Source organism: Trichosurus vulpecula, chromosome 3 (assembly GCF_011100635.1).
Source record: "Trichosurus vulpecula isolate mTriVul1 chromosome 3, mTriVul1.pri, whole genome shotgun sequence".
In the NCBI taxonomy this organism is placed as follows: Eukaryota; Metazoa; Chordata; class Mammalia; order Diprotodontia; family Phalangeridae; genus Trichosurus; species Trichosurus vulpecula.
Genome location: NC_050575.1, coordinates 322,639,878 through 322,711,966, shown reverse-complemented (window position 1 = coordinate 322,711,966; position 72,089 = coordinate 322,639,878). Strand labels below are relative to the sequence as shown.

General features: G+C 42.6%; 1 protein-coding gene across 1 annotated transcript; it reads left to right on the top strand.

Moving 5' to 3' along the window:
* Positions 1-24,580: 24,580 nt before the first annotated feature.
* Positions 24,581-65,387, top strand: SLC1A4 (solute carrier family 1 member 4). Its single transcript, XM_036750520.1, has 8 exons — positions 24,581-25,420; positions 42,169-42,211; positions 44,355-44,417; positions 48,914-49,089; positions 51,976-52,209; positions 54,649-54,843; positions 57,716-57,850; positions 62,095-65,387. Exons 1-8 carry the CDS (start codon positions 24,897-24,899, stop codon positions 62,327-62,329), a joined length of 1,605 nt encoding a protein of 534 aa, XP_036606415.1. The 5' UTR covers positions 24,581-24,896; the 3' UTR covers positions 62,330-65,387.
* Positions 65,388-72,089: the final 6,702 nt, after the last annotated feature.

Below are 72,089 nucleotides of genomic sequence, written 5' to 3'. Positions count from 1 at the left end.
CTCCAGGAGTAAATACAAAATGCTGTGTTTGGCATTCAAAGCCTTTCATAGCCCAGCGACCTTCTATCTTTCCAGTCTTTTTATACCTTACTGCCCAACACATATTCTTCAATCTAGTGACACTGGCCTCCTGGCTGTCTCACAAACAAGACACTCCATGTCTCAGCTCCACGAATTTTCTCTGTCCCTCCCCCATATCTGGAATCCTTTCCTTCCTACACTCTGACTACTGACCTCCCTGGCTTTCTTTAAGTCCCTACTAAAATCCTACCTTCTATAGTAAGCCTTCCCCAATCTCTCTTAAATCTAGTTCAGTTATTTTCAGTCATTTTTCAGTAGTGCCCATGACTCTTCGTATCTTCATTTGGGGTTGTCTTGGCAAAGATACTGGAGTGGTTTGCCATTTCCTTCTCCAGCTCATTTTACAGATGAGGAAACTGAGTCAAACAGAGATTAAGTGACTTGCCCAGGTTCACACAGTTAGGAAGTATCTGAGGCTGGATTTGAACTCATGAAAAGTTTTCCTGACTCCAGGTCTGGCACTCTATCCAATGCACCACCTAGCTGCCCTTAATTCTAGTACTGCAGAGAAAATGTTTTTATTATACTGCTTGGAAAAAAATTGTTATACTGCTTAAATCCAACCTTATATGATTAAAGGTTGTTCACACCCAAAATGTTGCCTGACCTCAACAACTCTCTAGGAATGCTAGAAATGGCTACAAGGCACTTTGGGTTCCCTTGCTACTTGTATCTATTTCAATCTACCTTGCTTTCAAATTGCCTTCTCAGCAATTTTGCTTAACCTTGTGGGGACACGCTTGTCTATGCAATGCAAACCTCCCAGTACCGGGACTGGAGGGAGCCACATCTCTTTTCGAGTTCATTCTCCTCTATCATTACCTAGCAAATTTCTTTCTAAAACTATTTCAGACTTTGGGGTTTGTTTTTGCAAACCTTCTCTCTTAATTATTTCCTATTTGGCTTTTATAAAGCTTACTTTGCATACATTTGTTTGCATGTTGTCTCCTTCATTAGATTGTAAGATCCTTGAGGGCAAGAACTGTCTTTTGCCTCTCTTTGTATTCCTAGCATTTAGTACAGTGCCTAGTACATAGTAGGGTCTCATTGATTGATTTATGTATATATCTATATCTATATACATATCTTGTATGTTCAGTTTTTTATACATAGTCATCCCCCCATTATAACATAAGATGTATGTGTTTGCCTTTCTTTGTATTCCTAACACTATGCCTGGTGCATAACAAGCCTTTAATAAATGCTTGTTGTTAACTGACTATTATGCAAGAACCAACTTAGCCTAAAAAGCTTTTCTCCAGAAGACAAGCTGTCAAGCAATGGATTTTTTGGCCTCAGTGACTTATAAAACCATCCACGATGACACAGAGGTATTATATATCTGCATTTATGGAGGGAGTTCCCATACCAGTGAAATCCCATAATTTTTTTACATACATAAAAGGAAATGGTATGAAGGCAAGCCAAGATGGGTGAGTAGCAAGAAATAGTACAGTCAAGTTCTTCCCACCACACTTCCTCTGCAAAGATTAGAAAATACACGAGACTGAACTTACATGGGAAAATCCAAAAAAAATGTCACAGCGAGTCCTTTCCCCAGTCTAAATTAGCAGCGAGAGATAGGCAGAGAGGTCTGAAGACAGTAGAGGCCAAATCTAGCCAGAAGCATGCCCCAGGGACTGAATGAGGGTCTGCTGGCAGCTATGCACTAAGGAAAGAAGAGGTTCCAGTTCTGGCAAAGGGGATCCTAACCTCGTGTGATCAGTAGGAACAAGGGCTCTCAGTTCTGTGGCTCACTATCCACCACTAGGTAGTCAGGACCATAGAGAGGACCTGTGCCCAGGGGTGGTCGTACAGAGCAAGAAGTGGTTATGAACCCTAGGCTATGTACTGAGTGACAAGCAGCAAATGTGTGGCCCTGCCCCTTAGAAGGGAGTTAGCTCTCACATCGAGCCCAAACACTAATCTAAAACCCAAACTAAGGGGGAGCCTGTAGTTTTGTCTCTCTGAATGCATAGAACTTTCCAGATGGCTGACAGTGACTGAATTCAGAAGCAGTCTACTGGCGCTCCAACCAAGGGCAAGCCAGCAGTTTTGTTGCTCAGGTTCAAACTCAGGCCAGAAGCTTGAAGGACTCAGACCAAACTCAGCCAGTGTCCTATGCTGGCCTCTTCCTGTTTGCAATAGGACAGAGAGCACATTGGCTGAACTTTTCCCGACCGCAGGGAATCAGAGAGAGGCCATTCTATCCTACTCCATATTCTGACCTGCCCTACTTTCAGACAAAGGAGAGAAATGCTGTTCCATCAGCTCTTCCCACTGCCCCTCATCTGAATTGCCTAACACCCTGAGAGGACTCCATCCTAAGGCCAAATCCCTAGGGCTGTTAATAACCCATATGAACTCATTCATCAACATGTAGCAAACATCCACTTGATCATAACTCTTCCTATCTCAGTGATTCTGAATCACCTCCCGATATTATTCAAATCCTGTCCTCTATCCCTCTCTTTCTGCTCCCTCATTACCATCCCATTCAACTCAACCTCCCTCAATGTCCCATGAAATGGGTTAGGAAGATCTTCCCTGCCCCTTAATAGGCCTCAGGTGGAGTCCATTAAGGAAAAGCTTGATTGGGGGAGGCTTGTTTGTAGGAAGATTCATATCTTTTGCTAATTTCTAATTAGGCACTCAGTCATGAGGGTTGTGATGCCCTCTGGCTCTGAGAAGTGCATATATGCTCTGAGGTTAGCATTTTGCTTTGGGGACTCACTCATTGGAAGAGTGTTCATGTGATTTGGCCAGATAAGACTCTGGGTTAAGGACCCCACCCCACCCCCCCACATACCTCCTACCTCACACCGAGCCCCTCCCCCCCACCCCACCCGAGGGCTTTGAAAACCCAGGTGTTGGTGCTTCTCTCTCCCATAATGATGTATATACAGTTGGATCTGTCTATTGATCTGTGCTATTTTCTCTTGTAATCTCTGTATTTTCTCTGAAGTTCAGGGTGCTGACTTTTCCCCTGAACTAAGTGAATGATATATATGTTTAATTAAACTAAGATTGTTGACCCCTTTAAAGTTACTTTCCTTTAGAAAAGCAGATCAAAGAACCTGTGCTAGCAGCCATCCTGAGTATGCCAGTATGGTTGCTATTACACCCATTATAAAAGCTACCCACCCCTTCCACTGTGTTTTCTGGAATGCTTTATCTCTTGATTTCATCTTAATGTTTTCCCTTTTCCATTCGTTTTATCTTCTGTCTCTCATTGAGACCTAGCTCTCTCCTGCTCACCCTTTCCAACACTAGTTGCACTTTTACTCATTCCCATCTCTCTGATTAAGGGGCCACCCAATCAAAATTCTGGTAGCTGTTGTCTATTATCTCCTACCTTCATTCTAGGAGACTTCAAGATAGATAGATAGATAGATAGATAGATAGATAGATAGATAGATAGATAGACAGATAGATAGATGCTCCCTCAAACATCCTAAACTCACAGTTCCTCAACTTACTTATTTTCACGTATAGTATATTTAAGAAGGACTAGCACCTCTGGTATGAGGAGCTGTTGAGCCCTTTTCAGGGCTGCTCATCCACCTTTGGTGTCTACCTTTCACTAACTTTCACCTGTGACCCCAAGAAACTGTAGCATGTGCAATGGCCACACCCTGGTAAGGTGACTCAGCAGAAAGGCCAAACCAGGTTGAGGATGACAGATAGGTTTCAAACTCATCAGTGATTTAGGAGGGTGTTTACCCTAAGCATATCTAAAAAATAAAATTAAGGAGTGAAAGAGGAATAGATTGGGAGAAGGAGAAAGGGAAAGATAGAATGGGGTAAATTATCTCACATAAAAGAGGCAACAAAAAGCTTTTACAATGGAGGGGAAAAGGAGGGAGGTGAAAGGGAATGAGGGAACCTTATTCTCATCAGATTTGGCTTAAGGAGGGAATAACATACAGACTCAATTGGGTATCTTACCCTACCGGAAAGTAGGGGGGAAGGGCATAGGGGGGAATGATAGAATGGAGGGCAGATTGGGGGAGGGGGTAGTCAGAAGCAAATACTTTTGAAAAAGGACAAGGTCAAAGGAGAAAATAGAATAAATGGGGGAGCGGGATAGGATGGAGGGAAATATAGTTAGTCTTTCACAACATAACTATTATGGAAGTGTTTTACATAACTACACATGTATAACCTATATTGAATTGCTTGCCTTCTCAATGAAGGTGGGTGGGAAGGGAAGAAGGGAGGGAATTTGGAACTCAAAAGTTTTAACAAGAAGTGTTAAAAACTGTTTTTATATGCAACTTGGAAATAAGATATACAGGCAATGGAGTATAGAAATCTATCTTGCCCTACAAGAAAGTAAAGGGGAAGGGGATAGGGTGGAGTGGGGTGATAGAAGGGAGGGCAGACTGGGGGAAGGGGTAATCAGAATACATGTCATCTTGGGATGAGGAGGAGGGGAGAGATGGGGAGAAAAATTGGCACTCAAAATTTTGTGGAAGTGAATGTTGAAAACTAAAAATCAATCAATCAATTAATTAATTAATTAAAAGAAATGGAAGATGCCAAAGCCATCCACTGCATCCCAGCCATTGCCAGTCATCCTGATTTTAGTCCTGTCACTGGACCTCAATGACTCTGGAAGAGAATGAGGTTGATGACTTTGTAGCAATTCTGCCTCACTTAAATCCAGTTCACAAGCGTGATATCGTTGGTCCTCTTTGAAACAAAGGACAAACAATTCTTCCTCCTCCATCCCACCTCAGCTGCACATGGAGATGGTCATACTCTTGATTTTGCTATCACCTGCAAATGGACTACTTTCACGTTTAAGAACTCTGAAATTCTTCCCTTATCTGATCAAAATATGCTATCATTCCATCTTTCCTTCCGCCTTGTAACCCTAGACCCTATTCTTTGTCCTTATTGTGACCTCAAATCCATTCACCTCTGTGGTTTTTCCCCCTCAATTGTTTTAATATGCACTTTTCTTGTTTTACTATTAATAATTGGAAGCATTTTCCATATGGTCATTGATGGTCTGAAACTTCACAATGGTGAATGAAAACAACAATTTTACCTCTGTGATACATCATATAGCTCAAATCCTGGTTCTGACACTATTCACTTAACCACAGTCTGCCTCAGTTTCCTCATCTATAATATGGGGATAATGATAGCACCTACATTCCAGAGGTGTTATGAGAAATAAATGAGATAATATTTGTAATGTGTTTACAAATCTTAAAGCATATTATTATTATTATCGTATGTAGAGGGAAAAGAAAGACAATAAAAAAGTCTATATATGGTGAGAAGTGGTCAATGGTCACCAACAATCATATAGCAACTTGTAGATGTAGATACCCTCAAAATAATCCTTCTAATCCAGGAATCCTCAACCCACAAAGGGTCCAGGATCTATGAACTTGGATCGTAATAAAATTACATCTTTATTTCAATACAATTAGTTTCCTTTGGAGTCATATGTATTTGATTTTATTCAGATAACATCATTCTGAGAAAGAGCCCATAGGTTTCTGCCTATGACTGCCAAATTGGTTCCATGACACAAAAAAGGTTAAGAAATTCTGCTCTAAACTAAAGCCTGAGGTTAAAGAGACTGAAGTGGACCCCAAGAGTCTAGCCCCTTATAAGGGTACCAGAAGGCTCTTGGAATAACTAACAAGGGCGATTTTCAGAGTGTTCATGACTCCATCAGATGTGGTTGCCACGAAGAATGCCCACTGTATTTGTAGACAATTAAGTTCAGTTCAATAAACATTTATGGAATTATAGGATTTGGAGTTGAAATGGACCATAGAACTCATCAAATCATCTAGAGAGTGTTTGTGGACTCTGGACTAGATTCTAGTCCCACCCTTTCATTTTATAGCCACGGAAATTAAAGCCCTGTGGGCATAAGTGATTGACCCACGGTTACACAAAGTGGCAAAATAACAGAACCAGGATTTAGACCTAGTCTTCTCACTCCAAATCCAGTGCCCTTCTAATTATACTATACTGCATTACCTACCAGGCACAGTACTACGGGGTGAGGGATGCAGAGATGGATAAGACACAGATGCCTGCTTCCAAAGAGTTCACCCCAAAAGCCTATACACTCATCGGTTGTTTATGTTAGGATCTTACCTTTTCCCTCTATAAAAACAAACAGATTCGGTACTGGTGATTAAGGACAATTAAGAGTCTGTGGAACAAGACATACCTGGTAGAGAAAGGTCATGATCAAAAGCCCTGATCTGAAAGGGGAAATCTGGATGTCTTGTCAGGGTCATGTCAAAGAGTTAAGAGATAAATGCATCCAGAGAACCAGGCACGAGTATTAATGCAGAGGTCAGAGCTTCAGTCCAAAGCTGGGGAATGTCAGAATGGATTAGGGCACATAGGTAACCCTATGGAGAAATCAATGAGTGACAGCTAATCACGAGCCGGCTCTGGACAATTTAGTGTCCTTTTATGACAAGAGGAGGGACCTTCCTTTCTTTGCTTCTGAGGGCTCAGATAATTCACCTTATGGGGATGCACTATGGCAGGGAGTGACCTCCTCATCCTCTCTTCACACATGTAAGTGCAGCTTAAGATCCCTTGTGTTCCAAGGGGCCTCTTTCTCTTTCTCTTGCACTTTTTCCCAGTGATAAGAGGGCCTTTAGTGAAATTATTGTGTGCCTTGAATTATCCACCTGTGCACTTGCTTTAACCCCAACACTGAAGTGATATCTAAAGGTCAAAAACATTCTTAACCATTCTATGTATTTTTAATGTTTTTTCCCCATAGACATATGTACGTGTGTGTACGTGTGTGCATACAGAGATAAAGAGAATATACAAAACTGATACAGTGGATTTTACAGCCAAAATTATTCACAGATGTTCACCCTCAGTCTCATTTATGTCCTATATTCTAAGAGGGATTTTTACATTAGTACTCTTTAGTTTGGGCAGCTAGGTGGTGCAGTGGGTAGATTCAGGCCCTGAAGTATGGAAGAGTTCAAATATGGCCTCAGATACTTACTAGCTGTGTGACCCTGGGCAAGTCATTTAACCTTGTTTGCTTCAGTTTCCTCATCTACGAAATGAACTGGAGAGGGAAATAGCAAACCACTCCAATATCTTTGCCAAAAAAAACCCAAATGGGGTTATAAAGATTCAGACAGGACTGAAACGACTGAACAAAGCAACAACAGCAAAACCCTATAGTGTCAATGGTACCTAAAATTTTGTTCCTTGTATTATAATAAGCCTGCTTTAGACCTCAGCTGTTTACCCAGTCATATCAACACCTCTGCCACTACTGTCAGCTTTGCATATAGAAAGAGGTACGATAGGCACATGGGAGGGCTCCCTGGACCAAAAAAAAAAAAAAGGTGTCCTCAAAGATGTCAGAAATTTCACCACCGGATATTCATTACTGTGGTTTAACCTTCCTGCAGGTCCTCTATTACAAGGTAAATAAATATCTCTGAGAGAGATAGTGAATTAGTTTATAGCACTATTGTGTGTATGAGTTTATGAGATAGCTTTCCTAGACAAGGAGTACCAGGACATAAAGAAAACACAGGGCAGCCATGTGGGGGAAGGAGGCCCTGAAAGAAGAGGAAGGGGAGTATGTGTGGGTAGGGTGAGAATACTAAAAACAAACCACTTCTCAACTTTTGTCTCAGATAGGGCCTGGCTACACCTAAAGTCATTAGCCCATATGTATGAAATTCAGGGAATTTTCTCCCATGGTCAAAGTAACTTTTACAATGGAAAGACCTGCCTAAAGACTAAAATTTCGCTTGAGCACAGATGCAAAACAATGGCAAAAATCTTAGTTCCAAAGAGTGACTCTATGAATAAAGCATTTATTATAAGCTCTTATTATATGTAAAACACCATGCAAAGATCTATAGATGCAAAAACAAAACAAACAAAAGAACAAGGCAGCTTACTGTCCAGAGTTGTCATTCTAATAGCAGGAAATGACCTATTTAGGTGGTTTCAGAGGCATGACAGCTGGAAAGACGCCTATGGTCTTTATGGTACAGCAGCAAAGCAGATGGTAATGCCTCTTCTTTAATGTGTCAGTTATTCCCACTAACAGAATCTTATGTGTTTCTGATATTGAACCATTTGACAGTGCCAAGAACTTGGGTGGTGACAACTTTCTTCCCTAAGTCTTTAGCTGCTGAGGAGGCAGGGGCAGAAACGGTTGCCAGGTTTCACCTCCTAACTCCTAATTAGAGTTGCGATGTCCTATGGATGACGTCGTCTGTAGGACATCGAAACTCTATGACAGCTAAGTCTCTCAGTAATTGTACCAAAATTAACCTGTCCTCATTGGTTTTTTAATTTTTAAATGTTTGTAAAAGAGACCATTTTTTCTGGGAAGGGACAAGGGGTGGGCGATTCTTTTTGTAAGTATGAAATAAATGAACACAGCATTAGATACAAAACTCAAAAAAAAAAAAAAGGTCATTAGGGCAGGGAACCTGTTGTTAATTTATTTGAATCCCACCACTGATCACAGCCCAGGAGTGAAGAGACCTGGGTTCAAATCCTAACTGGACACAAACTGATATGAGACTCACCGGAAATTGTTTAATCTACTTGCCCCAGGCCACTCTAAAATTACCTACAACTCCCTAGGATTTATTTCTCAGCCATAGACTGGTGAAAGGAGTTTCCTCCGCTAAGAAAATCCCAAATTCTGAGCTTTGACTATCTGTGTATCTCCTAAAACAGTTTTTGAAGCCTCTAGGCCCTGGGGTAAAATCTCAATATAAACCCAACGAATAAATACTAATGGCACACAGCCTCACACTAGGTGGAAATTTAATACTAGAATAATAAATTACACTGATAGAGGTGATAAGAGCAAACAATTAAGTGCAGGCTCCAGGGACTTAGGAACCCTGTGGGAGTAAATATGTACTCTGACCTATATTTTCTTTTAAATATTTTTTCCTCTGATGAAATTCTAGATAGAACAATGTTGCTTTTCTTCATTTGAGTGAAGCTATGGGTTTGTCTTCAGATGTGTCTCTTGATAAACATATTTAGTATGAACTGACCTCAAATAACCATTATCCTTCCCAAATACAAGCAACTTTAGAATGAGACATTCACTTTTAAGTTTAGTCAATATGGAAATGTGTTTTGCTTGACTATTCACACTTCAAAATCTTTTTTGATTTTAAACTTAGATAAAAAATAAAAGAAAAAAGAAACAAACAAATACTAAAACTTAAATACAAAATAAGAAAAGAAAAGAAAACATTGCCGTGTGCACAGCTGAACATGAGAGGATTCAAAATACAAAGCAATAAATTTCCATTCCGAGAAAGCCTATATAATAAATAGTTACATTGTATTCAGAGCAGTCCATCTTTTCTTTACTTCCTTGTAGGTTTTCTTTTTTTTCTCTGCTGTGCTTTTTTTACTTTGTTCTTTTTTTCCCTTTCCCCGCGCCCCCAAGGATACAATTAAGCACAGATACACACACATACACTCATATAATATATATACATATATATTCATATATATATACACAAACATATGTAGACATACATGCATACATCTACATAAATATCTATAATCATACACATATATAGACATATATTCATACATATCTATGTAAGACCATACTATACTTATTTGTCCTCTGTTTCTCTGAGGATGGATAGTATCTTTCTTCATGAGTCCGAATCTTTCCATATTTTTCTAAATCCACCAACTCATCATGTCCTAAATCACAGCAATATTCCAACCTTACACTGTCTAGTTATTTTAAATAGTCTAAAACAATACTGATTAATATGGCTGACATATAGTTTCCCTATTTTCTCTTCTGATTAAATCTATTTTAGCTTTAACTTTGTCTGAGATTACAATTACTACCTCTGCTTTTTTTCCATAATAAATTCTACTCCTGATCTTTATTTTATGTTTGTGTGTATCTCTTATTACCTATCCCTCCCAACTCCTCTAGTTTACTTCTACTGGCTAGCCCACCCTCCTCCTATTCCCTCACCTTCTTATTTCTTTATATATTTAGCAGACTTTTATTCTCTTCTAAATGTATACATTGTTCTTTCTTTAACCCAGATCTGAGTAGAGTTCCCTTAAAAATCCCTCCCTCCCTCCCTATCCCTTTAGCCTTTTATTTCTTTCTGAATTTAGAAAACTTTTATACCCTTCTAGATATATATGTATTGTTCCCTCTTTACCCATTCCTAATGAGAGTAGGGTTCCCGAACTTCCAGCCCTCCTCCCCCATCTAATTCCTCTATATCAGTTCTTCCTCTCCTACCTCATTTGTATAAAATAATTACTTTTTTTACCTTTTCCTAGACAGTATTACTTTTTTGAATCACATCAATCTACCCCAATCTTTCTAACTACCTAATTACTAATTACAATCTTCGATATACCATTTATATGTCCTTGTATAAAAAGTAAATAGTCTGCCCTTATTGAGTCCTTTGTAATTAATCTTTGATGTTTACCTTATATTTCTCTTGGATTTGTATGTCAAATTTTCTATTGATTTCAGGTGTTTTTCCAATAAAATCCTTAAAGTCTGGCAATTCAATGAATGCCCATTTTTTTTTTGTTTAGGATTATGCTTAACTTGGTTGGGTATGACATTTTTGGCCACAATCCCAGTTCTTTTGCTCTTCAGTATATGGTGTTCTAAGACCTGTGGTCTTTTAGTGTAGCCACTGCTAGGTCTTGTATGACTCTAATTGTTGCTCCACCATATTGGAATTGTTTTTCTTTTTCCTTGTTTCTTGTAATATTTTCTCCTTGAGCTAGGAGTTTCGGAATCTAGCTATGATATTCCTGTAGGTTTTCCTTGTAGGTTCTCTTTCAGATGGGGATCAATGGATTTTTTTCTATTTCTACTTTCCCCCCTTGTTCTAACACTTCAGGACAATTTTCTTTAATTATTTCTTGTATTATCATATCAAGATTCTCTTTTCTATTGTAACTTTCAGGTAGTATGATTATTCTCATGTTTTCTCTTCCTGATCTGTTCTCCAGACCAGTTGTTTTTCTTATGTTTCACATTCTCTTCTATTTTTTCATTCGTTATATTTTGTTTTATTATTTCTTGGTCTGTTATAACTTTGCTGACTTCCCCTTGCCCAATTCTAATTTTCAAGGAGTCATTTTCTCCCTTAAGATTCTGGATCTCCTTTTTCAGTTGGTTAACCTTCTTTTCATAATCTTCTTGTTTTTCTTGGATTATTCTTATTTTTTTTAAGTTTTTTTAATCAATCTCATTTGATTTTTAAAGTCTTTTCAAAGTTCTTCTATGAATTCTTTTTGGGCAGGTGACAACTGATATTACTCTTTGCGGTAGGAGAGGCTTTTTTTTTTTGCTTCAATATCCTCCTCTGAAGACAAGCCCAAGTCTTCTCTATTTTCATAGTAACTGTCTATGGTTGGGTTCTTTCTCCTTTGCCTGCTCATTTAAAAAAAACTTTATAGCAACTTGTTGTAATCACCTCTAATCCTAGGGTATGGGGGATGGTACCTCTGGCCTCAAGTCCTCCTTCAGTTCTCCCCCTCTAGCCTGGAACTGAAACTAAGAACTTCACACTGCTGTAAGAATCCACAGCCAGTGGGGTCCCTGATCCACTGCTTCTTCACTCACTAGATATGTGCTGGTTCCTTCTCACCCAGGGTCATGCCTCAGCAGCACAGCTGAGCCTAGCATCCCATATCCACAGAGTTTCCCTCAATCTTCCCCTGCTCAGATGCCCAACTCCCCACACTGTCCAGGAAGTTAAAATTCCTATACCAGGGGCCAAGGCTACTTTCCAAACCAGCTCACCCCAGGGCTCAGTGCTTGTTGTTTCAGGGGAACTAGCCTGGAAGTATTTATACTTCACAGGGACCAAAACTCTGTCCTAGGACTTTTCTTCCATTCTTCTCCTGATGTCCCAGGAGGACCACAGTTCTGCCCCAACTTTTGTTTATTTTTACCACTTTGTGTTTGCCCTGAGGTGCTATTTTGTCTTGCCTGTGGGGGAAATCTGGAGAGCTTGGAATTTTCTGACCTACTCTACCACCTTCCCAGAATCCTCTCTTCTAGTCGTACTCTTTAACAGGGCTTTGTTTTTCTTTCTTTTTTGTTTCTTCAAGTTTTGGGAGGAGGTAGGAGAAAGAGGGAGGTAACCTCCACCACCACAACCACCACCACCACCACCACCCAAAAAGAAGGAAGAAACAAAGAAATAGAGGGACATTGAAGCATTTTTTAAATGCACAGTAAAGAATGGAAGGAAGGTGTATCAGGAGGGCAGAGTTTATAATCTCAAAGAGGATCATAAACATGTCTGAAAGGTTCGGAATCGCCGGATATAAGAAACTCTCAAAGTAGAAGGCAGAAGAATCAAAACATTTATTTAGGCTCAACAGTAACCAACCCATGAACCAGCAGCCCCACCTTGATACATTAATGAAAAGTTTCCAGGCCCAATAAGTACGCCTTGAAAGAGTAACCAGGAGGCTACAGAGAAACATGATTGCGTAAAGCAAAATCATGTTTCCCCCTTTTATGGTAATAAGATTACCCACTGGACTGAAGTCTTTGTTCAGCTTCCTCCCGTAGATCAGCTCTGCCACTGGCAGCTCCTGCCTCAGCTGTGTCTGTGTCTGTAACTGAAAACTGCAACTGTAACTGACGATGTAACTGTCGCTGTAACTGATGATGTAACTGTCGCTGGCTCCAACCGGAAAAGGAAAAGAAGATCTTCAAGCTGTCCTCTCCCCTCTTATAGGGTTTTTGACATCATCAAGCTCCGCCCGAATGACCAGGGCTGATTGGTTCTTGAGTTGGCCCCTCCCCCTAGCATAGACATTAACACCTCCCCTCAGCCAGCCCCATGACTCATCACACAGGAAGTTCTGGTCCTGCCCCGGAAGAGCAAGCCCCAGCGTCCAGGGAAGCCCAATGAGGCAAGCTGAGTCATTCAAAGAAAACAAAGGCCATTCTGGCTACAGAAGGCCAACAGGAAACAGACAAATAGGATAGCTTTGAAAGTTACATGTCAAATTTATTATATACTTAAGAGGAAAAGCAAATTGTCTGCAATAGATATTCACATTTTTGTGTATGACCTTTTTCTGCTATACTTTGAATAGAGAAATGCTTATTTTAATTTGGTATTTAGAATTTCAGAACTTAAAAAATAAAAACAATAATACAAGGAGCTTTTAAGACATGGAATCAAATTAAAAGTTAACTATTGCTAGAGGAACTTCCTAAATATGTCTTTCAGCAAGGAAAAAAAAAGCAACAGCCATATTCTCCTGAAGAAATGAAAATTTGCATTTCTCCTAGGTAACTGCTTCCAGTTAAAGTTGTCACTATTTGACAAAAAACTACTATCAATAAATCTTGAAAAAGCCAACTGTTTAAAAAAAGAAAAAGCCAAACCTTGAGATGGGAAATAAGTCACAAACAATTGTGACATAACTACAGCCTAGAATTCCTGGGTCCTGGGAAAAACATACTGGTATAGTAGAAAAGGTCCAGGGTTTGGAGTTAGAAGATCTGGGTTCAAATCCTGACTCTGCCACAGACTACCTTTATGACTTTGGGAAAGTCTTTCAGCTTCTCTGTGGACAGTTTCCTCAGCTCCAGAATGAGGAGGTTGGATTATATGACCTCTAAGTTATCTTTCAACTATAACTCTGTGAATTACTGTTTCAACAATCTGGCTAGCAGCTGCTGGGGGGGTGAAAAACCAACAACAACCAGCTCACAGAATGCTGCAAGCCCAAGTTCTTTTAATCTGTTTTACTAAGGAAAGCAACATTAAGGGGTTAACAAGCTTACTTTAATCCAGCATACGAATATTATTCACTTAGTTCAGGGGAAAAAGCCAGCACCCCAAAATTCAGAGCAAATACAAAAAAATTACAAACATCAACAGACAGACCAAATACAGTTCATAGTTACCAACATCTGAGTTCAGCGGGAAGCTCGACAAGGGCTGGCCCATAGTCACGCAATACTCCTGCTGTGGGTCAGAGCTCCAAAAAAGAGAAAGCCAACCACTGGTTTTATATCTTTTTCAGGGTCAAGGATGAGTCACACATGCAACTCACCCACCATGACCTAAAAGTGCCACAAAAATGCAACTTAAACACACGTGGTCTAAAAGCCTCTGAAGTAAACTAGGCTTTCCCTTGAGGCAAGGAAGTCATCAAGGACTCCCAATTTAATCAAGGAAATAAAGGCCAAAATCATCTAGGGCACTTGGTTGAATTAAGTGCTAAGAGCCCATTCTGATTGCCAATACAATTACTACTCAAATGGTTCTATAAACTCATTCATCTAGGAATATAAGGCTTTAAACTACCATGACTAAAAACTGTCGGGAAAACTAGAAAGTATTCTGGCAGCTAGCTAGATGGTGCAGTGGATAGAGTCAGGAACCCTTCCTGAGTTCAAACCTGGCAGGAGACACTTTCTTACTAGCTGTGTGACCCTGAGCAAGTCATTTAACCCTGTTTACCTCCCATTTCCTCATCTGTAAAATGAGCTGGAGAAGGAAATGGCAAACTACTAAAGTATCTTTGACAAGAAAACTCCAAATGGGGTCACAAAGAGTTGAACAAGACTGAAAACCAACTAACAATAACAAGAAAAAGTCTGGCAGAAACTAGACGAAGGCCAATGTCTTGTACCTTACACCAACATAAGTTCCAAATGAGTATGTGTTTTAGCTATAAAGGGTGACGTTGTAAGCAAATTAGAGGAGCACAGAAGAAATTACCTATCAGAACTACAAATAGGGGAATAGTTCATGACCAAACAAGAGATAGAGAGATTCACAAGAGGTGAAATAGATAATTTTGAGTATAAAAAATTAAAAAGATTTTGTACAAACAAAACCAATGCAACTAAAGTTAAAAGAAAAGCAAGAAAATGAGAAAAAAATATTTGCAGCAAGTTTCTCTGATGAGGTGTCATTTCTAAGATACATACGGAAATGAGTCAAATTTATGACTCCTTCTCCAATAAATAAATGGTTAAAGAGTATGACTCAAGCAGTTTTTGGAAGAAGAAATCAAAGCTGTCAATACGAAAAATGCTTTAAATCATTAATAGAGAAATGCAAATTAAAACAACTCTGAGATAGCACCTCAACAGAACAACACAACAACAGAAAATTATAAATTCTGGAGGGGCTATGGGAAAACAGGTACTTTAATTCACTGTTGGTTGAGCTGTGAACTGGTCCAACCATTCTGAAAAGCAATTTGGAACTATGGCCAAAGAGCTATTAAACTGTGCATATGCTTTGACCAACAAAACTACTACTAGGTTGTTGTGGGTTCAATTCTGTCCACCCACGGACACCAAAAAATGTTGCAGTTTTATGATGTGCTGTGGTAGAACCATCTCAAAGAATACAGAGTCAGACCACCTCTAATCCAAGTATAGGCATTTATTGAGATTAACGCCTCTCATGAAGTGGGCTAAGTTCCAAGTGGAACCAGCAACTTCAGAGAAAGCAAGAAGGATTTTATAGGGTAAAGACACAACTACATAACAGAAATTATGAATACTGAAAAGGCAGGAGGAGTTTATTAAGGAATTAGGTAATAGGGGAGGGGTCCCAGCCACAGTGGAACTGTGCATGTGATTATCCACAATGCATACAGAAAAACCCATGGGGGGCAGTATGTATGCATGATAATGATATTATAATAAGCCTCTCTACATCATGAGTTCACTCTAGGTCAGTTCTTTACTATTACTGCACAGGTGCCTACTTAGGGAAAGTCCCTTCTATTGTTTTGGGGTCCACATCCTGCTTGGGCATCCTGGTGGTGCTGCTTTCTGATTGGCTGAGTGTTGTGGCCTGAGACGAGATGGATGTGGTTGTGATTGAGTGCATGGACACACCAGCTGTTTCTGTGGGAAATATGGGGAATGGGTCTGGGAGCAGTATCTAGCTAGAGGCGGTGGCTGGGATTCTATCACATGGACACACCTGCTGTTTCTGTGGGAAATATGGGGAATGGGTCTGGGAGCAGTATCTAGCTAGAGGCGGTGGCTGGGATCCTATCACATGGACACACCTGCTGTTTCTGTGAGAAATATGACTTCATGAACACACCTGTTGTTCTAGTGAGCAATGAGGCATCTGTGAAGAAGTTAGAATATTAAGTGGGGGTGGGGGTGAGTTGCTAGGTAGGGGCAGTGGGCCTGCCGGTCAGTGGGCCTATAAGGAAGTTAGAACATTGGGGCTGGAGGCAGCTTTATTAGGATTCCATCAAGGTCTATACCCTAGAGATCAAAGAAAGAGGAAAAGGACCTATATGTACAAAAATATTTATGCCAGCTCTTTTTGTGGTGGCAACAAATTGGAAAGCGGGGGGGTACCCATCAACTGGGAAATAGCTGAGCAAGCTATGATATATAAATGTGATAGAACACTATTGTGCTGTAAGAAATGGTGTAGGGGATGGTTTCAGAAAAACCTGGGGAAAACTTGTATGAATTGATGTAAAGTGAAGTAAGCAGAATCAAGAGTAATACATACAATAACCACAATATTGCAAAGAGAAATAACTTTGAAAGACAACTCTGATCAACACAATAACCAGCCATGATTCCAAAGGTGATTACTACTTACCTTCAGATGGAGAACTGATGGATTCAGAGTGCACATTGAAGTATATTTTCTTTTCTTCTTTTTTTTGTTTTGTTTGGATGTGGCTACTGTGAGAATTTGTTTTATTTGATTGTACATATTTGTAACCAGTTTTGTTTTTCTCACCTTCTCAATGGGATGCAGAGGGAGAAAAAGAGATAGAAATGAGAAAAATCAGAACTGAAAATTAAATAAAATTGGGGCAGCTAGGTGGCATAGAAAGTAGAGCACCGGCCCTGGAGTCTGGAGGACCTGAGTTCAAATCCAGCCTCAGACACTTGACACTCTTACTAGCTGTGTGACTTTGGGCAAGTCACTTAACCCCAATTGCCCTGCCTTCCCCCCTGCAAAAAAAAAATTAAATAAAATTGAATTTTTAAAAATAGACTATAATAAATAAACTTAGGCTTTAATTTACATTTAAGGTAGCCCCTAGTCCCAAATTAATCACTAAAGGCCCATATATCTTGATTAAACCAATCAATTAATCAAAAGTCAAGTTAAAAAACATTTATTAAGTGCCAGTGTGCTGGGCACTGTGATAAATGGTGAGGATACAAAGAAAGACAGAAAATAGTCCTTGCTTTCAAGAAACACAGTCTCATGATGCAGGCAATATGTAAACAACCATGCACAAAAAAGATATATACAAAAATCAAAACTGCTCCTCTTCTTAAGGCACTACTCCAAGTTTATTCCATAAGAACAGGGGCAGCTTGCTTTTTGTATTTTACATTAGTATTTTCACACAGTGTTTAATAAATGCTTTAGATCCACTCTTTCATTCATTCATTTACTCATTCATTCCTTCAAAGCACAAAGTTCAGCTGAGAATGACTTAAGATCAACCAACATAATAATCCACCATTATTCCAGAGAACCAACAAAGAAAAATGCTACCCACCTCCTGAAAGAGAAGTGATAGATTTTATATGCACAAGGAGACATGCATTTCTGGACATGGCCAAAGTGAGAATTTGTTTTGCTTGACTGGTATATTTATTTACAGGAGTTTTGTTCCTTCCCCCGCCCCCCCAGAAAATGGAGGGAGGTGGGACAGAGAGAAAATAAATGCTTGCTAATTGAAAAAATAAATAAATAAAAATAAAAACCCAATGTTCCTTATGAGTTAGGCACTCAGCAAACATTTGTAGATTGATTGAGCAATGTGATAATCTTTTGTGTGCCTGAGGAAATATGAGAACTACTTTCAAGACTGGTGTTTCGCTAATAACACACAGATGGCACTGGAGGTTTCTGGAGTCCAGCTTCTAATAGGTTCACTCTTGATCTGGTCAGACAAGAAACAACTTTGGAGGGGTTAATAATAAGTTTTATTCTAGTCTGGTTTCTCTAACACAGAATTGCTGATAAGGGAAGCACCACAAACTCCTACAGTCTTCCCTAATCACCCTTCTTGCAGGGGCCAGCAAGAAGGTGGGGGGGGAATGGGAGGCGGGGGGAGAACTACACCTATGTCAAGATGGGGGTCAATTGAGACAGGCACACTTGTACACTCCCCTAAATCCCCTCAAGCCTCTGTGGGGGCTGGTTGAAGCACACACAGATGCCCTGTGCTTTCCCCAACTCACTGACCAATGCCCACCTGTTTTATAGGGCACCAGACAAAGAAGGCATCTTGCCAACATTAAGTTCACAAGTTAACTTTAGCAATATTGTGATTCTGCGCAGGCATAGTAAATATCAATTATGTCACCCCTATATCTCACGGTGCAGCCTCAATAGGGCTATCTCTCACTATGATTCTAAGATTTACTATTTAGGATCCTTGAGACTATTCTGGGAGTTGTTACCTAACACCTAGAAACTAGACATTCTCATGGCCACGGATCCTGAGAAACTAAACTCTAAAAGGATAACAAAATCCTCCTTATTAACACTCCACCCCTCAAGGATCCTGGCCTCTACAATCCAAACAGGTAACATCTTGGCCCTTACAATAGACACAGGTAACACTTGGCCCTTACACTCTACACAAGTGATACTTGACCCTTACAATCTACACAGGTAATACCTTTGGGGGTCCTCAAGCCAAGAAACTAAAGCATAACATTCACAATCCATAACAACATTGATAACAATATAAACTGCAACAATATATATAAACATTGTGTTGGGCATCAGGTATACAAACACAGCCTATTATCACAGTGGCCACATGGCCTCAAACAAACATAGCACTCAGTATGTAACCTAACACACAGTGTGTTAACATAGCACACAGTATTTGATACAGCACGTGGTATATAGCATATATATATATATATATATATATGTGTGTGTGTGTGTGTGTGTGTGTGTGTGTGCGTATATATGTATATGTAGCATACCCTGCCCTGTACATTCTTTGGGAGCCAAAATCTTTGGGGAGTGAGCAGGCCGCTCTTCCTCACTTCAGGTAGTGTCCAAAGAACCACTCATATACATCAGGGGGTTCTATGCCACATAACATCCTCAGGGGCAGCAGAGAACACAACACACACCACCCCTGGGCCACAATATGTTACAACCCCCTCAATCCAAGCAGAGGGTCCAAGTTATGAAAGTCTTCTTGGGGGTGTGTTCTTTCCAAGGTGCTGTTGTAGGCTCCCACCTGGCGCTCTCAGGTGCATACAGGTGCTCAAGTGGGCCAAAAAAGTCCAAGTCCTAGCACAGCTCCAGCCCCCGCCACAAGATCTGGGGGGCAGCTGCAAGACAGAGTCAACAGGATGGGCTCCAAGGAGTTATGGCACTTCCCCCATCCCACCATAGACAACTCTACCCCTGAGTTCCGACTCATCCCGGGGGATGTAGCAGGAATGCACACTCAGTGCTCCTGCCTTGCTGCAAAGTTTTCATCTTGACCCGAGGCTGAATCCTGAACACAGCATCTCCTCCTCCTCTTCCTACAGGTCTTGCCTTACAAGAGGAGGGGCTGCTCCATTTCGAGTTCTCCCTGCTCCTGCCTGAGTCCAGGCACAGCAGGCTCCAGAGGCCTCTGCTCCAGGCTTCTGTCCCTGGCCCACACTGCCCTAACTCTGGGGCAGCTCGTCCTCCCCCAGCCTCATGAGGAAAGGGGCCTCTCCAGCCTGGGCTCTGGGCACAACATAGTTCCAAGGCCTCCATCCCTCTAGCAGAGTTAGGGGCAGGGCTACTTCTGACCTGGGCTCTCTCTAGCAGAGCCTCCCTCACACTGCCTTGGCTCTGGCCATGGCCTTGGCTCTAAGAAGTTCAAAAGAAACTTCTTCTCTGGCTCCATTATCTCTATAGGAGCGTTAACTCCTTCCTGTACTCCAGGCTTCTGCTTTAGTGCAGGGAAATTCAAAGAGAACTTTTCCCATGCACCTTCTCCCTTCACTACAACACAAAGTCTTCCTCCAGCTCATCAGATAACTCTGCCTCTTAATCAGAGGGAATGATAAACATCTGAGCTCTGAGAATTTGGGTCTCAGTCTTTAACACTTCAGCATTCTCACGTGCCCCCTTTCCCTTCTGTTCCAGGGATAAATCAGTCTGAACCTTCCATAACTGGGTTTCCACTGACAACAGCTTGTCAGTATTTTTTCTCACAATGGTTAACTTTAACCAGACTACAGCACAAAAAACTGAATTGCTTGCGCTACTCCCCCACTCCCCAAGGCCACCCTTTTCTCCTGCAGCTGCCAGAGAGGGAAGGAGGGGTTATCTTTCAGGGGCCCTGCTCTGGGCACCAGAGAAACTGCTCCCGCTGCTCCCGCTGCTCCCGCTGCTTCTGCCGCTTCTGCCACTTCCGCTGCTCCTTGCTTGGCTGCTACTCCTGCTCCACAGTCACTGCCTCCACTGTTGCTCTCTGGACTGGTCCAGAACTTGGCTGCCTCAGGCAATGAACATTGATTCTCCTACTCCTCCAAGGTTAAGTCAGTCTAGGTCTCCCACAGAATTCCCCAGTTTTCAGCAAAACTTTCTCAAAGCCTTTAAAGGTATGGGGCACATCCTCCCACTCCTGGGAAGGGGTCCATACTCCATCCTCCCATCCCTGGGGAGGGCTCCATAGAACCATAGCTACAAAAAATAACACAATAACTGGGAAACATCAGACAACTATCCCATTCCCACAAAACCCCATACTTTCCTTTAGTCTGAGAAGATCCTGCTTGACTATGCCAATTGCTTCACTGATGACACACAGGAGGCACTGGAGATTTCTGGAATCCAGCCTCTAACAGGTTCACTCTTGATCTGGTCAGACAGGAAACAGCTTCAGAGGGGTTAATAATAAGCTTTATTCTAGTCTAGTTTCTCTAACATAGTATTGCTGATAAGGGAAGCACCACAAACTCCTACAGCCTTCCCTAATCACCCTTCTTGCAGGGGCCAGTAAGAAGGAGGGGCAACTACCCCTACATCAATCAAGGGGTCAATCAAGACAGGCACACTTGTGCACCCCCCTAAATCTCCTCAAGTCTCAATGGGGGCTAAGAAGATAACAAAATCCTCCATACTGACAACTGGACTAAGTAAAAATCAGAAATCCTGTGGTTTCGCGTCCTATGAGAAAATACAGTGTGTTTCACACAGCCAGTGTTCTTACCCTTCAACACCATACACTGGAGTGTGCAAACCAGTTAAATTCTGTTAAAACTATACCATTATCTACAACTCTAAATAGCAAAGAGATTCCTAAGTCCCACTCAACTGCTTACTTCACACAGTAGTTCATAAAATAAAATTCCAAGACTATAACATTTAGATATGTCATTAAAGTTCTTTATGAGGGCATTTTTATGTGATTACTTGGAATGATATGATTTCATCAAAATCACTACTTCCATTGCACTCTGTGGAGCGCATCGTAATCAATTCTAAGCTTTATCTTCTGTTGAACTCTTACCAAAAGTCCTCCATGATCTCATCAATGCACTGGAGGCCTCCTCTTGGTTCTTTTTATATCTCTCGGGTACCAATAGAGTATTCATGCTGCCCATCTTATGTCTCTCTTCTGCAGTTATATGTATTCTGCATTAACTTTATTCCATCTTTATATGTATATTATCATTAGTAATGTGCCTAGTTACAGCCCCTCATTTGTGTTTATTTGTAGTTTTGACTCTGAGATCCTGGGATTCCAGCATTCTCAGCTCTGTGACTTCATGATGGTAAGGGATGAGGGTGTGGCCAAAATTATGACAGCTTTTGTTCAGTCATTTCCAACTCTTAGTGAATTCATTTGGGACCCCGTTTCTTGGCAAAGATGCTGGAGTAGTTTGCCATTTTCTTCTCCAGCTCATTTTTACAGATGAGGAAACTGAGGCAAACAGAGTTAAATGACTTACCTAGGGTCACACATCTACTGTGTCTGAGGCCAGATTTGCATTCAGGAAGGGGAGTTTTCTTAACTCCAGATCCAGCACTCTATCAACATTGGGCCCAATTTATTATCCATCTATCACATTTGTCCAAATCACATATATTGATGGACATTCGACAGGCTGTCCATCTAGCTTCATATCACAATCTGGGCAATATGGATTTTTTTCTCTATTTTATTTTCCTAGTATGGATGGATAGACTCAGCTTTCTTTGGTATTACTACAGTTAAACTAAGGATACTTTGTAGTCTTCCCTGTCTCGACATAATCAATGCTATCTTTCGTATGTATATGGCTATCATGAAGTGAAGGAATGTTAGAGCCAGAAGTAATATAGCTCTACCCCTTATTTTACAGCGGAAGAAACTGAAGCCCAGAAAGGTTAAGTAATTTGTCCAAGGTCAAAGAGTTCATCAGTGAGACAGTCAGGCACTGTATTTTATTTATCTCAGATTTCAGAGTTGAGAGGAACTGAGTGTATTGGCTGGAGCTGACTGGTGGCAAGAAGAATTTCTTCAAAGGAGACCACTGGCAGGGGATGAGTCCGAGCCCTGCCCTGGATTGGCAGGATTAGCAGGACATCCTCTTTCAGAGTTAGAGGACAGAACCAAGGTGAAATGTAACAATGCCTACTTAGCCATCCTGCCCAGTAGAATTTATGACTCTATCTCCTAACAGATTGTAACAATGAGGCTTAAACAATTGTTTAAGGCTTGTCAATGTGTGGTGTAAGACTTTTAGCATTTCTTTTGTGTGTAGGAAATACCCATCCAATACCTGAAATAAAAATTTCAGATCCCGAAGGGCCTTCGGTGGCCATCTGGTTCAGCCCACAACTGAAAATGTTTGTATTAGCTACCTGACAAAAGGAAAACCAGCCACTGCTTGAAGACCATCAGTGACGGGAAACCTACAACTCCCAGGGCAGCTCCATTTTACTTCTGGATAGTTTTAATTGTGAGGGGAAGCTTTTCATTACATCAAGTCTAAATATGCCATTTTGCAACTTCCCCTCCGACTTCTGCCCTTTAGGCCAAACAGAACTTCACATGCCAACCTCTCCGGGTTTGAAGGATATCATGTCCAGACTAAACAGTCCTTGTTCCTTCAGCCAATCCTCATCTGGCATGGACTGTGGCAAACTAGCTTCTCCATCAATCCAGGCTATCTCCACGTAACCAAAATTTCTTATTAAGTGCCTATTTGCTTTAGGAAAGTGATTTAAAATTCCTCTTTGAAACCACAAATAGAAAACTTGACCAGTTTTATAAATGTGACGGTGAAGTGCCATGTTACAATATTTTGCTGAGGTCCAACCAAAAGAAATCATTGCTCGGGCAGCCTTTGCGGTCCCTGCTGCGTGCACCAGGTTGTTGGGATTTTGACGGGTGTTTAAAATCATCCAGAGCCATTTGTCAGGAAATCATTTGCACTGTGAGCATTCAAGCATATTCAGAGGTCACACAATTTTAAATATGGAAATAAATCTAACTAGAGAAAAAAGGAAAGACCAGAAAATAGGAACTGCTTGAAGTTCTGCAGCGGTAATAATTGTATAAAGGGGGTTGGTCTCTTCCGCTTCCATTCAACCAGACAAAGCCTGTTAGTCTGGGGGATGTTTAATGACCCATCTGCTCAGTGGAGCTTCAGTCTTAATTCCCTGCTTAAACCTCGCCCGCCTGCTCTCACCACTGCGAACCGATTTCGTACAGCACTTTGTAGTTTTTGTTGGTTTTTTCCCTTCTTAGTTTTTACTTTGTCATTATCCTCAGTTCACGCGTGTTGGAATTCACCCCCCAAGGCTAAAGCTAAAACGCAGAAGTCAATGCCAGCCCGTCTTTTCCTAGGACACAGTTACTCGTTTATCTCCCTCTTAGCAGACACGGGACCCGCTGTCCTCACCAGAGCCCCAATCGGGAGAGGCCCAGGCTTGCCCTGCAGAGATTGGGGCACCGGCGGAGCTGGCTTAAGGAGGCTCCACTCAGAGACACCTCTACGGGAAAATCCCCTCCTCACCCCAACCTCCTAATGTCACTTTCAGGAGGAAACTCGGGGATCTCGGCGTCACTCCTCGTATATTCATTAGCCCCACTTTTTGCCAGCTGAGCAGCCCCCGCTGTACTCCCGAGAGCGGGGTGCGGAGGCGGTCTGTTGCGAATATTATCTGTCCCAAGACCCTGACCTCAAATGGTGTGGCTCGAACAGGTGCAGAATCTCCCCCCGCCCCCTCCAGAAAGCAACGGTGCTCCACTCCACCCTAGCGCCCAGCGAGGTGAAAAGAGGCTGCTACCGGGCGATTGGCCAGAGGGTCCGCCCCCACGCGGGCTCAGACAGCGCCCACCGCCAGACCCCGCCCCAGCTCCGAGTAGAGCAGGGCGGGAGGACGTCGGGCTCAGGAGCCAGGAAAGGAGGGAGGGAGGAGGGATAGAGGGGATGCTGATTGGTCGAGGCCGCGCCGGTGGGGCGGGGCGTCCAGGCGAGAGGGGTGTGAAGGGGGCTGGCTCCTCTCCTCGTTGCATCATCCTCAGCCCTCGGCGCCGCTTCTGGAAGCCCGGTGCGGCGCACACGACTCCTCCGGTGCTCCAACCCGTGCCCGGGGCCTCCTCGCCGGCCCAGCCTTGCCCAGTCCTGCCCCGCACGTTCCTGCCCCGGCGCGCCAGCTAGGGAGGAGGAGGACGAAGCTGCGTGCGCTCCCGCTTCGCCCGCTCCGTCCGACCCGGTCCTCGGGGGAAGCATCCCCGGGGATCTCCAGTCCTCTTTCCCAGCCGCGGTCCGGGATCAGCCCGGGTAGAGCCAGCCGGAGAACATGGAGAAGAGCAACGAGACCAACGGCTACATCGAGGGCAAGGAGCCGGCCCCCGAGCTGGGGGCCGGCGAGGCCGGCGCGCAAGGGCGGGCGCGGCGCTGCGGGGGTTTCCTGCGGCGCAACGCGCTGGTGCTGCTGACCGTGTCCGGGGTGCTGGCGGGCGCCGGGCTGGGCGCGGCGCTGCGGGGGCTAGCGCTGAGCCCCGCGCAGGCCACCTACCTGGCCTTCCCCGGGGATATGCTGCTCCGCATGCTGCGCATGGTCATCCTGCCGCTCGTGGTCTGCAGCCTGGTGTCGGGCGCGGCCAGTCTGGACGCCAGCTCCCTGGGCCGCCTGGGGGGCATCGCGGTCGCCTATTTCCTGCTGACCACGTTGGGCGCCTCGGCGCTGGCTGTCGCCCTGGCTTTCATCATCCGGCCGGGAGCCGGCGCTGGGGCCCTCCTGTCCAGCGACCTGGGCTTGGAGAGCTCAGAAACACCCCCAGTCACCAAGGAAACCGTAGATTCGTTTCTTGACCTGGTCAGGTAATGAGACTTCTTTTGGCCTTCCCTCCCATCACACCCGCTTGCCCCACCCCGCCTTCTGTATTGGAAGACCCGGAGCCTCTAGGCAACCGAGTTTAAATTGGCATTATTAGAAAGTTTCACATCCCCCCCCCCACCTTACCTCCACTTTATCCCCCCCCCCCATCCTAATTTTGCAATTGGCTACAGTGATTTTTCAAAGATGCAAATTAAAAGTCACCAATCTATACATAATGTTAAACTATGCAATGTAAATCTATCCCTGGCAGGGCCTTTATCACCCAACAGAAAAGTGAAATTGTGCTGTCCTCCCATAAATCTTCCCAAATTCAGTTATAACTACTCTGTCCTTTCCCAGAAGAGGCCAACAAAGCTTCCCAGTTATACTGGTGAAACAGGAGGGTGAGGGTTGCTTCAAGGTAAGATGAAGTGCACCCTTTCCTGAGCAAAGATGTCAGAAGACCGAGGATTGGGCACTTCTCTTGTGCCTTCCTAGAAACTAAAACAGCTTGGGGATACTTTCTGCGGAATTTGCACAGCCACCTTGTAAAGAGTCAGGTTCTTTGCCTCTCTTTGGAAGGGCCTTGTGATTTGAGTCATAGAAGCTTAATCCCCAACAAATAAGGCTTGAGGCAGTGAAGAACCATTTTTATATACTGAGGCTGAATGATTTGGTAATCTGGTACCTCCATTTCTTCATCTAGAAAATGAAACGAGCATATGTTTACCACCTGATTCTTGGGAGGTTGAAAGAAGGAATATGTAACTAGGATGAGGGGACCATAAGTATCCAGACGTAACTGAAACTTGGAAGGTAGTGGCAGCCTTGTGGAGTCCTTTGGCAATGTAGAAACAAAGTTTTGTACCCAGTAAGCAAAAATGATTAGTTAAAATAGAAAGCCGCCAGATTCAACCTACTAGGTGCCTGAGTAATTGCTTTCAATGGGGAGAGAGTATTAATAACTTATTGGAGGGGAGGGGAGGGGAGGGGACGGTGAGGAACTTACAGTGAGGCCACATGTGGCCCTCTAGGTCCTCAAATGCAGCCCTTTGACTGAATCCAAACTTCACAGAACAAATCCCCTTAATGAAAGGATTTGTTCTGTAAAACTTGGATTCAGTCAGAAGGCTAAAACCAAGGACCCAGAAGGCCAGGTGTGGCCTCTAGGCCACAGGTTCCCCACCCCTGGGAAGATGAAGCAAAACCTGAGAGAGAGGGAGATACCTGCACTGTCCTTTGAAAGGAAGCTAGAAGATCTAGGCCTAGAAGATGAAGAGAGTTTTTTCTAGAGTCGGGGAGACACCCACTTGTGTGAAGACACAGAAAAGTCAGGAAATGTGTGTGCCAGGCACTGTTGATGGCTCAGGTTCGTTGGAACAGAGAAAGTACATGAAGGGAAGTAATAAGAAATGATGAAAGGTAGACAGAAAAGCAGCCAGTTACAGAGGGTTCAATTGCCAGGATAAGGATGTTATTCTAGAGGCGCTAGGAGACATTGAAGATTTTTCAGTGGAGTTGGGGGTGACGTGGTCAAATCTGTGTTTTAAGACTATCACTTTGACTGCTGTGTGAGGAAGAGACTGGAGGCAGGAAGACCAATTCTGAGGCTGTTGCAATAGTTCATGAGAGAGTCTATAGGGCCCTGAACTAGGGTGATGTCCTCCCTTATCTTGTATAAGCTCCCCCCCAGCAGAAATCTAAAAATGGGGCAGGGTATTCTGTCCCTTCTACCCATCACTATAGAGATATCCCTTTCCCAAAGTCCTAAGTGAAAGAGTCTCATACCTGGCACATTTTGTCCTGGTTGGGAAACTAGTTACTCTGGGTTTGAGAGAAGGATGTTCATTCATATCTCACTCTTTGTGACCCCTTTTGAGGTTTTCTCGGCAAAGATACTGGAGTGATAATGCCATTTCCTTCTCATTTTACAGATGAGGAAACTGAGACAAACAGGGTTGAGTGACTTGCCCAGGGTCACACAGCTAGCAAGTGTCTGAGGCTGGATTTGAACTCATGAAGATGAGTCTTCCTGATTTTAAGCCCAATGCTCTATCCACTGTGCCACCTAGCTACCCTAGCTACTGGATCTGAGACAAGTTGGAGGTTATGCGGGTCTCAAGCATTAGGACAGATTAAGGGGGAAAGCAAAGGTCGCCTAGCTGCACTCATCCTAGCACACCAGCCAGATTTTAGGAATTGAGAAACCTCTGAAATTCGTAGGTGTGGAGTAAAACAAATAGGGATTTATAGGTGACATGCAATAATAACTCATATTCATATAGTGCTTGAATAAGTAACTGGCAGATCTGTAGTGAGTTCTGTATCTGTTGGCTGTCATTGATCTCAGGGCATGAGAGTGATGGTAAATTTCCTTCCTCTTCAGTGGGGCCAAGTAATCAAAGTGAAGGTCTAGCTTCAGTGACATCCCAGGTTGAGCTTACTCAAAGTTAGGGGTGCCTTACTGTTGCAGTGGAGGCTGGGAAGGGGTGTCAAAATCGTGTGTTGCAGCAACACCAGCTGTGGGGTAAAGGGCTTATTGTTATGCTTTTATCTTGCCTGATTATGGTTGAATGGCTCTAAATGTTAGCTTTTTAAGCCCCAGTTCACTCTAGCCAGCTTCTCTGCAGGTGAAACTTTAAAATAATTGGTTTGTTCAAATCCAGTTACCAGAATTCTTGGCCAGAATGTGCCTGTTGTAAAATGATCTTGACTTTTGAAAGGAATGCACAGGGCCTCATCAGTCCAGAGCTAGAAGAGACCTCAGAGGTCATCCTAGTCTGACCCCTTATTTTACAGGTAAGGGGAGGTTTGAGTGACTTGCCCAAGGACCCACACAACAGAGATGCAATTTGACCCCCAATCCTTTGACTCTTCCCACTGTACTATGGTTATTTTCTGTTTTTATAGCTTCGCTTTAAAAAAAAAAGTTCATGGGGAGGAAGCGATTTAGGATTTGGGGAGCAGGATGGTATGGTGAATAGAACACTAGGCTTGGGATTGGGAAGATTTATCTTCCTGAGTTCAAATCCAGCCTCAGACACTTTCTAGCTATGTGACCCTGGCAAGCCACTTAACCCTGTTTGCCTCAGCTTCCTCCCTATAGAATGAGCTGGAGAAGGAAATGGCAAACCACTCCAGGATCTCTGCCTAGAAAACCCCAAATAGGGTCATTCAAAGAATCGGACACGACTGAAAACGATTGAACAGCAACAACCATTTAGAATTTAGTGTAAATACTTAAGAACCAAGTGGGAGAGTAAGCCATGGAGTTTGCAGCATCAATTTCCTTCCTCCGGGTTAGTTGAGTTAATTAATGCTTTTCTCCTTTTTCAAAACCACTTTCACATATGTTACCTCCTTTCATCTAACAGCCTTCCCATAATGCAGGTAGGGCAGGTGGAGGCATCCTGTTTTATCATTGAACAGATGGAGCCAGAGAGATTAAGGGTTTTGGCTGTGGTCACACAACTCTTTGGTAACAGCCAGGACTAAACACCAGGTTTCTCACTCTTAGTCTAGTGGTCTCTTGATTAACGATGCTGTCTTGGTTGGTCATGGAGGCCAAAGTTGGGAGGGTAAAGCCTGAGTGAGACAGTTAGTTATGCTCCCAATCCTGGCCATTCATCTCCAAAAACGTAAACCTTCCATCCCAAGGTTGTAAGGAGGAAATCAATACAGATCCATTTCCCTACAGAAAAAAAAAAAGACAAAAAAGAAATCACTTGCCTTGTTTCTTTTGGGTTTATAGCAGCAACTTCTCGAGTATGAATGAATGTGTATGTATTATATGAGCTTATGGTGTCATCAGTGTGGGTAACTCATTCCGGTCAAGTTGTTAAGCATTTCTTCAGTGCTTTTATCAGGTATGAGCACCAGGTGTATGAAAACAAAACAGGCCATGCCCTCAAAAAACTGGAGTTCTGTCAGGGGTGGGGACACAGAAGAGTTAGTACAAAATATATACAAAGTAAATGCAGAGTAATTTAGGGAGGAGAGGAGAACCCTAGCCTACCGGAGGAATCAAGAAAGGCCTCCCGAGCTGAACCTTCAATGGAAGTAGTGATTCTAAAAGACGGAAGGGAGAAGGAGGGGAGAACATCCTAGGAACATGAGACAGCCTGTACAAAGACCTGGAGGTGGGAGGTTGAATAGCAATACCTATTCGAACATATATTGAGGGAATAATCTCTGATGTAGTCTATAAGGGAAATGGCAAATGAGCAAGTTTGGATGGAAGAGTATGGGAAGGGGAAAGATCATCTCCCGTTTGGTTCTGAGCTTTTTTATTGTCTCTCTGTTGCTCCAATCTAGGGGTGTGTGTGTGTGTGTGTGTGTGTGTGTGTCTTTTATATTGATGGAGCAAATCATCATATCTACCTCTGTGTGAGGGTGTATTTGTGCAGATATATTTAATGATTATAGGGGCTAGATGTGTGATTTCATTGGAAGAGGAAACTCTTCCTTCCGGAGTGACTCAGCCCCTTCTCTTTGATTTATAATCTTAGAGATTTGTTTGGAACACTGAAAAAGGTAAGTAAGTGACTTGCCCAGGTCTCCAGAGCCACTATGTGATAAAGGTTCCAGGGGTGGGGAACCAGCAGCCACATGTAGCCTTTTCACTCCTGGGTGTGGCTTTTTGATTGAGTCCAAGTTAACTGAGTCCAATTAAATGAGGGGATTTGTTCTGTGAAGTTTGGATTCAGTCAAAGGGCCGCACTTGAGGACCCAGAGGGCCACATGTGGCCTTGAGGCAGAAGGTTCCCCACCCCTGCTTCAGGCTTTGAGGACAGTTCCTTATCCAAGATGCTGCTGCCTCCTCTGGTTATTTAGGATCACTATTCAAATACTTCTGTCAGACCAAAGCGAAGTAGTTGACTAGAATAAAAGAAAAAGCATTGAGTTTTGAGCCACATGGAAATGCTTTCCTAAAACTCAGTATTCTACAGGTAAATATTCATTAAAAAAAATATTGTAACGCATGACTGGTTTTTATGTGACTTTAGACATGTCCTTTGACAATTTAGGAATCTCGGGCTTCCTTGCCAAACTGTAGTCAGATGAGACAGGGGATCGGGTAGAACAAAGATACTCAACTATTCTTTTATATATGGTACATACAGCCAAAACCTCCCTTACCTGTCAGCCGCGTATCTTAGAACTCACCTGGAAATGGCAGCGATGAGAATCATTGTTTACACCTTCATAGCGCTTTGTAGGCAGTGCAGGTATCATTTATCCCAATTTTATGTAGCAGCCACAGTAAATGACATTAAATCTCATACACAAAAGCATATGTATTTTTCCTTGCAGGAAAGCACCCCAGTTTCACTCAAACCCTATTTAGCCTTTCTTTTCCACATCATTCTAACAAGTTATGTAACTTCCCGTTGCAGAGCCCTGTAGGGTAGGATTTGGACCAGAGGTGGTGGGTACTAAAAGGTGGCACTGTGAAAATAACTGCAAAGGAGGAATCGGGGAAAAGAAATGATCAGATGCAAGAACTCAAACGCCTTGAACTGTTTGGCATATTTTGGGGAGTATTCAGTATATTAGGCAAATAGCTACCAAGGGGCATTGGTATAGTTATGTACAGTGTAGGCCAAGAATTAATTTTCCACCATGATGACCCTGAGTCATCAAGAAAAAGATAAATCACATTCTGAATGCCCAGTTTAAGGCAGGCAGGGAAAGATATCATCTGTTTTTGAGAGATTTTCATCCAAAAAAAAAGTTTTAAAAAATTTCAAAATTGTTTTTGCTATGTATATAGGTAAGATTTAGTTACCTAGACTGAATCCTCAGAAATTATAAATGGGACACCATCCTAGGGTTATATTATTTTTGTTGTTTAAATAGGATTAAACATGAGGGTAAATGAAATTGAAAAAGACAAGGAGCTCTGGTCCCAGGGAATGGAATGGGATTGGGGGGGTGGTGGGAGGGTTGGAGGAAGACTAGCAGAACAGCAGCTGAAACTGATGCGGCCCATGAATGAGTCATTAACCATGGGGGTGGAACAGGAATAGTTTGCTTGGAAAACAAGAAAGAAGTTTTAACAAATTGTTTAAAAATGAGAAAGTAAAGAAATCTTCACAATTTCTGCCTTTGACATCCAGGCCTTTTCCCCCACCTTAAAAGTTTACAGGCACCAAAGTAGATAAACCTGGTCAAGTAACAATATCTTTCTGGGTTGACTTTTACTGATTTGGAAAATGGGGGGATTGGTCCAAGATCTTTAAGGCCCCTTCCAGTGCTGAGATGCTGGCTGACTGTGACTGATGTGGGATCATTCTGCTTCTGAACATTGCCTATCTGAGCTGTCTCCATGTGTCAACTTGGAAAGAAAAGGAATTTTTTTTTCCAGTTTTTAAAAATTTTTATTTAAAGTTTTGAGTTCCAAATTCTGTCTCTTCCTCCCTCCCCTCCCCCCCCCACCGCCGAGAAGTAGGCAATCAGATATTGGTTATGCATGCCCAATTATATAAAACATAGGAAAGATTCTTTATTACCATACAGAGCCCACTCTCTACAAGAATGTCCAGTAGGGACCGGAGGAGGGTTCTCCTCCCTTTGAGTAAACAGTGCAGTCTTGTGGTATGTCAGCCTTGGCTTCTAGTCTCTCATGACTTTTTCCTCTTCATTTCTCAGAAGTTTATAAACACCAAGGGCAATACTGCTGAATCATAACAGGAAGTGCCATCAATTCTCAGGCCTGGTGTGTAAGGAGTTAATTTGTCTCAGGAGGGGAATGAGGGCTCAAAAAATATAACTGAGACTTCCTAAGAAAAATGTAATAATGTGTCATCACTAAGATGACACCTGGAAAAAGTGACTTTGGAAGTTTTTCTTTTCTAAATATTGACCTTCCTGTATTTTTGTCTGTTGTTACTGGAAGTAGAATCGGGTATAATTATTAAGTCTCACAATGGTTGATTGAGACTTAAGGTGGTATGAGGGTTTCTTGTCCCTAAAGGAACTTAAGCGTATAGCTTATTAGTATTGACTGTTGTACAGCCTCAGTTTCCCACTAGGGAAAATATCCTAAAGATTTCAGGGAAGTGAGAGGCAGTCTTTTCCCAGGAAAGAAATCACATTATTATGATTGAATTGAAAGAGCAATCAATGAACTACAGAATAAATAACTGGACAAAAAATAAAGGGTGCTGGATTTTAGAATCAGAAGACCACAGGTTCCTGTGCTAACTCTTCAACTTATTGATTTGATTTTGAGCAAGAGCCTTAATCTCTTTAGGCTTCAGTGGTTTGATCTATAAAATGGGAATAATCCATGGACCATCTCCCTCAAAGGGTTACTGTAAGGAAATTGCATAAATAGGTTTGTGGTTCATCTGTCTGTCAATCAACAAGCATGTATTAAGCACCAAGCAGTCTGCTAAAAGGTGGGGACACAGGGCATTAATGGAGCAGCCCCTGAGCTTAATGGGAAAGACATATAGACAAAACAAATACCTAGGGAATTTGGGGAGGCAAGGTCATAGTGACCGAGGGCATCAGAATAGGTTTCATAAAAAAATGGCTCCTGAATTGAGTCTTCGAGGAAACCACAGATTCTAAGAGGCAGAGGTGGGAGAGGGGACATTCTAGGTCTGGGAGACATCCAGGACTGGAGCAAGGAGATGAGAGATGGAAATGTTAGGTGTATAGAGTGGCAAAGAGATCAGGATAGCCTGAGGAGGTTCTCAGCCAGGCATTCCACTGAGTGCCTTCTTCCAGTAACTTGTTTGTTGCTTGGTAGGGCTGCCTCCTTCCTGGTCTGTGATTTGGAGCTTACATACTGAATTCTTAAATCATAGCATAGTACTCTTGCAGACCGTTTGCTGCAGAAGAAAGGGGTTTCCAGTAGTGGAAGGCATCACATTGATGGGGTGCTTGTGCTTGGACCCTAATTCTAACAGCCTTCACTTGGGTGCCTGTGCCCGAACGCCAATTCCAAAACATATCTAGTTCTCAAAACATATTCTGTCCCAGGCAGTCTCTCTCTCTCTAGCTAAAGGGCAGCATGCCCCAAATTATCTCTGCTTCTTCCTCAGTAAACAGCTATGCCTAATTATAGATTGATTTCTGGATGCTGATAATTGGCTATACGCTGAGTCTAACATATATCCTAGACATAGTCAAATGTATACTCCCTTGCATTAATCTTGACTAACAAGACACTTGATGGAACAGTGGTGTAGGAGAGAAAAAAAAATCATACAAATACTCATGCTACCTCCCCCATAGCCAGGAACAATCCCCAGACTAAGACTACTCCTAGCCCATTTTCCACTCCAAGATACACAGAGAACTGACACGTTTTATTGTTTTTAACAGTGGGCACTGAGGATAAGAAATATTTACATGTATTTCATACACTACCATATCCTGTCCCAGGTCACCTTTGAAATTTTCAGTTAATTCAGTAAAGATCTTTTGAACATTAAAAAAGATTTTTTTGTGGCGGGGTGGGGGTGGGGGGCAAAGGTAAACAGCCCTGCAACATAAAAATATACCTTAGAAGAAGTTAAATAGTTGTATATTCCTGCCCTATATAACAAGGAAATGGTTAGTTGAATTACAGTAGGCCCCAGACAATGAGACTTGGCTTAAAACACCAAACAGCCACCAGACATAAAAGCTGAAAGTTTTTGGAAGCCTTGAAACTGCTCTGTGGGCAGTTTGAATGAAGTGTGGCCTAAACCGTTTTTAAAAAACTAAAAAGCACAGGCACCATTTTTGCTGGGGGGGGGGGGTGTTCCCCTTAAATCTCTACTTTGGGCCTCTAGGGGCTCCTTCAGGCTTTGCCGAATTTCAGCTAATTCCAGGTAGCTCTGGTTTTGTCATCGTGGGCCAGTGGAAGTGTGCTCAGTGACTATGTGTTGTTCCTGGGGTTTTTTTGGTTTTGTTTTTTTCTTTTCTTTTTTTTGAGGGGGAAGCCCAGCAGCAAAGAAGAGGCCTATTTTTCCATGCCTAAAGGGACCTCATAGAGTTTCTGATCTAATTCTACCCTACTCCCATGTTATAGGTCAGAAAGCTGAGACTCAGAGAGGTTAGGCTTACCCAAAGTCATATACTAGGTGATCTAGACAAGGTTTCTTTAAATACTCATTTCAGGCTGATTGTGGTCATTATTTTTGCTCTGTGCCTGTGAATTTATCAGCACCTGGATTTCCTTCTAACGATGCAGATTCCCAATTTGCCTGTAGTTTAGGCTGAGAAAATTGCCTGGGATCATGAAAGGTTAAATCTGTGGGTCACACAGCTAGAATGTCTCAGAACCGGGCAGAATTTGAACCTGGGTGTTCCTGACTCCAAAGCCGGACCCTTTACCCACGATGCCATGCTAACCATCACTTGGCGTGATGCTACTTGGTAATCAGTCATCACTAGTCAGCAATTCATATAAATGACTCTACTTGCTATCATATTTATAAAGACAAACCAGTTATTTCTAGGGCCAGCTGGGGGAGATCTGGGTCGAGAAGAGAGCTATTCTGAGTCCTTTATGAAGACTCTTAAATCCATAACTGAAGAAGACCCTTCTCCAGCATGGGGACCCCAAGACCAGGGTGTTCTAGGATTCCCCTAGCTAGGTAACAGGTCCCAAGTGTTTGTTCTGGCTCCTAATGGTGCCTTAGGTCACATTTGGCTTGAGACCAACACTTAGCAAAGTGGCTGGCACATAGTAATTGCTTTGACGTGAATTAGGCGGGGCAAAGCCTGTTCTCTTCTACAGTGGGCATAGCCCTCTTTCATCAAAGACCTAGGACTTCCTGTTTCAGAAAGGAAGCAGGTGAGAGATGAAGAGAATAAATAACAGCACCCAGCATTTGTATAGCATTGCGAGATTTGTTTTACACCTGTTATCTCATTTAATTCTCAAGCAAGCCCATGAGTTAGGGGCTATTGTCCCCATTTTACAGGTGAGGAAGCTGAGGCTGGAAGGTTAATTGATTTGCCCTGGATCACACAGCCAGTGAAGTGTCTGAGATAGCATTTGAACTTGGGTTTTCATCCAAGTCCAGTTCTCCATCCACTGAATCATGTAGGTGTAGTACCTCCCTCCAGTAAGAAAGGGAGTGGGGTGACGAAGGGGAGGGACCCACAGACTCTCAGTTCATCTCTTTCCTTCTAGAGTCAGGCTTATATAGAGGGGCATATAGAGAGGAATAAGCTGTGATGTTTTCAATGAAAGGCCCTCTGCTTCCCCCAACTCGGCCCCAATTTCTCTGACTCTGCCAGAACTCTCAACAATTAGAGATTGAATTGGTTTGAGAAATAAGCATCCTCAAAGTAAGACTGGGGAGCTTTCAGGCATTCATTCATATTTATTTAGAATTAGATAAACCAGATTTTCTATACCCATCTGAGGAGATGGAAAGATTGGAAGTTTTCATTGGGGGCATAAGAAGAAGTAGCCAGAGGGCAAAGGTGAAGGTGATTTTGCAGCAGTACAGGTGATCTCTGAGGTCCTTTCCAGCTCTAAATTCTATGATTTTAGGATAGAGTAGTGATAGAAGTAAAGGCTGCAAGAGGGCAGAATTGGGGCAAATGGGGTCCTAGAGCCAAAGGAAAGAGATTGGTGCGGAAAGGGAGTTAAAAGAAGGTTCCCAGAATGGATCTCCCAAAACCTATGGGCTCAAGGCTATGTGGTGCAAATAGAAGTACAGGGTGGTATTTTTGTGTGCTTTAGTGGGAGCTGGGGGATGACATAGCTTATAGTAGGCATTTACCATGTGTTTCTTGGTTGGCTGATTGATTGACTTGGCCCGCAAGAACTCTCCCAGTTAACAGAGCCACTAGACTTATCTGAGAGCTTCCAGAAGTCCAGGTGACCTAAGATCAAACCAGAATGTTTTGTTCTGTACTTAACTACTTTTCTTTTTTTTTCTAATTAGCATTGTTCCATGTATTAATGCATAGAATCAGTCATTTATTTTTAAATTAATTTAGTTATTTTTAGTTTTTAACATTCACTCCCATAACTTTTAAATTTTCTCCACCTCCCTTCCTTCCCCCCACCCAAGATGGCATGCAATCTGATGTAGGCTCTACATATACATTCTTATTATACATATTTTCACATTAGTCATGTTGTATAGAAGAATTAAAATGAATGGGAGGAACCATGAGAAAGAAAAAACAGAAGAAAAAAGGTAGCTTTGATCTGCATCCATATTTCTCTCTCTAGATGTGGGTGGAATTTTCCATCATGAGTCTTTTGGAGTTGAAGCAAATATTTATTAAGTGCCTACTATGTGCCAGACAAGACTCATCTTCCTGAGTTCAAATGTGGCCTCAGACACTTATTAGCTGTGTGACCCTAGGCAAGTCACTTAACCCCGCTCAACTCAGTTTCCATATCTGGAAAATGAGCTGGAAAAGGAAATGACAAATCACTCCAATATCTTTGCCAAGAAAGCCCCAAATGGGGTCACAAAAAATTGTACTCAGTGGAAATGACTGAACAACAGTGTGTGCCGGGTGTAGTTGTTTGTTCTTTGTTTACAGAACCGTGGCATCAGGAAGGTGATGCCATGACATGCAAGTGAATTGGATTTAAGTGAGGGAGGGCCTGTGCAAAGTCACCCGCCTCACTTTCTTCTCCAGAGCCATTTGGGTCCGGTGGCTGATATTCACCAAGACGACTGGAGATGGCCCAGGATGCATTGGGAGACGCTGGCCCCTTCAGGCTAAGGTCTTCTCAGGTTCAAAGTGAGAAGACAATTTACAATGTTAAGGCGCTGGAATTAAAAGGGGTTGGGGAAGGTTTCTTGTAGAAGGTAGGATTTTAGTTGGGGCTTAAAGGAAGCCAAGAAGGTCAGTAGCTGGGAGCAGAGGAGGAAGAACATTCTAGGCATGGGGAACAGCCAGAGAGAATGCCCAGAGCTGAGAGATGGAGGGTCTTGTTTGTGGAACAGCCAGGAGCCTAGTGTCATTGGATCAAAGAGTACATGTTGGGGGAGTAAGATGTGAGAAGACTGGAAAGATAGGAGGGGGCTGGGCTTTGAATGCCAAACAGAGTCATGGAAATGACTAGGAATTATGGGGGGGAAGGGGGCATGTGTGACATGATCAGGTCTGTGCTGCAGGGAGAACTGTAAAATAGTGAAGATTCTGTAAGCTGCATACAACAGGTGGTCTTATTATTTTATAGTCCCACATCATGGGTGGACAAAGAGAGAGAAACGCTAATCATTGAAATGTATTCTAAAGAAATGGCAGCAGTCTTCTATAATGAGTCTGTGTTACAACATACATCTGTCATCAGTTAATTTCTGCAGGCAAGAATGGTTCCCCATGGTTAACTTACCTCCTCACAGGGTGTCAGACCTACTCAGAGACCTGCCAGGTCATTCAATCTCAATGCCACATTTTACAGATGAACAGATGACTCCTGGGAGTGAAGTGGGTTGCCCATGAAGCAAAGCCAATCCTGATTTACTTGGAATAAACTTAATTGAACAAATATTTGCCCTTTTCCCCTCTTCTTCTGTTTGCTATTCTTTGCTGTCAGTGGTTGCCACTCCCTGGCTGTTTGTGATTCCTTAGAATGGTTTGATGTGCTTACCCTTTGGTCTAGAACAAGGTTCTTAACTTTTTTTGTGTCTGGTGAAGCCTCAGGACCTCCTATGAGAATCATCGTTTTAAATGCATTAAACGAAATATATAGGATTACAAAAGAAACAAAAAAGGAAAAATTATATTTAAATACAGTTATTAAAATATTTCTGAAACAATTTAATAGGCCCTGGGTTAAGAACCCCTAGCTAAAAGTTGTCAATTATCAGAATATGGGATGACCTCATATTTTTCTAATAAATTATAATGTTGCCCATAACCAAATAATTATAGCTATTAAAGCTTAAAATTGTACTAAGACTGGTTTTTTTTTTCTTGGAAGATCTTGTAAAGAGTTTTTAGTTGTATTTAAAGAATATTGATGGATCAGGGCTCCACTCCTCCTAAGGGGGAACCGACAGGCTCCAGGGCTAGAGATGCGTCCCTGTCCTATGAGGACTACTGTCAGAGACACCCAGAGTGGGAAAGACTTTAGAGGCTCGTGTCTAGTCCAGCCCACATTTAAATAGAAACTATTCTACCATTCTAGTCAGCAGGTATTTATTAATAAATAGTCGGGGCACCACTGCACCAAGGACTGGAGATATAGAAGCACAAGGCAAAACCTGTGCCCTCCAGAAGCTTACATTGTAAGAGGTGTGTGTGTGTGTGTGTGTGTGTGTGTGTGTGTGTGTTATGTCAAATGAATACAAAGTAGTTTTGGGAGGGAGGACACCAGCAGCTGGAGAGGGTCAAGAAGGGCTTCATGGAGGAGCTTTTGCTAGAAGACCAATAGTGAAGTCAACTCATTCTACTCTTAAATAACTGTAATTTGGAATTTATTTATTTACTTAATAGTTTTCAACATTCACTTTTTAAAAATTTCCCTCCCCCTCCCCAAGATGGTATGCAATCTGATATAGGCTATACATGTACAATCCTATTAAACATATTTCCACATTAGTCATGTGGTGAAAGAAGAATCAGACCCAAAGAGAAAAACCACAGAAAAAAAAAACCTGACAAAAACAGAGAAAATAGCATTCTTCAATCTGCTTTCAGACTCCATAGTTCTTTCTCTGGTCATGTTCAGCATTTTCCATCATGAGTCTTTTGGAATTGTCTTAGATCATTGTTAGGTGGTTGTAATTTTTGAAGTATCTTCCACCCATTTCTTGTTCCTGTTTCTGCCCTCCGGGGCCAAACCAAACAAGACTAAGCCCCTTTCCATAGGACTGCTGTTAACCCCCTTGAAGGCAGCCTCTAGGGGGCCCACATACCCACTAGGGTCTTCTCTAGACTTATGTGTCTCCTTCCCAAGCCAGAGGGTGCATGGGTCAAAAGGCTGAGATGGCATTTTATCAGATCCTGGGATGTCTTTCAGATGTGGGCAGCCCCACTCGTATGGTGAGGCTGGTGTACCCAGACATCCCATTAGGTATCCTCCTGGTACAGGCTAGGTTGTCAAAATAACTCACTATCCCCCCTGCCCCAGCACAAAGTTACCCTATCAGGTCTCAGCTTTTTGTCCTCACTGGCTTTGGACTCTGCCCACCTGTGTTTCTGTTTGAACTTCAGCTCTCCTTGTCTTTTCCTGTTTGCATTGTGACTGTGCTGGGATTGCTGACTCTACCCGCCTTTGAACCCCATTCTTGTCTACTCCCAGAGGTCCTCTTAACTCCCCTTCTTTATCTGACCCTGAGTAACTTTGGTCAGCTTTTATCAACTGCTCTACAAAGGAACTCGACTCTGCTAGCTATCACCTGTTGTCTCCACACCTGCCTTGGGACTGTCCCCAAGTGAACAGAGTAGAACGACATTCGGCATCACCTGCCTTTGAAGCTACTAGGTCCATTTAAGGCCATGATAGGCAGTGAGCCAAACCACAGACTAACATGAGGATTAGTGGTCAAGCTTTTGCCCAGCCAACATTAGGAGACTCTCTGGGGTCCTTTGTTGTGCCAGAATCTTGTATCAAATATTACTTCTAGTAAATGGGCTCATTGCAAAGGAAGGAGCAGGAAAGGATCATGCAGATTGCCCGGTGTAGTACTCTGGGGACAAAATGAACCTGTTGGGGGGTAGGGAAGGGAGGGAGAGAAATGAGAGGGGAGAGTTGTCTAATCTTGAATCTTATCAGGGATCCATCGTCAGCCCTATAGTTGTTCAGAATTCTCTGGGCTCTTCTGTCAAGAAAAGGAAAGTTTTCTCCAGCTGGCCCCACCATGCTGGAGCATTCCACAAAGAGGTAGCCAGGATATAATGTGGGTCAGCTTCACCAGCCTGGAGCATTCTATCATGACATGGTTTTTTGCATTAGCCCAGGACATTCCACCAGGAGTCAGCCAAGATCTAATAATCTCCATGTAGTGCTGCTTCTGCCCCCCTGCCCAGACACGTACAAAAGCCTGGAACGTTTTATTCTGAGATCTTCCTCCCTCTCCCCTTCCCACTCCACACTAGCCCAGGACATTACATCAAGAGTTAGCCAAGTCCTAACAACCTCCATAAAGTGTCCTTCCCTCCAACAAGCCTGCTGAATTCTACCATGAGGTGCCCTAACCACCAGTCCAGGACATTCCACCTTATGGTAGCCACTCCTCAGCCTTCACCAGTTCAGAACATTCCACCATGAGGTGCCTACCCTGTCCTACCAGCATAGGACATTATACCAAGAGGTAGCCCCACTCCACTCCCACTAGCCTAAGATATTCCACTATGAAGTGCCTACTTTTGCCTTACCAGTCCAGGATGTTCCATCAAGAGATAACCAGGACATAATTTCCATGAGGCAGCTCTACCAGCCCAGAGCATTCCACCAAGAGTGGTCAAGACTGGAAAGATTCCTACTGTCACGAACCAAATCAGGGAAGCTGGAGACTTTAGACTCCCTTGCCCACCGCTCTCCAATCTTCTCAATCACAAAGTCCAACATTGCTATGCCCTATATCTCGCCATCCAGAAAGCTCAGCCTCTCACCACCACCTTGCCCCTTGGCCTAGATCTAGAACCTCCCATCAGCCAAAATTAAGTCAACATGTACGGAGACTTGATAAGGAAAGATGCTTGAATCAACCTTGCCTCAGCCCTCCACAGCCAATGAGGGACAGTCTTCATATTCCCAACGCCAGGTCTCGTCAGCCAGCCAACCACCAGAATTGTCTCAGAGCCCTGACCCCTCTTTGGGGTAAGAAAATCGATTCAACATCCAAGTATAAACCTTGTACAGAAAGGTTGCTCCTAGAGAAGGGTTCGATCAAGTGTTACCTTATGTTCCCTGCTCGATAAATGAAGGCTGCCTATGCGGAGGCTCCTCCCTCTGCTACCTAATCTCCATGGGCTTCATCCATTATTTCTAACCTTGCCCTTATCTTCCTTTGTCCTCCCTTCCATTTGTGCCCTCTGGAAGCCTCGTTCCATGGTTAATTCATTGACTTTGATAGTTAGCCCCCTACTCTTATGTCCCTTGCAATCCTAGAAACCTGGCTTTCTCCAGATGACACTGTACTGTGGACCACCCCCTCCAGTGTCAGATGACCTTCCCTTGTGCTTAAGAAGCACTGAGCCATGAGGAAAAACAGGCATATATATTCCTTGGGCCTCTCTGACACTTGCAGGCCCTTCTCCCTGCCACCATCCATCAGCAACCTCTTCTCCATTGAAGTTCATTCCATCCAAATAATAATAATAGCACAATAATAATTACACAATAATTATTATATGCCATAAAGATATATTTATTGGTATAAATATATATTTGTCCTATATCATAACTATATTTGTATTTGATACAAATATATTTATACAATGACGAGTGCTTTGTAAAGACCGATTTCAATGTCTGTTGAAGATGCCTTTTTAGGAGAGTCTCTGTAGTGGTTGCCCAGTCATGTTGTTCAACTCTTTGAGATCCCTTTTGGGGGTTGTTTGGCAAAGATACTGGAATGGTTTGCTATTTCCTCCTCCAGGTCATTTTACAGATGAGGAAACTGAGGCAAGCAGGGTCACACAGCTAGTGTCTGAGGCTGGATTTGAATTCAGAGATGAGTCTTCCTGACTCCAGGACTGGCACTCTATCCACCGTGCCACCTATCCTGGGAGAATCTCTACTACCAGATATATTTCTGCTTCTTTAAAATTCTGTAGAATATTCATCCATCCAATATGCTTTTTTCTTTTCCAACAGAAATCTGTTTCCATCTAACCTTGTGGTAGCTGCTTTCCGCACGGTAAGAATACTTATCTTTTTTTTAATGAAGTATAAATTGTTAAAAACTTAAAAAAAAAAAAAGGGCTGGAGGCAAGAGCGTTGTAGCTGAGTGGTGTCCAAGGGTATCAGGCTAGAATTCTATCTGTTGCTGCCCCTTAAATAGCTAGCAAGGGTGGGGAAAAAAAACTTTTAAAAAGAACTCGAAACCTTGGAGAAAGCTATACAGAATTTTCCTGTGTTATTAACTTAAGATGGACCTCAACCAGGATTGGATTGATGGCGCTGGGCCAAGTTTTTTTTTTGTTTTGTTTGTTTTGTTTCTAGAGATCTAAGCCACTCAATCTAAAACGTGCCAGAAAGTGGCAAATGCTTCTCTGCTTGTCCCCAAGTATTCCCATCGTTTTTCACAGGAGGGTTTGTTCACTTTTTCCCTTGGATGGAATTGAAAATTATGGCCTGTATTAGATTATCTATGTAGATGGACCTATAAAGGTGTGACAATAATTTTCAAATTAAAGAAGGACCAGATTTTATGAATACCTCCGAGGACCAAATCGAGTCCATTGACACAGAAGCAAAAATTTTTATTTTATAGTACAATTATACATGCTTATCAATTGTTATAATTTGTAATTACATGCTTGTAACTATTTGTATTTAATGTGTGTTTATGCTTTTTGCAATATATGCTTATAATTATTTGTATTTAAAGTATATTTCACAGATAGGAGAAATTATAGTAAATTACAATAAAATAATTTTTTAAATGTCACCAATTGGCTCACCCATTCTGTTGTTAAGGATTGTTGTTTATAAAACCAGAAGGTCATATGTAAAAAGTGTGATGCTCAGCCGTTGTGTGGCTTAAATGAAGCATGCTAGATGGAAAAATGGAAGGTTTGTGGAACATTTCTGTGTCTTTCATGGGGGGAGAAGGCAAGTTTGTTTTCTTTTATGTTGATTACAAGATCTAACAGAATATTTCAGAGTCTATCAAAACTCAGGAAGCTAAAATTGATGTTAATAACTGGTGTATACCAGCAGCTTGTCCTAAAGCTCTCCCCAAGATGCTTTTGCTCTTTCATTATCCAAATCTTCTTGGATGGCACCTCAGATAGTCTCTATCTTACTCTATATCCTACTCTCCAGTGAGTATTATTACAGTGAGACCCTAAGAGGCAGATATTCCCAAGCCATGGATGGGACAGAAATTAGGGAACGATTACATTTCAGATAGGGCAGCTCTAGGTGTCGAAGTGAATAGAGCGCCAGGCCTGGAGTCAGGAAGACTCATCTTCCTGAGTTCTAATCTGGCCTCAGACATTTACTAGGTATGTGACCCTGGGCAAGTCGCTTAACCCTGTTTGCCTCAGTTTCTTCATCTGTAAAATGAGCTAGAGAAGAAAATGGTAAACCACTCCAGCCTCTTTGCCAAGGAAACCCCACATGGGGTCACAAAGAGTCGGACATGACTGAAAATGATCGAACAACCATATTTCAGATAAATGTGGCAATAAAGAGTCAGAAGGAATATGCTACTGCTAATCCACCCACCCAGTGTGGAAAGCAGAGACAAATGTTAAATCAGCACATAAAAAATAATATAAAATCCCTGGACTTAAGTCAGATCTGAAATGAATGGTGACAGTGCAGTCAGGAGTCCTGTCCCTGCTTTAAGCCATGGCAGATTAATAAGTGAACTTTGTTATGCTATAGAATTAATTATTAATAGAATTAATCATAGCCAAATCCTACTAATATGTTTTAATGACAATATAATGTGCAACTCAATGGAATAAAATTTTACAGAAGCCTCCTTCTTGAACCCACTTGCTCCCTAAATATAAGAAGTTTTTCACCTGATGTTTTGCTCCCCCCCTGCCTAGCCCCACCTTCCCCCTGCCCCTGCATATTTCTGAGGTTACTTGGAGAAGTGGTGTCTAAGGCTCCATCTCATTCCTTTTGCAACTTTTGTCCCATTTCCAAAAGCAAGACTTGGGTTAGAACACCTGAGTCAGGAGTTCCTCCTTATGACTCAGCTTAAATGACAACCAGGAAGGCTACAAGGAAATCATTAATGTGTTGTAGCTACACATTTGTGTTCATTCTTTCAGGAGAGTTGTAACCACGTGAACTGAGGCTTGTTTTTCTCTTGCTTACAGTACGCCACTGACTACAAGAGGGTCATCCAGAACGTGACCTTTGGAAACACCACTTTAGAACAGGTAATGACAGCTACGGTCACTTACTTGCTCTGAAAAGCATTTGACACTTTTCAGAAGTTTCTCTTCGCCACCTTTCCCCTGCATTGTTTGACAGCCAGATTTTCAAAGGTTGTGTTTGGCCGAAAGGTCACAGCTCTGGGCTTTTGTTTGGTCACTGATGCTGATGGTGAATAGGGGACCAGAGTCAGGTTGGGGAGCTCGGGAGGTGGGATGGGCGGAAGAATTGGAGAACCAAGCACATTTCCATTCTTAAGACAAAGCAAGAGATTTTTCGGAAACACAATTACACTCGTCCTTTTGGCTCCATTGCCCAAAGTCGTGTGTTTTAAGTTCAGCCAATATCAAAGCATTGTGCAATCCCAAGAGAAAGGAATTTTTTAAAATTCACGAAACCATACAAACAACTCTGTAGTTTGAAAGTTATTTCTGTTTCACCTCCCAAGTTCATTGCATGTGTTTCCCAAATTTGCTCTCATGTTCTAAAGATTAAGTTTGATCAATCCTCATGGATGTCAGACTGTTCAGGCACGGCAGTAATTATAACAGTCATAGTGATAACTAACATGTATATAACACTTTGGGGTTTGCAAAGCATTTCACAGGTTTTATTTGCTCCTCACAATGACCCTATGAGGTAGCTGCTATTATTATCCCCAATAGGTCAACAGTGGAATTGAGGGGCAAGAGGTTAAGTGACTTGGCCAGAGTCTTCACCAGATTAAAGTGTAATTAGGAAATATTTAACAAGAAATCGAAATACCATAAAACATAGATAATATCACATTTTAAAACTTAAGTCAATATGTGGCCCACAAGGATCCTTATGTATTTGTTTTTAAATATTAAATCTAAGGATCTTAAGTATTAAATATTAAAAGTATTAAGCATTTTAAGTATAAAGTTTTTAAGTATTAAAATGTAAAAAGCATTAAGTATGTAGTTTTTAAGTTAAATTTAAGTACTAGACATTTCATTCCTAGTCCAACAAGGGAATGGACTTGTGAGGCCAAGCCCTTTTAAGGCACGGGCTGAATAACCATCTGTCAGGGATGTTGTGCAGGGAATTCTTGCAATGGGTGGGAGGTGAGACTAGGTGGCCTCTCAGAGCCCTTCTGACCCTAAGATTCTGCCCTTCACTGTCCAGATTTTTCACAGCCTTTTGTAGTTAGTCATCTCCCAGTTGACAAAACCAAGGCCCAGAGAAGCCAACCGAGGCATCCAAGGTGACCAAGGCAGTAAGTAGGAGAGCTGGAAAGTGACCCAAGGTCTTCTGATTCTAGGTGCAGGTCTCCTTCCACTATACCATTAAAAAAAAAAAGTCAAGGCCCACAGTGATTTTTAATCAATGCACTGGGCAGAAGACTACCCCGTTGGCTAATTAGCAGCTCTAACTGATCACCCAGGGGCCTCCTAGGAGAAAAGCAACTCCTTCACCAGCAAAAACTACATCAGGTTCTTCTAGGGCAAAAGTTTGGCCCTGGAATCAAGTTGAAATGAAGCACCCTAGGCAGCTGCTTTCTGCAGACTATTTGGGGACTACTTATTAAGTGACGGCTTCAGCTCGTAGGCCTAATTTGGTCTTGTATGTTTCCCCCATCCAAAAGGCATACTGCGTGTTTCCACAAACTCAGAGATGGTCAAGCCCAGTTCCCTCATTCTACAGATGAGGATACTGAGGCAGAATTTGAACTGAGGACTTCTTGACTCCAAGTCTTACACTGTGTCCTCAACTTCATTGAGCTGCCTTGGTTCCTAGCCTGGTGGCTTAAACTTAATAAGCTCTGATTGACCGATCTGTAAAATGATAGGATTAAGCTAGATAATTTCTGTAATTCTATTCGTGTCTTGAGTAGCCAGACACTAAGGCAGTGACTTATAATCCTTTTAAAATTGTGACATCCTAGCCCTATTAGATTAAGGTCATTTCTGCCCTCTCTTCAAATGCCAAGTGGCACTTGCGTTTTTCTCAAATGGAAGTAAGTTAAAATTCGTTCTCTTTCTCCAGAATTTCAGGACATCCAGGGGAGCTGGAAAAACCCTGGGAAACAAAGAATGCAAATTAAAAGAAAACCTGCATTTTAAATTTCATTCCTTGAGATTTGCTTATAAAGCGGAAGAGGGAAATTGGTTACTAGAGAACACAACCCAACAACCTACACTGCCATTAGATGTACGCAGCCAATCAATGTAATTAGCATGTGGAAGCTTTTGGTATCTTCTTCTGGTCGCCAGTAGGTACTGTGCTTTGTGTTAGGCCCTTACTGCATATGATGCACATGAAACTCACTGAAAACCTGAACACAACATAAAAATAGATGAATAGTGAAACTGAAAACCATACCTTTTGTTCACCTTCTAGGAAATTCTACCAACATTCAGTTCAACAAGTACTTTTATCTACTTTGCACTGTACAGGTTCCCCATTAGAATGCAGAGCTTCTTGAGGTCAGGCATTGTTTTATTTTTTCTGTCTCCTCAAGCACTTAGCACAGTTCCTGGTACATAGTAGGTGCCTAATAAATGCTTGTTGAATTGAACATTGGATGAATGAATGAAAAAGTATTGATTAAGCACCACTGCATACAAAGCTACGGAAATACAAGTAAAAAAACAAGCCAGTCTCTGCTCTTAAGAAGCTTCCATTCAAATGGGGAGATACTACATTAATTCTAGGATCATAACTGTGGATCTTGCTTCTCCCCCTGTATGTTACTTTAATCACAAAGCTTTTTTAGGTTTCTTTACCTGATCATCTCTTATCAGGAATTTGGCTAAAGAGAGCCCCAGCAGAAGAAGTCAGGAGACCTTGGTCCTGATTTTAGCTTTGTCGCTAATTAGGCATACAGCCTTGTGTGAGTTACTTCAGTAGGCAGGGGTTGAACTAGATAATGTTTAATCTCCTTTCTCACAAAAATTCTATAATTCTGTGAGCTGGAGCTCCAATTTCCTGTGTTAGATTTGGTATTAATGGTATTTAGTAACTAGATGTGGTTTTAATCTATTCTTTCTTATCATCCGGAGTCATAATGTAAATTAACAGACAGGAATCAATCAATTACTTTATTGCTCATATAGAATCTGGCTTCCGTACACCAGTGTTCTATCCAGCAGAGTTCTGAATTTCCTTCTGATTCATTCTTTTAATGATAAAGACCATGGATACTAAGAAAAACATTATTGTTTGTCCTTCATTTTCCAAGCGCACCAGTGACATCACGGGGTGATAATGTCTTGACTTGCTCATCAGTTGGATTTAAGCGAGCAGAGTTGCACAAAGTTATCAGCCCCACTCTCTCTTCCAGAGTCACAGAAGTCCAGTGGCAAGGGAGACGTGGAGAGATGAGAAAAAGAATGATACAGATAATTCCTCTCATGTAGGAACTCTCCCTCTGAAAGCAATGCTAGGAGAAAATGGATTTATAGGTTAATTCGGTAATAGTACTGGGATAGTGATGGGACTGGAACTGCGATTTCACCGGGATGGGGAGTTCCCATTGAGAAATTTTCTCTACCGTTGCTGGTCAAAGATATCTGAGCAACTTTTAGTCTCAGAGTTGCCCATCCGCAGTGGTACCAAACTCAAATAGAAATGGGGGACACTAGACCATATAGCATCCAGGTTGTGCGGTGGGTAGAGCTCCATGTCTGGATTTGGGAAGATCTGAGTTCAAATGTGGCTTTAAGGCACTTATTAGCTGAGTGACCCTGGGCAAGTCACTTAACCCTGTTTGTCTGAGTTTCCTCATCTGTAAAATGAGCTGAAGAAGGAAATGGTGAACCACTTCAGTATCTCTACAAAGAAAACCTCAAGTGGGGTCATGAAGAGTCTGACACTATTTAAAAATGACCCAACAACAATGGTACCTATGGGGTTCTTGTGAGGATCAAAATAGGTAATATTGGTAAAAAAAAAAAGTGATTAGCACAGTGCCTGACACATAGTAGGGGTTTAATTAAATGCTCATTTCCTTCTTGCTTTCCTTCCTTCCTTCCTTCTCATGTTTTCCCTCTTTCCTCTACTTTATCTGCACCGTTCATTCACCAAGGCCACCAAAACTTTACGTAACTCAGTTTTCTAAAGAGGCTTCTCTGAAGAATGGTTCTGTCTTCATTCTCCGTCTCTACGCCTGCAGCCACCTCATTTATTTTGCCCATCAAAAGCCTCCTCTCGCATTTCTGCCCTTTTGCACTCCTGTAATGATTCTCTTTCTCTCTTCCTCCCATTTTTCTGTGATGGCATTTCATGTGACTGGTCCCCAGCCAGAGCTTCTAATTCACAATGTCCCATTCAGCCCTCTCACTTTTCATTTTCTGTCTCCTGAGCTTGCTTCCTCTTCCTTTCCCAGGTCCCTTTAAAGAGGAAGATGAAATAAAACCGACTCTTTCTTTCTTCCCCATTGCAATGTTTCAGTCTGGCCTGAAAACCCCACAGGGCAGCTTTAAATACCTCCCATTTTCTCACACAAGGGTGAGACCTGACCACTGTATCTCCTCAGTCCGTGCAGGTCCCCTATGGCATAGAGATCGAAGGGATGAATATTTTGGGCTTGGTCCTCTTTGCCCTGGTCTTGGGAGTGGCCTTGAAGAAGCTAGGCTCAGAAGGAGAAGAACTGATCCGTTTCTTCAATGCCTTCAATGAAGCAACAATGGTGCTAGTATCTTGGATTATGTGGTAAGTGCAGCTTCCTGCTCATATCTCCCAAGTGCATTCCACCCTCGCCCTGGGTAAGAAAGTAGAATAGACGTTTAGGCCACTTAGCCATGGGTTCCATCTGTGGTACCAAGGAATATTTCACAAGAAGGCACAGAGAGACAGTGTGCTACAGGGGGAGGACCATCATCTCTGAAATAAGAAGACGGGTTCAGATCTCATCTGTGAAGCTTACTGGCTGTGTCTGTGTGACTTCAGGCAAAGGACGGTGTCATTGGACCTCAGCTTCCTCATCTCTTAAATAAAGGGGTTACGCAGGATGGCTTTCAGAGTCCCTCTCAGCTATAGATCTGTGACCCTATGATCTTATTACTGATCCCCCCAACTTCAACCTCAAAAGTACCCCATGTGCCAAAACCAAATTGGTTCCTCATTTCCTATTTATCCCATCAATAACCCAGCTACTGAGCTATTGGTATGGCTTTTCCATTGATAAATGTTGATTCTGTTTATATTTTCAGTCTACACCACCTCTTGATAGCAGTGAGTTTTATAAGTTTGTAATTTACTGTATAAAGCAATTTTGTCCTAAAACTGCCTGTTTCAAGGACACTTGTTCTGGTCTCCAGGAGTTAAGGGAACCAATCACAACCAGTGTGTACCCTGTGTATACTCTTCATAATTTTAAAGGTTTTGGCTATATCCTGTCATAGGTTTTCTATGCTGAAGGGTCTTAGTTCTTTTTTTATTCACTAAAACCAATTAAAAACCATTTCCTACTTGGAAGGGTTGGGAAATAAGGGTTTTCCAACTTGACTTTGACTTGACTCTCAATTTTTTTTAAAAAAAAAAAGATTCTGAATTTAGCAAACTCCAAAAAATGGAAACTTCTCAGTAGGACAGAAAAAGAGGATAATATGTGAAACTTATAATCCCTATTACATACAGAAATTAAATATGCTACTTTGAATTGACTCAGACTGGTTCTCCAAACATAACTATTAATTTTTATTAATGTCATCAAGAGCTTGACTCTCTAAAAAAAAAAAAAAAAACACCACACACTGATTTTTGACCCCAATGACTAGGACAATTTGCTTATCAGAACCCAATTTCTTTGTGTAACTTCCACCCATCGTCAGTCATAACATCCGGGGCTTATCCTCCGGCGTACCTTTCATCCACAAAGCACTTTCTTCTTTGTTAACCCTTACACCATTCCCAGCCCTTCCCCTCTTCAGAGAGATTCCTGGAAAGGAAATGCTTTAGCTACTGTTTTGTAGATGAAGAAGGAAAGATGCTTAGAAGCTATTGGAAATTCTAAGAATGGGTGGGAAGGTGAGGAGAACCCACAGCGTCCCATGATTGTCTTTCCCAACTTGAAACATCCTGTGTTGGGTTTGATTTTACCCACATAAACATTTAAGCTTTGTATCACCGGTGTTGTTTGGGGAAAGATCTGACATGTTCCGAAAGGAAAAAGCTAGTGGGGTTTTCAAATCACATGTTAGTAGTTTGAGGTTATTGGCTTGTTCTCATCCCAAGAGTAGTGGCCTGGGGCAGCCCTGGGGAAGAAGGCAGCACTGGCTTATTAAGCCCCTTTTATCTAAAACCAACAGTCGCCTGGTCATTCATTCTTTTAAGCAGATGAACTGGTGATGGTCAGGCAAGTCCCTAGGCTATCCAGGCCAGGTTTGATATTTTATACTCAAAAAAACAGACTTTACATAAAACTGCAATTTAAGATATCCTGAACATCAGGTGCTTTGACCAGTTCTAGGAAAGATCTTAATCAGTTTTGCTATGAATTGCTCTTTCTATTCTGCCCATCTTCTCTCCCCCCAATCGAATAAAAACCAAAACTCCCTGTTCATTTCCTATACTAAATAAAACAATTGAAATTGTACTCTTTCTTCTAGATGATTAGTTGACTTTCCCTAACCTAACCCTCCCTGTAATAATCTCTGCCCTAGGAATATGCATGGCATTATTTTAAATAGATGTGCACACCCAAATCAGTAGACCTCTCATACAAAATCAGTTTCTTGTGTCAGAAAAGAATCAAGAAAACCTTCCCAAAAGATCAGTGTTGCATCACAGCAGTTCCACTAGGTAGTTGTTAATCCTTTGTGTTTATCATTAGGGAGATAGGCGACAGAAGATGAACATAACCACGGTTACAAAACAGGCAGAAGTTACCTATTAGCTCCCAGGGTCTGATCTCACCCTTCATCCTGCTTTGGAAAAGGTATTTTATTGAGTTCCATTCTTTAGGACAACAAAGGTCATATAGCCTAAGGAAGAAGCTAAGATTCTAGTCATGGGCATACTGCCATTTAATCATGACCTCAAGTCAATCAATGAATAAAACTTCTTCAGTTTTCTGGTCTGTAAAATAGGAAAAAATACCTCTCATCACTATCCCATCGCGGATATCGTTCTTCGCTCATATTTACCAATAGGGAAATAGTAGAGTTTAAATAATTTAATCAAAGTCACAAAGCAAGCAGCAGCAGAAGCAGAATTTAAGCTCAGAAACCCCAGAGTCTGGCCTCGTACTTCCTCCCACTAGGAGAAGGTAATTGTAGTAAGTTCCATTCTTTAGTAAGACAAAAGCCACGCAGTCTAGAGAAGAAGCTAAAATTCTAGTCATGGGTCTGCTACCAGTTAATCATGACCTTGGGCCAATAAGTAAATCAAACTCTTCCTCAGTTTCCTGGCCTATAAAACAGGGGAAATGCCACCAGTCCTATCCTACTTTAACATGGATATTGCCAAGACAGGGAAAAAAATAAGGAAGACGAAAGCCCTCTGACTCCTATAGCAGAAAGATGTTACCCGCAGAGATACTTCTAATCTGAAAGGTCAAACACTTTTTCCAAAGAGTCTTTTATATCTATCCTATAGGTATGTTCCTGTAGGTATTATGTTCCTTGTTGGAAGTAAGATTGTAGAAATGAAAGACATTGTCACCTTGGTGACCAGCCTGGGAAAGTACATCTTTGCGTCAATTCTGGGCCACATCATCCATGGAGGGATTGTTCTGCCACTCGTTTATTTTGCTTTCACACGGAAGAACCCATTCCGATTTCTTCTTGGACTCCTCACACCATTTGCAACAGCCTTTGCAACTTGTTCCAGGTGAGTAGCCTGCAGGCACCGTTGTTAACTAATGCCAACTAAAAACTGAATAAGTTTCCATGCCCCCCCCACCACCCTTTCTCTGAAAGGACCCAATTCCCCCAAACGTCCATGTATGTGAAGAAGAACAGAGATGGGGACTGTCACATAAACAGATTCTAGGGCCATAAAGTGGTTAGATTGGTCTTCTCACTTTTAGCTGTTGACTACATCTCTCCATTAGTTGCCTTGGGCTGTATTTCTGAATTTGTCCATTCAATTCATTAAATATCTGTTAAGCCCCATATGCCAAGGATTGGCCAAAAATGCTCTGAAGATACAAAGAGAGAAACAAAACAGCCTCAGCCTTTGAGGAGTTTGTACTCTCTCTGCTCCTGGGATATGACATATATACACGTACACAAAGAAATACAAAATATAGATAAAGTAGTACAAACTGAGAGAGAGAGACAGAGACAGAGAGACAGAGACAGAGAGAGACACAGAGAAAAAGAATGAGAAAGAGAGAGAGAGAGAGAGAGACTAAGACTGAGACTAATGACCTGAAATAAGGTAAGGGAGGACAGGATTCAGGAAAGGCCTCCATGCATTTTCACTGGCTATCCCCCATGCCTGGAATTCTCTCTATCCTCACTTCCACCTCCTGGCTTCCCCAATTTCTTTCAAGTCCTAGCTAAGACCCACTTTCTACAGGAAGCCATTCCCAATCCCCCTTGTTGCTAGTGTATTCTCTTTATTGCTTATCCCCAGTTAATCCTGAATATTTGTACATAGTTGTGTTCCTGTGGTCTCTCCCATCAGAATGTCAGCTCCTTGAGGGCAGGGAGTGACTTTTGGCTTTCTTTATAACCCCAGCACTTAGCACCATCCAGGCACATATTAAGTGCTTAATAAATGCTTGTTGATTTCCTTTTGCAGAAGGTAGTATGTGAGCTGTGCTTGGGAAAGAAATTGGGAACTCTTGGAGGTGTAGATGGGGAGAGGGAAATGCATTCCAGACATACAGCATCAAATTCCCTTCTCACCATTCATGTCTGGAGGGAGCAGACAGAAGTAATCTGGAATAGTCTCCTCATGTTGCCCAAAACAGCAGCACACCTTCACTGCAGCCAATGAAAACTTGGCCTGTGTAAAGTAAGCATATTAACTCAGTAAGGAAACATATTCTGGGTAAGTGCCCGGGGTGGTCAAACTTACACTCACCAAGAGGTGCTCAGTTGTGTTTTTGGCCCCACAGGGAAATAAATAGGAAGCCATTGCAAGCAACAGATTTTGCCTCAAATCGAGTCAACAAGCATTCATTACATATTTATGATCTACTGAACCCTGGAGATACAAAGAAAGGCAAAAAGACAGGTCCCACTTTCAAGTAACGCCTAGTTTAATGTGGGACAACATGCAAACAATACGTATGTCTAAGGTGGATACAGGATAATTTGGAGGTAGTTGACCGAGGGAAGGCTCTAGCATTAAGAGGATTGGGAATGGCCTCTTGTAAAAGGTGGGACCTTAACTGGGACTTAAAGGAAACCAGGAAGCAGGAGTTTCAGGCATGGGAGAGAGTCGAGGAAAATACCAGAGCCGGAAGGTGCTGTGTCTTGTGCGAGGAACACCACAGAAGCCAGCGTTGGTGACCTCCATGTAAGGAAAGTCTTTCCAACAATTAGAGGTGTTCAGAAGTGGAATGGACTGCTCTAGAAAGTAGGAGCTTCCTTCTCAAGGATTAAGACACAGTTAGAGAGCCCCTTGCCTGGGATATTACAGAAAGGATTCTTGTTCAGGTATGGGTTAGAGGAGATGACCACTGAGCTCCCATCCAACTCCTAATTCTCTGAGGTCTAAGTCTAGGAAATAAGACAAAAAGATGATGGTGGGATATTTACTGCCTATCCAAAACAATGGTATGAAATAGTACCAAAGGATTGCTTGGTTAATGTTAAAGGAGAAGGTGGGCTTAGTTAGCTTTTTTCCTAATCACATTTTATTTTTTTCACTTAAAAATCCATTTTCTCCCCCTGCCCCCAATTCCTCATTGTAAAAAGAAACCCTTGTAACAAATATGTATGGTCGTGCCAAACAGTTTCCCCATCAGCCATGTCCAATAAATATGTGCCTCTGAATCGATCCCCTCTCTGTCAGCATGTATTAGCATCAGTCATCATTGTCTTAGCGTTCTTAAGTCTTTCAAAGTCGTTTGTCTTTTTAATGTTGTATAAGTTGCTCTCCTGGTTCTGCTCATCTCACCGTATCATTTTATACAAGATTCTTCCTAGCTTTCTCTGAGACTCTTCAAAAACATTGATAATTTTTTTAAAAAAGAAAGAAGAGGTAAAAAGTAAGTCTGTTACGCTTGGAGTTACTTAAAACCTGCAAAGAGACTCTGAATTGGACTCGACTGGACAGGCTGTTTCCACCTTCCTTTCTTTTGTTTATTTCTAGCTCAGCCACCCTCCCATCCATGATCAAGTGCATTGAAGAAAATAACGGTGTAGATAAGAGGATCAGTAGGTTCATCCTTCCCATTGGGGCCACCGTGAACATGGACGGGGCGGCCATTTTCCAGTGCGTGGCGACTGTGTTCATTGCCCAGCTTAATAACGTGGACCTGAATGCAGGACAGATCTTCACTATTCTGTAAGTGACTATCTTCTCTGAAGCTGGGTCAGAATTGTAGGGATTTTTATGGTAAACATTTCTCAAAAGCATTCCAAATATGAAAGAATTCACTGGCAAAAAAAGGACTTTTTCCAATCCACACGTGGACCCGAAAGGCTAATGTCATCTTTCCGAGACTCCATTGTAACATAGGAATAATAATGATAAATCAGCTCTCTGAAAACAAGGGTGTAACAAACTCCAGCTCACAGGGAAGGGCAGAGTGTGCTGTCCCCTGGTGGAAACTCATCCAGGGTCCTCATCTGTCCCCCACCAAGGTCGAGGTCGTGTGCCTCAAAGAATGTGGGCTCTGAGTCAGCAGCCGCAGCCATGTTTATTTTTATTCAGCGCAGAGAGAGGCATATGACGGACGCAGGAGCGTGGCCAGCGGGTTGGTAAGGGGAAGGGAAATGCAATCCACAGGGGAAGGGATCGGCCGGTGTGGCCGCTTGCCTGGAGGAGTCTCTAGGAGCAGGCGTCCAGGGCCGGCTCAGCTGCACGTTGGCGCCTCCTGCTGCTTCTGGGAATGCAGGCAATGGAAGCGGGCTAGAGCTGCCGGCTGTCACCCTTGGATATGCTGGCTGTCGGGGCCATAGGGCATAAGCAACTCTTTGTTTCTGTTATTACATAGCAAACTTCTCACGATAATCCCATGGCGCAGACTGGATCAGGTGATCCCAGCAAGGCTCTTTCATCTTTGAGGTCTACGATTGGGAGATGGGAGACAGGGGAGGGATTCTCCAGACTGCGTCCAGCATTCTGTGACTAGTCAGTGAGTTGGTCAATGGAAGAAGGTCTCCCACTCAGAGCAGAACACACGTAGGGCAGCTAGGTGGTACGGTGGATCTGGAGTTGGGAAGACTCAAGTCCAAATCCAACCTCAGATACTTAATAACCGTGCGACCCTGGGTAAGCCTCTTTAGCTGTCTGCCTCATCTGTGAAATCACCCCCCAGTGACGTTGTGAGGATCGGATGAGAGAATAATTATAACGCTCTTATTAGAATGGTGCCTGGCACAGAGTAGGTGCCATATGAATGTGAGTAATTATTATTGTCATTAGTTAGGGTGCCAATAGCTAAGGCTAACAAGTAGGCCAGCAGTGGTGTGGCGCGGTTCTAGAGCGCTCTCTGCTGCTTAGAGCCATCTCGTATTCTTTGTTTCAGGGACTGGGAATTCCTCCCCAGGTGGCCAGACTCCCCGTTACTAGCCTCTCTGTGCTGAGGCTAAGTACAACTTAGCCAGATTAATTGGAAGCCAATCTGGTCAGTTTCCAGGTCCCTGAAGCCTTTCCAGGAAAGGTAAAACCTGCCAGTTTTCCCTCTGCTCAGAAAGCCTTCGAGAAGCCAGCCTCACTCACCTCCACACCACGGCAAGGCGCGGAAGCTGGGCAGTCAATATGTGGCTAATAATTAATTATGTGGGTTCTCAAAGGCCATGCCAGCAGGGCACAAGCCTTGGCAGGGGTACCGAGCGTCAAACACGGGCCTGGTGACAGACTATGAGCCTGTCTGAAGGCTAAGTTTAGGGATGCTCGTGTGATAATAATACTAGCCAGCACTTTAGGGTTTGCAAGACAGTGTTTTACATGTGTTGTTACTACATTTGACCATCACAGTGATCCTCTGAGGTACATGCTATTATTATCCCTCGTTTACAGATGAGGAAACTGAGGCAAACAGAAATTTAAGGGACCTGCCCAGGGTCACAGAGATAGTAAGAGTCTAAGGCAGAGTTTGAACTCATGTCTAATTGACTCTAAAGCACCGTGCCATTGAGGTGGCCCATCACCAGGTGGGTGTCAGCGGGGCACATCCTCTAGCCACAGAAATTCTCCCATACCTGTTAAGGTGTAGGGGAGTTGAAGGATCAGTATTGGTAGAGCGGAGTTCCCACCCTGACCAAATCATGGACCCTTCAAGTAATAATTAGGTAATAATAATAATGTTTAAGTAATCATTAGAACTGTTGTGTTTGTTTGGTTGGTTGGTTGGCTGTTGTCCTTCATTCTCCAAGAGGACCAAAGTGACATCACTATGCTAGAGTCAAGTTACAGTGTGTCTGACTGTGGCTGATCAGACCAATATGAGCTCAGAACCCTCCACTACAGGTCAGGCACAAATAGTCCATGTGACCATCTGGGGTGGATTTTCTAAATTTGCGCATCTTGCATTTCTTTTGAGCTGTTTCAAGTCTGCTTTAGTCACAGAGCACAGCCTCCTTTCTGATGAGGTACGCCATGATGGGCGGTCCTGTGCCAGTGTCTCCCATGTCGCACAATCAATTCCAAAGTTCTTAAGAGAGACCTTGAGAGTGTCCTTGTATTGCTTCTTCTGACCACCATGTGAATGCTTGCCCTGTGTGTGTTCTCCATAAAATGGTCTTTTTGGCAAGCGTACATTTTGCATTCGAACAACATGGCCAGCCCATCGGAGTTGTGCTCTCTGAACCAGAGTTTGAATGCTTGGCAGTTTAGCTCAAGAAAGGACCTTAGCATCTGGTACCTTATCCTGCCAGGTGATCTTCAGAATCTTCCTAAGACAATTCAAATGGAAGCGATTCAGTTTCCTGGCCAGGTGCTGGTAGACTGTGCGGGTTTCACAGGCATACAACAATGAGGTCAGCACAATGGCTCTGTAGAGCTTCAGTTTGGTAGTCAGTCTAATACCTCTTCTCTCCCACACTTTCCTTCAGAGCTTCCCAAACACTGAGCTAGCTCTGGCAATGCATACATCAACCTCATTATCAACATGTATAGAAAAGCTTCTATGTATCCTCTCCACTTTCTGCTTAATGGAAGTGAGCATGTTGTATGTAGCAGCAGTGACCACCTATGCCTTGCCGTCCCACAGGGTGACCGCCACGGCTGCCAGTGTTGGAGCTGCGGGAGTGCCAGCTGGAGGCGTTCTCACCATCGCCATTATCCTAGAGGCCATTGGGCTGCCCACTCATGATCTCTCCCTGATCCTGGCAGTGGACTGGATCGTGTAAGTGCCCACCCTCTGGGGCTGGTGCAGATGGGAGACAGCCATGGACCAGGGTCCAGATCCCACCTTTGCCATTTAATACCTGTGTAACCTTAAAAAAAATCCATTTCATGTCCCTGGAAATTGAGGACATTGGCTTCTATGGCATCTTAGGGCTCTTCCAGTTCTATGTCCATGTCCTTATGTTCATTTCCTTGACACCTTCTCTTATGGAGCAGCTGCTCTGCATCAAGCCCTGTCCTAGGCACAGAGAGGGATGCAAAAAAATAAAAGGTAAGTCATGGCTGCTTCCTTGTAGGAGTTTACAGCCTAGCTGGGAGATAAGATTTCTGCATCAGAAAAGTCAAATAAATGAGACAAGACATAATCATAACTGTTAGTGTTTATATAGTCCTTTTAATCTCACCAAGTAGTTTGCATATATTAAAGCCTCCTAACAACCCTGTGAGGTCATTATCCTTATCTTCCTTCTAAAATGAGGAAAAGGAAGCTAAGAAGTATTGCATTGGGCTGCCCCAATTTGGAATTTGAATCCAAGCTTCCTGATTCTATGTGAAGCCCTGTATTGACTAGGCTCCCTCTCCTAACACCAAATGATAATTCTCAAAGTGTCATTCACCACAGACTTGGAACACCCTAGATAGAAGCTGCTCAAACTCTCTATATGGCCCTGTCACCCTGGAGCCAATAGAAACTCTGGGGTGTAATGGCCTGGGCAGGAATCCTGCTTTGGCTTCATTGCTGGCTATGGGAACTTACACAAATTATTTAACCTCTTAGGGCCCGAGTTTCATCATCTGAATAATCACGGGCTGGATGAAGGGATCTCTAGGCTTCTTTCCAGTGCCAGCGTTTTGTGGGGAAGGCTAATGGCATAGTCTTCCAGTCAGCCTCGGATAGAGGTAATCCAAGGGAACAAAGGCTTAGGAAAAGTCCTTGCTCCTAAGTGGTACCAACCACTAGAAAGAAAGCTGATGCTACTAAGGAGAGAATCTTTCCCCAGTTGGTGCCTTCCTCTGCAATCTGCTGACACACAAATAGGAGAGAGATTTTTTTTTAATTTTAAATTCATTTTATTTTTTTTAATTAAGATTTTTTATTTTTAGTTTACAATACTCAGTTCCGCATTTTTTTGAGTTCCAAATTTTCTTCCCCTCATCCCCCCAAGATGGCATGGAATCCGATATATTTTCTACATGTACCTTTGCATTAAACTTATTTACACAATAGTCGAGTTGTAAAGAAAAATTATGACCAATGGAATGAATCATGAGAAAGACGAAACAAAACCAAAAAAAAGAAAAAAAAAAGAGAGAGCAAATAGTTTGCCTCAATCTGCATTCAGACTCCGTAGTTCTTTCTCTGGATGTAGATATCTTTTTCCATCATGAGCCCTTTGGCGCTGTCTTTGAGACTTGTATTGCTGAGGAGAGCCAAGTCTATCAAAGTTAGTCATCACAGAATCAATATATCTGTGGTTGTATACAATGTTCTCCTGGTTCTCCTCCCCTCACTCAGCATCATATGATGTAGGTCTTTCCGGGTTATTACGAAGTCTGTATCTTCCCCATTTCTTGTAGCACAATAGTATTCCATTACATTTACATACCACAACTTGTTTAGCCATTCCCCAATTGATGGGCTGCCCCTTGATTTCCAGTTCTTTGCTACCACAGAAAAGAGCTGCTATAAATATTTTTGTAGGTGAGAGATTCTTGTAAAGGGAAGGAAAGAACATCATGGATGAGACCATACTGTAATTTATGTCTGCTGACCTCAACAATATGGAAGTTGGGAAGACTTACTAGTAACTGATATTTATAAACATAAAGCCTTAAGGTTTATAAAGCACTATAGGGTTGGGTTAGGGTTAGAGTTTAGGTTTGGGTTGGGGTTCAGGTTTGGGTTAGAGGTAGGGTTCAGGATAGAGTTAGGATTTGGGTTAGAGTTAGGTTTAGGTTTGGGATTAGGGTTCCAGTTAGAGTTGGGGTTCTTGTTAGAGTTAAGGTGTCACTTCGCCTTCAGGTATGGTAAGATATATAGGTGTTACTACCCTAATTTTGCAGATGGGAAAACTGAAGCCCAGAAAGTTTTCATTGTTTGCTCTTGGTTACACAATTAGTCAAATGGCAGAAGATTCAAAACTCTATCTTCCAAGCTGTTTGTCATTTAATATTTCATTAAGCTCAATATTTATTCCTTGTCTCCAAGCCTGTTACAAAGACTCTTAAATCAAGTTCTAGGTATTAAGTTACTTAAGTCACATGTAGCCAAAGACTGTATAACAAAAATGGTTTTGTCCATTTTACAGACAAGTGAGCTTAGGCACAGAGATGAGGAGTCAGCCTCCCTGCTTCCACCCTTCCCTCCCCCTCCTCAACCCAAATTCCAAAATTGGGAATAGTGCTTAGATCAGTCAACAAACATTTATCAAGCACCTACTATGTGCCCGGCTTGACTAAATGCAAAAGGGGCTAAAGACAGCTTCTGCTCTCAAGGATCTTACAGTCCAACGTGGGGAGACCACATTCAAACAAATACATACAAAGCAAGCTATATACAGGATAAGTAGGAAATAATTAACAGAGAGAAAGCACTAGAATTAAGCTGGTTTGGGAAAAGCTTCCTATAAAAGATGGGATTTCAGTCACTACTTAATGAAAGTCAGGGCAGCCAGTAGGTGGCGCTGAGTAGGGCGAGTGTACTTTAAAAAATTATTTCCTGAATTTCTGCTTTCCTTCTAATCTTGGTTGCGTTGCAGTTTTTTTGTGCAAAACTTTTTAAATTTAATATAATCAAAATTATCCATTTTAGACTTCATAATTCTGGGAGAGTATTCTTTGAGTTTGGCATCCAAAAACTGTCTCTAGGGCTTCATGAGTGGAACTGACCTTCTCTAAACGCTAAATTTTTCTAAACACTAGACTCATTGCTTCATATTTTAGAAGGAATCCAGTCTCTTTACTTGGCACAATTTACCTCGTGCTGAAGTAGGCCCCAGAAGCCAATGCCTGAAGTTACCATCTCTTGCCCTTCTTAGAAAGGCTTCTGCTTAGTATAAGAGATGTCCCAGGCTGGTTTCCATTTTTTTCTCTTCTTCAAAGAGTTTTCTCCTTTCTCCTGTACTAAAGAAATGGCTGTTTCTGAGGCAGCTGATTAGGAAGCAATTTGCTGTAAAATTAGTGAGGTGAGGGCCTGAGTAAAGGCAGCAGCAAAGAAGAAACGTCACACGAGCTCCCCAGGAAGGAACAGTATCAATTACCATCTAGGAGGCATACTCTAGCCTGAGTTCTAATCCTGCCTCAGACACCACACTCATGGGGACACATCCCTTGAGTTTTTCAAGCCTCCTTTCCCTTATCTGTAAAAAGAGGGCATTGGACCTAGCAGCCTCCAAGGTTTCTTCCTTCTCTACATCATAACCTTGGGACCCCTCTTCTTGTCTTTCTTTCTGCAGTAGGGCCACCATTCTCTTCTATTTCTACAAAAACTTGAGAAAAGTTAATCACTCGGTTTTCCCTGTCTATAAAATGGAGTGAAGATAACCCCTTGCTTCCCTCAGAGGGATCAGTTATGGGAGGCTCTGGGTGACAAGCCAGTTTTAACAGCCAAGAACTATTAGAGGGCCAGTTACTATTCAGATTCGGCATTCAGATACATTGGAATCAGGAGACATCATGCTTTTAGTTTATGCCGTCCAAAAACACAGCTTCTCCATAATCGTGGCATCATAGATTTAGAGGTGGAAGGGACTTTAAAACTATCTAACTCCCTCATTTTAAAGATGAAGAAACTGGGGCTCGAATTGTGACCCACCCCGAGGTGACAGAGACAGTAAATGGCAGAGGTAAGATTCGAACCCAGGGCCTCTGACTCCAAAGCACTGGACATATATACATATATGTGTGTATATCTATATGTCCATGTGTATGTATATATATGTATATACACACATTAATTATATATACACAGCTATAGACACATATATACATATGCATATACACATGTGTATATGTGCATTGTATGTATGTGTAGGTGTATTTTATGTTTTATTATATAATACATTAATATAAGCTATAATTAATATAATTTATGATATCTTATGTGATGTTTTGTGTTTTCTGTTATAGCCACTGGTTATAATACTGCGACATGGAATGCTCCAGTGTTTGTTGTATATTCAGGATCAACGTGAGCATGGCTTTGTCCTAATCGCTCCTTGCTTTCTTTCTGGCCATCCACAGGGACCGGACCACCACCGTGGTGAATGTGGAAGGGGATGCCCTGGGTGCTGGTATCCTCCATTACCTGAATGAGAAGGCAACAAAGAAGGTGGACCATGAGCTCAGCGAGGTGAAAGTGGAGGCAGTCCCCAACTGCAAGTCTGAGGATGAGACCTCCCCTCTGGTGACCCATCGAAACCCAGCACCCGCTCCGGCCAGCGTCCCTGAGTTAGAGTCCAAGGAGTCGGTCCTGTGAGCAATGGCGAAGCCTCGTGCTGGGCCCGCCACAGGTGGTATGCAGCGTATCGGCCCTGTCGCATCTGGACCAAGCACCTCTTGGACCTTTGTACCTCCCGAGGGATGCTTTGGGACAACACCCTAGGCGATTTGTGTTACTTAGTGTGTGCCCTGGGGCTTCCCAGTGGGACCCATTTATCTTAAACCGGAACAAACACTTCCATGTTTCTTGCTATTCATGTACAGATGCCGCTCTGTGTGTGTGTGTGTGTGTGTGTGTGTGTATGTGCTCTTGTATGTGCATACATGTGAATATTCATTTCTAAACATCATCCCTATGACCTATTACCACCACATGTTGATTAAAGCAAATTAGAGCAAATATATTCTCCACTGAAACCCAGTTAGCTCTGTGGGAAGGCAAGGTATTGGTTAGTGTCCCTAGGGATTCCCTAATAGTGCCTAATGAGTGGAAACAAAAAAAAAATTGGCCTTCTCCCTTCTCTCTCCCCCACCTACCCTTCCAGCCTCCCCCCCACTTCCTCCCCCCAGCAAATGGAATCAGTAAACCAAGAGCATTCCACTGTTGTTTGGAGAGGTTTGTGCCATGGTGTATGTGGCTTCTGTATCCATGGTCATGCTGTGCCAAAGGAGAGCCTACTCAGTGGATTTCAGCATCGCTCACATGCCAGCCAATGTCATAGGGTCTCTGGTCTTCTAGGAAGTCAGGGGTAGACTCCCTTCTGGCCCAGAGTCCCGACTAGCTCAGTCCACCTGTCCCCACCCTCAATACCTATCAAAGCTGATTGCTTCCCTCAGCTAGAATTTTGGCAATGCTGCAGCTGTGTGTATGTCTGGTAATGAATTCTGGTCTGACAGAAGGTCACAAGATCAAACTCTGTGGTGCTGTACCCATGGTGTCAGGTCAGGTGTCTCATTTAGGGTGTGTGTGTGTGTGTGTGTGTGTGTGTGTGTGTGAAAAAGAGAGAGTTATGTATTTCATCAACGTATTTTAACTCTGCTACTCCATTCTTTAGGGTGACACATGGCCAGAAGGGTACCACCAGAGAGCGAGAAAGGGTACTGGCTAATCCCAGGTCCCCTGGCTTTGATTTGAGTTGGCTTTTTTGAGTGGAACCAAACCTACTTTAAAAGGAAATGATGGGAAAACTAATCAGAAACTGAACAACATGTCCTGCATTCCTCATTGAAGTATTGGCTCCACCCGAATCAAACTTTGTGAGAGGTTTTGGTACATTGAGCAAAGAAGGCAAGGTATTCCTACTAGAAAGAATTAGACTTTAGAGGGAGGAGACCACATATCTACTTCTGACTTTGGTACTTCATCCTTGTGTGACCTGGAGTCACTGTGCCTCACTCTTCTCCCCTCCATCCCCAGTCTGTAAAATAGGCGTAGTAATACCTGTCTTTTACCTACCTCACAGGGATTTGGTGAGGCCAGCTCAGTTAATCTAAGAAAAGACCGCTGAGCTCTTTTGAAGGAAATATCTGGGAGGTATTTTTATTTAATGGCCAAGTAATAACTGTCCAAACAGGCATCAGTCACAATCATTCAGACTGATTCTTACAAGCAGAGCTTTGTTCCATGTTTGTGTGTATGTGTGTAAACATAAACCTCCATTGTGTTTCATGAATTTTTGTTTTATGCTTTTTGAGTTCAGTCGAATCTGTTGCTGGATTTTCTTAGTAATGCAAGGTTTCCACTCCTTAAATCCTTGTCATTCTCTCCCACCCCCTTGGTTTCTGTTCACTGGGGTGAATGAAAGGGCAGTTTTGTACTACCTGGCTTTGCTGGAGCTCACAGTTGATGGCAGGGATTGTCACAGCATGTGTTCGGCTACATTTGAGGTGGGCCCCATTTACCAACCCAGACTGATCCAAATCCAGCCCCAGATTTCTCCGTCTTCACTTACCCAGGAGCCACAGGTAAGCTCTCACAAAGATGAATTGTATCTCCAGTGCTTAGCACAGTGTTTGGCACATAGTAGGTGCTTAATAAGTGTTGATTGATTGATTGAAAGGGGTAGAGAGGAGAATGATGGGACAGGGAGAATCCCTCCCTCCCTCCCTCCCTTCTCCACACATCCTCTATCTTTGTAGACCTGTGCCCAGGCAGAAGGCAAAGAAGGAACCAAGGAGCATGTAGAGGTGACAAACAAGTCTCAATTCCCCCATATTGCAGAGAAAAGTCCTCATGTGTAGCTCACTTGAAGCCAGCTTAGCTAAAAAGTCCTCTCCTAAAGCTCCATAACAGCCAAGGCCAGTGGTTTAAATGGAAAAAATAAACTGAGGTCAATCAGAAAGGCAAGCAAGGTGCAGGCACATTTTTCTCTCTCTTAGACCTAGGGAAGCTCATTGCTAGTGTCCTAGACTCAAAGAGGAAGATATTCTAGTGGTTTTTAAACGATTAAATCTTCCCTTCCTGTTTCCCACTTTTCCTGCTCCAAGAAGTATGTTACGTGCACACGGATGGTTTGCTTTTTGTTTTAGTTAACCATTGAAAAACAGTTTCTGTCTATCGAGCCCTTCCTGCTTGGACTTTGGTCTAAACTGTCACAGAAATAAATGGCCTGATGCCCTGATTTGGTCCCCAATTTCCCCCTTCATTCACTCATTCAGCCAAAGGCAATTATATTGTAGGAAGGAAAAAGCAGAGCTGGGAAAATAAAGCCTAATCATGTACTGTGACAGTGCCTGACCCTAGAAGCTTGGGGGGAAGAGAAGGGAATCTAAGTTAATCTGTTCAGTTCATCAGCCCTCTTTGAGACTTTGAAAGGAGTGGGAATTGACAACTTCTTTTTGCTTTTGTCTGACCCGAGCCTGCCAGGAGGTTTTTCTGTAGAAGATATAAAACAAGGGTTAAGATGTCATTTTCTTGGTGCCCATGACAAGGTTTTCCTACTTGCCCTTTTCTGATATTTGTTGTAAATGGTGGTCCTCTCTAATGGTGTGTGTGTGTGTGTGTGTGTGTGTGTGTGTGTGTGTGTGTGTGTGTGTATGACTTGCCTTAAAACAGAGCACAGTCTTTGCCAACAAATACATGATTTCTACTGGTTTCTGCTGCCTCTTTTTCTGCTGCACTCATCCTAACAGTCTATGTTTTAAGATCACATTTAATGGGGTTATCACCAAATGGAAGACCCATTGATCATCTTCTTAGGTGCCTCTGGTGAGCCTATATTGGGATTTTTAATGCTCTGCTATGCCAATGAGGAGCATAATGTAGTATTTGGGGCAAAATGATAGCTTCAAGTCTCATCTCTGACACGTCCTAGCTGAGTAACCAGGAGGAAGTCACATAACCTGTCAGTACCACAGACAACTCCCTTAAGACTATAAGTAGCAGAAGAGTGTGGCCAGTTGCAATAGTGGAGGGGCTTTCCATGCTGGAAGTTCTCCACACTAATGACAAGTTTGAACCTCCAAAAAAAATCCTCCATAGAGGAGCTTATTGCTCAGTACTATACCGGAATACCGTATGAGAACTTGGAGCAGCGTAAGCAAAGTTAAGGAAAAGGTAGCTATTGTGACAGGCTGCTCGGTGGCACAGTGGATAGAGCACCAGGCCTGGAGTCAGGAAGACTCCCCAAGTTAAAATCTGGCCTCGGACAGTTAATAGCTCTGTGACCCTGGGCAAGTCACTTAACCTTCTTTTCTTCGGTTTCCTCCTCTGTAAAATGAGCTGGAGAAGGAAATGGCAAACCACTCTAGTATCTTTGCCAAAAAAAAAACTCCAAATGGGGTCATGAAGTGTCAGATGTGACTGAACAACAAAGCTATTATCTCATAACAAATTCAAGATGTAATAATTAACTTGCCACCAGTGAATCTTGGATTTCCTTCCTTTAAAAAATTAGGATTGCCATTGACACTAGCATGAATCTCCAGGTCAAACTTTCTGTGTTGACTGGTAGGTTGAGTCATCTCATAACAACTCCAATTAGAGCTAAAGATTTGGGATGGGAAAAAATGGCCAACCCCCCACTGGTGGTATACGCATTCCTTTCATCATTCTACACACAAAATTACGGTACCGCTGAAGACTCTGTATGGTGATAAAATAACCATTAGATAATAAAAAATGAGTCTATAAATTTACCCTGGAAGATTGGAGGACTGGATTTCAAGTGCTGTCGCTGTGAAAGGAACAGATCCAGGCTAACATGTAATATCACTTGATCTAGATTTTGGTCTCTTCACTTGACCCTGGAGTTGGCCCTGTTTTCAGTCAAAATGTAAGATTGAAGAGAGAGAAGCCCATGTTCGTAAGGGGACAAAAGTGGCCCATCAGCTTGTGATATTTTGAGGAGTGACTTCACTCTTATCACTTTAATGATGGTGAGTATTTATTTCCAAGTTGAGTCTTTCGGGAGTAGAAAGCACCAAGGATTCAGGCAAATGGGGATGGCTCGACTCTGAGAACCAAGGTCTCCTCACTGGCTTCTTCTGTAATAAATGTAAAGGATGCTTGTAATACTAGTTTATGATCTGGTATCCTTAAGTTAATTTGACCGTCGCGGGGCCCCATATGTCCAGGAAGGTGAAAATATTTTCAGTGAATAAATTCAGCCCATCAAGTCTCCCGAGATGTTAGGAAAAGGAATCACAATTTTAACTTCCTTTAACTTCTTTTGCAAGTGTGTCGGAGTTTGGTACAAGATAGACAACTAGAACCAGGATGTGATTCTCTCTGTATTTATGAAGAGTGTTTCCTCTCTATCCCCTTTCTACCTGCAAATGCTTTTTGAGCACCTATTGAAAGTCCTCCCTCTGCCTAAGTCCATCTTAGCCCCAGCTTGGCCTATTTTGAAATGCTCAGAGTTAGTGTTAATATGGTTAGGGGCCTTCTAACTTGGACTGATTTAAGCCAGATGTGAAAAGATGGTCCATTTCACCCTCTATTAAATGGACACCATCTCATATAACATAGGCTTTCTACCCTTTTGGTAACTCAGTCAGTGCATAGTAGAAAATGGCAGAGGGGAAGTATCTCAAGGGCATGTTTTATCTATCGGCTGATTGTTGGGCCCAGTCCAAGGCTGTGGTTCACCGGTTGAAAATTACTAAATCCAAACATGTATGGTAACCTCTGCCCTTATGTAACTTAGTTCAGCAAAAGCCACAGATAAAGGCAGCCTAAACGGCAGCAAGCCTTTGGCAGAGAGCTGGATACCAAGCATGACAAAAAAACATAAGAAGTCTGCAAGGGAGAGGAAAGTTGGTATCTGAAGCATTTCTGGGACTTCGTTCTGCTCCTGGCCAGTAGAGAGTCCTCACCTTTAAATAGTTTTGCAAAGGGAATGCCCGGGAAACTTCCAAAAATATAAACAAGTCTGGCTGGTTTTCATGAGCGATTCTCCTAATTAGGTTGTAAAACCTCTAGAGCAAGGGCTGTCTTCATTGATGCATGACGAATGTTTAAAACAACCCTAGTAATACCAAAAATAAATTATAACAGATAGCTAATTTGGAACATGTGCTTAATAGGTTATGTGCTGTCTTTAACAGAGAAGGGACTAATTAATCTGTCATATAATGGGGAAGCAACTCCATTGAAGCAGCTTGGCATGGCACCTGGGATAGCCCTAGCTGTGCTCCATGCCATTATAGGCCATACAGTCTGGGGCAGTGACTACCCAGACCCTCAGATTTTGGTAACACATGATTAATGAAATGAATAATTAAGTTTCCTGCCCTGTGAAAGCACATTCGAGATTTCCAGATAGAGGCAGCACACACCTAACCTCCATCAGGTCTGAGAAGATCTCCGTCATCTGCCATACGTATCTTTTTTTTTTCTTTTAAATAATGGAGACCAAGTGAACGTCTTCTTCAAGTTCTTGAGCAATTTGACAAGGTGGCAGCCTTTCACACTGAGCTAGGTAAACTCAAATTATGGAAAGAATCACTCGATATAGTGGATAATAGACTTACGGCATCCCTTCCCATGGTACTGGTGGAAGTGCATATGGATTCCCAAAAGGTTTGGATAGATTTGGTGTGACAGAACCTGTAAAGGGCCACCAAGAGGTTGGGATATAAAGTTGAAACCAGGGAAGACAGCCATGCCTTCCTGTGGCTAGTTCCCTTCGGGCTGCTCCTGGCAACAAAATACTGAAAGGAATGAGTCGACCCCAGTAAGACAGTTCCTTTGGTGTGTGCTTGTTCATTTAAATTATCTTCCTGTCTCCCTCCCTTTATCCCTTGTCCTCTGGTCATTTTCTTCCTACTTTCCCTTCTCTACTCATGCCTCAGACCAGCTAGTGACCCCCTCAAGTTTACTTGATGGAAAGAACACTGGATTTGTAGTCAGGAGGAACCTAGATTCAAATCCTACCTTCTACCCTTCCTGGTTGGATGCTTCTTGTCCAAATCAATTATTCTCCCAGGGCCTCCTAAATTTATAACGAGGACAATAGGATGAAATGAAATGATGCTTGTAAAACCCTTTGAAAACCTTAAAACGCTACGTAAGTGTTGGTCCCCTAGAATCCTGAGCTCTCTTCAAACCCCAGCTCAAGTGCTCGGCTGGTACACTGTTCTTGCTTCCCACCTAAGCCCCTAGGCATTGAGCATTTTCCGCCTTCTGAAATTACTTTATTGGAATACAAGTTTCAGGCACACACACACACACACCCCACACACACACAGTAGAGTATAAGGTGCTTGAGGGTAGATCCAGTGTAGATGCCTTTTTTTGTTTTTGTTTTTGTCTTTGTCTCCACACAGTGCCTAGCATCGAGTAGGCACACAACATTAAATTGAGTTGGTGACTCTGAGTCTAAAGAGATGACTGATTGTGTAAAAAGTGCTATCTTTTATGGTCTCCTCCTGGGCCTCCAGAGCCTGTTAAAATTGTGGTCGCACACACACACACACACACACACACACACACACATACTGGATTTGATCCCAATTTTTAAAAATAGCTGTACATTTGAAGTTTAGGCTCCATCATAGAATTCCAAGAAAGTTATCCCTGCTATGCTCCTGGCCTAGTGACTTTAAAATGTCAGAATCAGCCAACTTAAATAATCAGCATACAAATTAATCACAATGTAGCCTGAAAGTTTCCCAAACAGTCCTGAATCAGTTTACATCCTGTCAAAGTCATTAATGCTTCGCCACTTGCCAGTGTTTGTGTCCTTTTTCACTCAGGGAGCCTGAAAGAGGAAGACGCATCTGAACAATCTGGCCCGCCCAGCCAGCCTGCGCCTCCACAATATGGGAGGGTGGCGATTCCAAACTGTAGCCCTGATAATATTTTGACAGCTGCTTAGGAGGAATTGGGCTTTATAACAGAATTGTTACTCACACAGACTTCGGTCCGTGCCTTCTGCATTCTTGGGCTCTATTGTTTCCACTCCCATCTCCCACCCTACCTCCCCGCTACTAGCCCCAGAATAAGCTAAAGGCCAACAGTCCCTTCTAGGTGCAAGAATTATCTCCCTTGGCTTCAGTTTCTGCCTCTTAGCAAAGAAAGGATGCTCCCACCCACCCCTTTCCATTAAGAGAGTACAGTGTTCTTCAGTTCTGGTCCACAAAGAGAATCAGTAGTAACTATGGAGGCAGGGTTAACCCTGAGATACTTTTTAAATGACTTTGAAAGAAAGCTGCTCCCCAGGACTTTGGGCCACAGATACGGTCAAAAGGTAGGGAGCATGAAGGCTGTCATTGTTTTGTTTTGGAGTTGTTTGGGGTACGTTTTTTTGTTGTTGTTGTTTGTTTGCTTTGTTTTTACTGGATCTATTTCTTTGATAGAGGAAATCTCATCTACTGAGTCAGCTGAGTACCTTCTCTTCAACTTAGTCTGAAAGTTGCCCAGGTTACTGAAAAGTTAAGTGATTTGCCCAAGCTCACATAGTCCAGTCAAATCACAAACGCCTATTAAAACACTTAATTGTGTGCCAGGAACTGTGCTAATCATTAAGTACAAACAAAAAGAAAGACAGTCTCTGACCTTAAGGAGCTCCCATTCTAATGAGGAAAGACATATCAAGGGGAAAGGGGGTCCATGTATAGATAGCGTGGTGGCAAAGTCCAGAGAATGAAGGATGGTTGTCTGAGCCCTTCCTCAAAATGGAGCATCTGGGAGGAACTCACCAACGGGAGAAAGGGACCACCAGAGTAGAGGGTGAAGGCGGATGAAACATGGCAGCAAAATCTAGAGAGTGAAGCATGGCTGATCTGGACCCTTCCTCAAAATGGAGGTTCCAGAAGGAACTGGCCAGTGGAAGAAGGAGGCCACAGGTATGGAGGAAGAAGGAAAGGATATGGTACATGTAAGGCCTGAAATGTCTTCCTGACTCCAAAGCCAACTCCTTATTCCACTATTCCTTGCTATCTTCAATTTTCTGTGTTTACATAGTCCTAAGGAAAAAAAACAAAAACAACCCCCACCATGCCCGGCCTTTTGTTTCCTAATTGTAGATGTGCTAAGCGTGGTAGGTTTTGGGACCAGGCCATACAGATTTCTGATTGAGTGAAATAGACAAACTGGGCCTGGATTTCTTAGGTTGGCTTGTCTCCAAATTGAATTTGTACTGTTTTCTGGATCAACCTGCATTAGTATGTCAAAAATCTAATTTAGTTGGTGTGGGAATTCCTTTTACCAACACAGACTGTAACTTATCCATATTGGTCAAAGGTTGCAATGCCATAAAATTCAATTAATTAGAACTCAGATAATCAGAACATTCCATTGGAATTTTTCCATATCACATGTAGACTGAACCTAGCAACAATGTATCCTAGGAGCAATAATTAGCTTTTACAATTAGAAATTACTTGTCATTTTTTTAGAAAAAAGAAAAATCACAATAAAATGAACCCCTATCCGGAATTTTTTTTTACTTATTAACTAATTTTCCAGGGAATATCTTCAGATCAATATAGATTCTGCCCAGTTTTCTACCCCTTTTACAGGTATAGTCCTATAGAACAAAAACATTTGGAAGGATGACCTCCTCCTTGTTCCCCAAGTGAGTTCAATTCAGTAGTTATTCAGATAGCATATGGCATATGCCAGGCACTCTGCTAAGTCCTGGGGGTACAAATTAAAGCAAGCAAGATGGGAGATTCAAGCAAGCTACCTCAACGGGGCTTACCCTCTAAGTGGGGAAGACAAGGTAATACAATACATAAAGGGGGTCTGGAGGAGAGCCGGGGGTCGGGGCTACACCCGGGGTGGCATGGTTTGGAGCTGATGGAAGGGAAGTGAGGCAGAGGCCTGGTTCCAGGCACAATAAGGTGAAAACACACCTATCGGAGCTCAGGTTGGGCCTGGTGGGGAAGAGGTAGATTTGATGGCCAGAGGGAAGATGATCTGATTTGGAGCACCTTGTTATGTATCAGTTGCCCCTGAATTCCCAAGTGTCAAAGAAAGATTCATATTTAGCTTGACGATTTCATTTTAGATTTTTCAACAAAGGTTGAAACATCATAGGATCTCTGGTTTATGAATTAACCAGAAGATTCAATTAATCATGATTCACACACACACACACACACACACCCCCCTCTGCCATTTACTGGGCACTTATTTCATAACCACATGGAAAGTTTAAATGCAGCAAGGCAGTGAGAGCTATTACATCTCCTGATCCACAACATTAGTGATCTTGGAGTTAGAGTTACAAGTTGTTGTGTTGTTCGGTCGTATACAACCCTCCGTGATCCCATTTAGGGTTTTCTTGGCAAAGGTACTGGAGTGGTTTGCCACCTCCTCCAGTGAATCCATTTTGTCACGTAATCAGCAG

What these genes read in the sequence shown, in the direction of transcription:
- SLC1A4 (XM_036750520.1), top strand. Translation starts at nt 24,897, where the DNA reads ATGGAGAAGAGCAACGAGACCAACGGCTACATCGAGGGCAAGGAGCCG. An exon ending in TCGTTTCTTGACCTGGTCAG is followed by an intron (nt 25,421 to 42,168) that starts GTAATGAGACTT and finishes CTTTTCCAACAG; the next exon opens with AAATCTGTTTCCATCTAACC. An exon ending in CTAGTATCTTGGATTATGTG is followed by an intron (nt 49,090 to 51,975) that starts GTAAGTGCAGCT and finishes TCTATCCTATAG; the next exon opens with GTATGTTCCTGTAGGTATTA.